The sequence below is a fragment of the Bidens hawaiensis genome, unplaced genomic scaffold (genome assembly GCF_021521415.1).
Source record: "Bidens hawaiensis isolate Kalapana, Puna unplaced genomic scaffold, B.hawaiensis_p1.1 tig00014849_1, whole genome shotgun sequence".
Taxonomy (NCBI): domain Eukaryota; kingdom Viridiplantae; phylum Streptophyta; class Magnoliopsida; order Asterales; family Asteraceae; genus Bidens; species Bidens hawaiensis.
In genome coordinates, this window is record NW_027492314.1 from 246138 (window position 1) to 301992 (window position 55855).

The following is a 55855-nucleotide window of genomic DNA, read 5'->3' on the forward strand; positions in this document are numbered from 1 at the left end:
GTTTAAAAACTATTTGGTTTTGGTAAGACCCATACATCACAAAATTTGTTAGATTTAAAAGGATTGGTTGGTGTCACAGAAACTTTGATTGGACTATGTGGCGTGATATGGTGTCGCCTAAACGAAGAAAATCAGAGAAGAAGATGTAACGATCAATCAAGCATATTGTTTATTCAGTTACAACTAGTATATGTACAACAATTAACTAACTAACCACTTCCTTACAATCAAGTTCACAACCTCTAACTAATATCTTTCTAGTCCTCTAACTAGTACATCTTCCTAATATTACACTTATAGAGTCCCTGTACTATTTTTTATGTAACAATACTCCCCTGTTAAATGGAATCTTGACCTCGAGATAGAAAATCAGGAAAACGCACTTGCAGAATTCCTTCCCAAGTAGCCTCAGTGATTGGAAGATCTTGCCAATGAACCAACACCTGCACCACAGCTAGAGAACCCTTTTTAAGTAGTTTTCGATCCAAAATTGCACGTGGTTGAAGGACAAAACCAAAGTACTAAGGTAAAGGAGTAACCGATACAGCAACACCTGGAGCAGCTTTGAGAAATGACACGTGAAATACTGGATGGATTTGAGAAGAAGCTGGTAAGTCAAGACGGTATGCCACTGGTCCAATCTTTTCAAGGATTAAGTAGGGCCCATAGTAAATAGGACCCAGCTTGTGATTAAAATGTTTTTTGAGAGTGGTTTGGACATAAGATTGCAATTTGACGTAGGCCCAATTTCCCACTTTGAAATGACTCTCCGTTCTGTGTTTGTCTGCTAACAGTTTCATGCAATTTTTGGCTTTAGCCAAATTAGCTTTCAGTGTGACCAACTTGGTTTCTCTAGCTTTAAATCACTCTTCCACCGATTCAAATGTATCATGTGGAATATAGGGAATGTGCAGCGGTGGAGGAATTCCATGTGCCTCAAATGGGGATATACCAATGGATGATTGAGTGGTGGTACAATACCACCAATCTTCCAATGTCAACCATTGGGGTCATCCATCACCATACACCTTAAATAGGTTTCCAAGCATCTGTTAAGCACTTATGTTTGACCATCAGTTTGTGGATGGTAGACAGTGGAAAAAGTTAACTGTACTCCTTGAAGGCGCATAAATTCTTTCCAAAATTGACATTGAAAATAGGGTCTCATTATGAAACTATAGTTTGAGGACAACCATGAAGTTTAAACACATTGTCCAAGATAATTTGGGCAATGTAACCGGTGTTGTAAGGATGCCCTAAGGCAAAGAAATGGGCATATTTAGTAAATCTGTCAACAATTACCAAAACAAAGTCTTTACCACAAGCTTTGGGTAATCCTCCAATAAAGTCCATGGAGATATAAAAGAATACAGATTTAGGTGTAGAAAGAGGTTGTAACAAACCTAGAGTAGCCACCCAGCTTTATGACATATCTGGCATTTTTTAATCCATTGTTTCAAATCTTTGTCACATTTCTTCTAGTAAAATAGTTGTCTCAATCTTTGCAATGTAAGGTAGTAAACAGAATGACCTCCAATAGGAGAAGAATGACATAAATGCAAATGTCATCCCTTAGTTGTGAATCAACTCCTTTAACAATTTTATTCTTCCTTTTCATAAATTAGTCCATCCAATGACCAGTTTTTTACTTGGGATGTAGACTACAACTTTTATTAAAAGTTGAAGCTTTGCATCTTTATCCAAAGTGTTTCAAATCCTAGGCCACAAACAGGGGTCAATAGAACTCAAGCTCATTTCAAATAAGTCTAACCCTTCCATTCTAGATAAAGCATCCGCAACCATATTTTCAACCCCCTCTTTATAAAGAATTTCATAATCATATCCCAAGAGCTTAGCTAACCACTTTTGCTGGAGAGGGGTACTAACTTTCCAGTCTAATAAGTACTTTAAACTTCATTGGTCAATTTTGATAATGAAATGCTTCACAATCAAATAATGGTGCCAGTATTTAACAGCCATTAATATTGCTAACAGCTCTTTTTCTTAGATTGACATGGCCTGCTGTTTTATTGAAATGCCCTTGCTAATAAACACCAAAGGATGCCTATCCTGCATTAAAACAGCACCCAGCCCTTTAGAAGAGGCATCTATATCAATAACAATTACCTTAGAAAAACCTGGTAAGGCTAACACAGGAGTTGTGGTGAGAGCAACTTTTAACTGATCAAAAGCTTGTTGAGCATCTATAATCCAGTGAAAAGATACTTTTTAACAGATTATTAAGAGGTTTGGCGATACTTCCAAAAGAACTGATGAACCTCTATAGTATTCTGCAAGGCCCAAAAATCCCCTTAATTTTTAATCGTAGGAGGCACAGGCCAATTAACCACAGCCAAAATACTCAACTTTTGAGACATCAAAGGTGCACTTAGATTTTTAAGCAAGCAAGGAATTTGATTTAAAAAACTCAAAGACAACTTCTAAATCAATTAGGTGTTGGGTTAAAAAAGAAAAATGGGACTCACTTGACAATTAAACTAAAACTAAAACACAAATTAGAAATGATTACATGAAAAAATTAATAAAAAAAGTCCAATAAAACCAACATAATCTTCTTCATTAGTTTGGCTTTTAAAATGCCAAGCTAACAAAATAGACAGACTCCTTTGTTGGCACTTAGATTAGCTTCACAAAACAGTTGCTGCATCAGCTTTACGAAAACATGTTCGTTTTGATTAGCTAAACAAATTGAATGACTAATAAGTCATCCTGCCATTTTTGAAACGAGCATTTTGAGAATTCTTTGTAAATGGTGAACGAATTTGAGAAACAGTTTTTTTAAATGGATATCTTGGGAGTTTTCCAAAAGAAATATCATGGCAAGCTATAATAACAATACAAGAATAACGTGATAACTGACTAATAAATAGATTTTGGAATTCGGACATCCCAACCTAATTCTAAACAACTTTAATCAAAAAGACTTTATGCAACGCTGACAATATTTGTTTCGAACAAAAAAATCCAGCATGTTCCATCCCATATACCGAACTTTTAACTTAGTAGTGAAAGGCTCAACAGCTAAGAACTAGATAGTTAATGATGTAGTAAGAACACAAAGACCATTTTTATAAAAAAAAAAAAGTATGTTGATTATATTGTTGCAAATCACAAATTCATATTAAACCATAAAACAAAAGGATAAGTTATGAAGCTAACATGACCCCAAACCAGATACAAATAATAATAATAATGAAGCTCAGAATAATGCACAACATTTCATAGCCCAAGTCTCATAAGTCCAGACATATATTAGCATACTCATCATTGCATCCAAATGAACCTAATCTCAGAGTTAAATCCATAAAAATGGAAGTCACGCAGACAATCAACATGGCATCATTTCAGACCGCCCGTCTGCTGAATCTCATCATCGAAATACTACTTTGCTATTTTAAAGAAATCAATTTAAATAAAATGATGAAAGCATCAGAAAACATTTGAGAGAGAGTTTTCTACATAAGGATATTCAGTGTGTAGTATAAGATGTTTATATTGCATCATTTGCTTTCCTTAATAAAACTTTGAATTAAAAATAGAAACAGTGAAACATATGACATCAGATAATAAGCGGAGATTAGAATCACCACGGTTTAATCAGAGCGTTAAGCATAAAACTGATTTATCGTCATATGCCATTTTAATTTTAATAAATATAAATATTCAGGAAGGACCATTTGACACTAAAGCAATTAGTAAAAATGCAATGCCCAGTTAATATAATATATGTATTTTTCTTAAAGGTGGTTTGCAACTTTCCATGTTTGAGTGAAGCCCAGCCCAAGTGTGTTTGATTTTTATTAAAGGTGCTTTATATGTGTTTGGGTTTAATCATTTATTATTAATGCTTTTGATCCATTAGTTTAATAAGAAACATTTAAGTCCATTGTCGTCGGGTACTCTCACACTTGACCAAGATTTGTTCATGTTTATTTTATGGGTTTGCTTGGCAATATTTTCATTTGGTTATGTTTTAGTAGTGTTTGCGTTGTTGATGGTCCTTGTGACAACATTTTGGCACTTCGGTCTGACTTCTTTTTTGAAAATTAAAGTAATCAGAATCTAATACATTGATGGTCCTTGTTATGTCTATAAACTGAGGCGTTTGTTAATGGATTCTTCACCCGATTAGCTTTAGCATTGAAGAAGTATCATCCGCCAAATGCAAAGCCTATTGATCATAGGAAATAGTTCTTGTTATATAAGTGAGGATTAAAAACTATATTGGAGAGCCTAGAGTATCACCTTCGCCAATTATTTTTTGTGGTCGGTTATTTTTCAATATAATTTAACTTTAGTGGAGCTATTGGTAGGATTTTGATAGAGTGTGATGGGGATCAAAGGTATCTTTATCATAGTTTGCTTTTGGTTAGACCCTTGATTCCCGGAAAAACAACATACGTACAATTTGCGCTATACTGATCCAATATAAATGTAGTTAACACAAGGACATATAATATTACTAATAATGGAACTGAGTAATACAATACAATGATTAGTAAACTATAATAGCTACAAATAAAAGAGTAAACATACATGATACAAAGCACTGACATCTATTTAAGTACATATAAAGCATTAATACAAAACTAAAACCATGGTAAGCAAAAGACATACAAAACTGAACCCCTAAGAAAAAATTAAAGCATATATATATACATTTCTCAAAATTTTAAAAACACTAATCCAATGTATCAAGAAGTTGTTTCCTCAATTCAATAATAATATATGTCATGTCAAACCAAAAAGATGTAGTGGAGGCAATTATGTGAATTATCATGTCTAGAAACACATGGCAAACTATCTTTTGTACGAAGCTTTGAAAGAACCATTCGTATATAAAAGTTTATACTTAATCTTACTAAAATGAATACCCAGATTATAAGTATTAACAAAAGTAAAATATTTGAGCTGGTAGTTGAGTGCGTCACACATCCGATCATCTTCATTCCACCATCGTGACGCTAAGATAATATTATACTTTTTATTAGTGAAAATCCTATAGCATAAAGGTAAAGAGAAGTAAATTCCGTGTTCGTGGTGTGCCAAAGTAATATGGCACGTTCTTTTAGTGAGTGATAATTATTATTGTATTGCACATGGTACAATACACATATAATGAACTTCTTTCCTTGCATTTTCTTTTATCTATTTAAATCAACTTTTAGTTTTTAACTTTTTATCCCTCATTTTAACTACCTTAAAAAAGTTATATTAAGCCTCGTCATATTCCTCACATGATATAGATTTACGGATAAATAGTTATTTTTTTATATATATTACATTTAACCGTTTGTTTCATAGTTTGTTTATATTTAAAGAAATAAAAAAAAAACATTTTTTATATTTCAAAAATCAAGTGTATAGCCAGAGTTGGTGAACTCGCCCCAATGAGGATGTGGCAGAACAAAATGGTTGTATATAAGTAAAAACTCATACGAGGTTTGAAATGGGTTTTGTTATTGAGACTTGTACGATTTGAAACTTTGTTTCGCTCTTGTTTGATTTTAAATTCATTGTAGTCTTTACTTGTTACTCGTCAAGTTTGCAAACATCAAACATACCTATTTACGATTTTATATGGTTCAAAATGACTTTTTGGAATGACGATTATACAATTATAAACTCGAATGAATAAACAACTTAGTATATCAAATGCTCAACCACATTTCTATCAATTAAATGTTAGTAATTTCAACTTTCTAATAATTTCAACCTACTCTATTATTATTATTATAATACTTTATAACATTTTAATAATCTTAGCTTCGGTACAGGAAAATATGTACGAATAATCAATTGTCAAGCATGTATCACTTAATAGGATACGTGTTTCATTATTCATTTCTATTTTTTCAAGTATTCTTATCTGGTTCGTATCATTACGTATAGTTTGTCGATCTTATTTTAAATTCTTTAAATTGTATTCTAGTTTTAAATTACAATAAACCTATTTTATTCTAATTTAGACATGAGCACATGTTGACGATTATTGACTCGTGGGATGATAAGATAACTACCATGAAACGAGGGTGAAAACTATGACGATGATAAAGATTTGATGAACATGAATTTGATTTAAAGTTGTCTTTATTATAAACTATAAAAAGTATATCAATCCTTAATTAGTAAATATTTATATCTATATCTATATCTATACTCTCTAATAAAAAGCTACAAGTTTTGTCACTTGTCACTCTCATATTAAACCTTACCATTTTCACTAATTTATAATAGTAAAATAATATTTACCATTCTAAAATTTATGCTTCAAATTTGTTAATTTAATATTAATTCCTATTTTTTTTCAAATATTTAGAATTTATAATAATCTTTTACTTTAAAGTTGTTTTAGAGACTATTGCATAACGACCGTATATTAATAGTGTTTTTGATAGGTTTATTGTTTCTTGTATATCGATTATTTATTAAATAGTGTACTTTTAAGAAATACTCGTACGTATAGTAGACGGGTCTCAAACTAGTATAAAATAAAATAGCCATGGGCATAAATAAATGGACAGCCATTATTTTTAATGAACATAATCAAACATATAACAAATTAATTATGATATTTATGCTTAATAGATAAATGATTCAAGTAATAAATTTGATATAAATAGTATAGAAACAACAACAATTCTCGTAGCAAGACAATGCCTTTTTGTACAACAAACACTGATTTAAATTTTAACGTTTAATGTTGAACTATTCGTTCTTGATTTATAAACAAGACAAAGCCACATATAATTGTTATGTTTCTCGCTTTGGGTTGGTATTGTTAAAGAAACTTTTATGTACTTCGGGATAAATGATAAAAATCCATTAGGTAACACCTTATGTGAATACGACCTATTTAATTAGAATATTTTTAATGGGTCAAAGAATATGAACAATACTTTTTTTTTATTGTTTTAGTTTCTTGTTGGGTTGTATATTTATAACATAGAAGTTGGTGCTGAAAAAATAAGCATACATAGTTGTAGAGTAGCTTATATACAAAAACGAACATACGCATATATATAAACGTGTGTAGATGTATACATATATCAATTCAAGTACATTCACATAGCTATGATGCATTGTAGATTCTTATATAACTAGTTGATTAAATATATAACGGTTATATGTGTATATGCTATTAATTTATGTTTATACAAAGATACATTTATGCATATTCATATACAGTAAATATCTACATTTATTTGATTTAACGTATGTGTGGAAACTTTTTATGAGAATAAAAGATGGCAGAAAAAATTATTTTAATAATATCACCAACATTAAACATTAACATGCGAATAAATGATTTACACCTGATTATGAAGTTGTCAATGCTAACAACCAGCAATTTAGTTCATGCATCGTGCTCCTTTTCTATGCTGTGCAATCTTAGATATACTTATGTAAAGTTAGATGTAGTGTTACATCGCAATCAGACTCACACGACTTACAAACTAGTTTAGCATGTAGTTTTTATTTATGTTTAAATAAAAAAGTTATGTACTAAACCACTACTAAATGCTAAAAAACTTATTTGATAAATAATAAAATAAGAAATACAAATTGTGATTTACGGCAATTTACGAAATGGGTATGATAATCTCTTTTCGGTAATCGCACGCGAATCACTCAATACCATACTCGCAAAAGAATACTTAAAAATTCTCAAATTAATCTCACATTCGGTACCTTATCTAATACATATCTCATTGGCCGTTATACGTCTCAAAATTCAATTTCCTAGGTCATTCGGGGGGTTTGCCACCCGTTTTCCGCAAAAGTCAACCCCTACCCCCACCTTTCAAATTTTCAATCTACACTAAAACTTATCGGCCATCGATCCTATCGTCTTCCTCCAATCAAAGTTGGAAATGGGATTTTTTATAGATGTCCGCCACGTATTCGATGAAATATCTTTTTAAGTTTTAGTAGTATTTTGCCATATTTTATGACAACTCATTCTTCTACTTTGAACGGCTCATGGCCGTGACTGTTCCGTATGTTTCATTGTTGTTCGAATGGTGGAGTAGGAAATAAGGGGATTTCTCGCTTGATCTCTCATCTCAAGTTTGTGCACCTTACTAAAGAAGAAGGTAAAAGTGTGTTGCGGGAGGCGATAGCTACAGACCATGGGTTGTTTTTGAAAGTGGATGAAACATTTAAGGTTTTTGATCAATGGTTGTGTGGGGAATGCATGAACCTTCATGGCTTGAAACGTGCTTGTCATCACCCTGATGACACTGTGAAGTTTACCGATTGTGCAATTGACTTGGATACACACATTATTGGGATTTTGAAACCTTCTATCAAGGGGCCCAAGACAATTGTTCATGAGTCCTTCGTGTTGGATATCTCCTTCCTTGATTATGTACTTAAAAGGCGCCTAACATTACCGTCAAGAGTATCCCTCATAGCTGTCGGTTGGCTTTCTCACAAGCTTTGAAAACAACACTCTATAAAGTGCTTGCTCAACCAGGTTCTATTGATGCGTGGGTTAGGCTGTTACTTCTTCCTTGTTGCACTTTACAGGTGTTCAGACCCAAAAATAAGCACGAAAACAGGTCCAAGAATAGGAAAGCCATACAACATCTATCTATTCTAATAAAAGACTAATCAAATCTCATAGCCCTTCTCATCTTTTTTCAACCTATTGTAATATATGGTCTCTTATCTTTAAATCATTTCAATATATGAAGTTATTTTTATTAAAGGTAAAACCTAACCAATTCATTCATTAACGTTAATTGTGAAATAAGAAAATAAGGGAATTTCAACATTGAAGTTGAGTGCCTTGTTAGAATAAAATTTTTATTCACAGATAATTGCAAATTAAAAAAAAATAATAAAGGCGCATCATTATCAAAGAATTCGGATTTGAACCATATGTATAACAATTTACTATATGAACCATATGTTATTTATTTATTTGACTAATATAAAATGTTTTAGTAATAAGAAGATCAATATTTAGCTTTCAATATTTTCTTTCATAACTCAGACCAAAATTATTTTTATTTTTATTTTTCTTATTATCTGTAACTTAATCATGTTCCTCGTTACATTTCAAGTATATTCCATTCTCATATTAATTGTAAAAAAATAGTTAATTAGATTAAAAGTCATTTACCATGCTTTCATAAAATCTGAAATCATTGCTTCTTCTTCTTCTTCTTCTTCTTCTTCTTCTTTCTCTGTAAGTTGTTTATATATATATATATATATATATATATGGGTGTGTGTGTGTGTGATTAATTGTATTTCAACAACTTTCCATAATATTAACTAATAACACGGATTAGTATTCAAAATTTAAGCATTCCTTATCCAATAATTTGAATTATTATAAATAAGAATCACTACATTCACTTTATGCAACTTTAAAATTTCTAATATTCTCTTAACTCAGAATAATCACTGTTATTTAAACAATAACTTTAAGGAAAGTATTTCTTTGTCATTTTCCTATTAATTACATTCATATGAAATGAAACAAATCATTTTGCTATATTTTAATTTTCGATTTTATATGTTGCTTGATTATATAACTTTTAGTTGTAAATATAAAGTCAATTAAAAATTTGTCATACACAAAATATTAATGACAACAAATTTATCATGATATTATCTATTTCAAATTCTAAAGATTCTAAGGATGATTATATCATCAAAGTTTAGGTAATATGGTTTTTGGATAATCATGTTTTTTAGATAAACATTATCAGATGATTTCAAATGACATCATATTAATTGTTTAAAAGTTATGATATTTTATGTGTATGAATATTTTTTTCATTATTTAGGGTTGGTATGTACTTGAACGAACCTTATTTATCACACGGACAACAATACGTGGCTACATCAAGAGTTACAAGCAAACCTATATGCTATCTTATCAAAAGTTACAAGAACACAGGGAATAAAGATTTTGATTTTTGATAAATAAGGTATATCAACCAATACAACAACAAATTGGTGTAAAAGGAAGTTTTTTTTAACTTATTTGAAACATATTTGTGTAACCTTGGTTATGTAATTTTTACAATTTTAATGTAAACTGTAATTGTATTAACAACATATGATAATTTTGTTGACTGAATTTCACTTAATGGCTAAATTTTAAAATTTTCATCAATTACCCGTGTAATACAAGGGCCTCAAACTAGTCATACAATAATGAGTTCTTTAGCCACATTGGGGAAAATTGACGGTATTGCCATTTTAATTAAAAATCTGTTAAATGGTTCTGGTTAGGGATCCTTAAGCCAAGGTGACATGGATATTCAAAGAAGTGGGATCTTGTCAACAATAACATTAAACATTGTCTTCGGAAAGTTGCAGATTGTCACTTTACTGCGGCAGTAAAAGTGTTATACTGATCCGGTGTTGCACCATACAATTATGATACCACAAAAGCTTTAGAGGCTAAACACCCGTATAAGAAACCCCCGGCTATGCCGAACATGACATATTCCGAACCTCCTCTTCTGTCGGAGGTTAATAGTGTCCTTAGTTGCATTAAATCATTTCCTAATGGAACTTCGTGTCACACCTCGACTTAGGGCCTAGGCGTGACACCCGTAGTTGGTACCTATTTTGAAAATATATCAGAGTTGCGGTTTATTAGCGGAAGTCTTTGATTATAATAAAATATTAATTTACTTTGAAAATCTATTGGATAATAAATATCCATAAATACTTGGTTTACAACCCATTGTTTATTCTTGTTTACATATTTTATTTGTTTAAAACTGAGCCATCTATACCTGCGAGCATCTAACTTCAAGAGTGACTCTTATTCCATTGCTATCTGTGCTATACTTGCTTTTCTGTAAAGAGGGGGAAAATACGTTAGCGATATGCTGGTGAATCGTTGACTCTGAAAACATTTGACTGACAAGATAGTTTTGGAACAAACTCAGCAGAGACGTCTCTTATTTCTGGGAACTTGTGCCACTGCCATACACACACAATTATGGTTCTCCAATAACTGATGCCCATTGGAGAACTTTCGTTATGTTTGTTAGCCTGCGGCCACGTAGCCTTGATTGAAAGGTTAACAGATATGTTTGGATCCAGACACATGCGTACTCGGTCTGAGTTGCTTTTATTATCTACCTTGTGACTTAGGGATCACGTAATCCCTTAAAATTTAGAGATCACGTTATCTCATATTTGACTGGCTGTTTAAGATAAACAACCCGTTTATCTGACTGACTGAAAAAGGTTTAACGTATTCACCTGTGATTGTGATTGTCTTTTCTGAATGATGTGGTGATCTCATTTGAAAACCTTTGTGAATAATGATTGATCTATATAATAAAATAAGTTTATATAAATACCCGGATCGTCTCTTGATCCAGCTACAGACCTTTAGTCTGGTTTTGACAGCTATAAACCTTGACTGATCATTTGTAATTTGAATAACATATTTAAACCTGTAGTCTTTTCATTTGTTTTACAAATCATGAGTCAAGTTTCTTCTTCATGAAAAAACATCTATTGATAGGTTTATTCTTCAAGAAGAAACATTAAATTTACTATAACCATGGTATGTAAAATCTTACGTTTCTTAGTTGTGAAGAAACTACTATATCTGATTGTATGTAAAAGCTTATGTTTCTTAATTATGAAGAAACATTATAACCTTTGCATGTATAAAGCTTTTGTAAATATACTTATGATCAAGGTTTAGGCTATATCTCCTGACTATGTTCTAAGCCATATAATAATAATAAAATAATATTTGGGCAGAACCCCTACCTTAATATGTACTCGGTAATGTTAATACTAATGTGAAATTGAAGCTTGATTGACAAAACTTTGCTCCTACTCGCTTATCTGTTCTACGGCTTGTTGAAACTTCGATTCTTGCACAAACTTCAAGAAAACGGCACCTCGGAACCTCGTTTCGTCGCGAAAATAAGCCTTCGGAACGTCAGGAGAATCTTGGCACGTACTCCTAGGTTAACTAGGTGAGAATGAGAGTGAAATGGGATGAATGGGGATTGCACCCGTAGTTGCCCTTTTATAGGCGAATTTTGGAGACGACTAGCGCGATGGTCTTTTCCCAGGGCCATCGCGTAGCGCGACACCGCAATTCACCAGGAAGTGCCACGTGTTGACACGTGGTTCGCCACGTGTCCCTGGTTTACTTAGTGGGGTATCGCGTAGCGCGATGCCTATCTAACCACGGGTTGTCGCGTAGCGCGGCGCCCCCTTTTTCTTAGCTTCTAGGAATCTGCATCGCGTAGCGTGATGATCCTGGTTATCTGCCCATCGCGTAGCGCAATGGGTCTGAAAAATCAAAATTTTCATTTTCAGTCCTTTAAGTTTCAGAATTGTCGTTTTTGGTCCAAAATAGATATAGGATTTTCTAGGATGTTACATCCTCCCCACCTTGAGATGAATCTTGTCCTCGAGATTCACTAACTTAGGTTTAACTCCGAATTTGATGTATAGTTGAAACCGTTGAATTGTTGCATCTTAATTGATATTATCAGTCAATGATTCAGAATATCGTAAGTAATTTACAAATTGTTAAACACAGTGGCTAGTTGTGTTTAATTATTTACCTTACCTTTTGTATTCTAAACATTTACTGATGTTAATTAAAATGCCTCTTGAATTCAGTCTATCGAATCCTTTCAACTTATTCCATTCCTTGAAGGAATGGAAAAAAAAACACATATACCTTAAAGAATGAAAATCCTATATTTGAAAGGAATTTCATTTCATGTGGAATGATCCATTATATTATCACATGACAACGAAACATGGTTTTTTTCATTCACTTGGAATGAAGCTTTTCATTCCGTCTCTCATTCCTTTATACCAAACGCTACCTTAGAGTTAAAGTATTTTTGTTACTTAACAATTAACTGATTATTATATATCGTGTCCAAAATATAACTAATAAATAAATGAGTACTATATATGTGCCCTAAAATATCTGGGTATAGTTATTTATTAGATTCTTATAAGTTACTAAAAATTCAAAACTAAAATGAAGATCCATATATTTGGTTGGTTTTTCAGTTTTTACTACACGAAAAACAAAACCAAACCGAAGTTCGCTTTTACAAAAATACACAAAACCAAACCATTGGTTTTTATTTTGATTCGATATTTTGGTTTCTTTGATTACTGATCGCTTTTTTTGATTTTCTGCACACTCCCAGGTAGGAATATCTTTTATTTATTTGAGTGAGCTTATAGTAGCTCAAAACTTGTACCAAGTCCACTAAGTATTGAGTTAGTATAATTAGCTTGCTAATTTTATTGAAGCTTTTTTTATAAATCAAACAAGATGCGAGCGTAATTAAGAGAAACTCATTATTTGAATAAGCTTAAAATGGAAAAACAGAATTGGCTTGATTTGATTAATAATAATAGTCATTCATAATGTTAAAGCTAAGGATAAGCTTTGAAATCTAATGATGTGACAAAATCTCATAATTTAATGACTTATATGATTTTTTTTTTTTTTGAATGTTTAAGCTTGCCTTCTACTATTTACAATAAACCGCCATTGTCAGGGATCGAACCCTTGATCTCTCACCTAAAGGCATAATTTAATGACTTATATGATTGCCGTGTCCTTACTTTAATTCTTATAAATAAATAAAAAATCAATATATTATCGCATAACAAATAACACTACACATATGACTAACAAATTAAATGCATAATAGCAAATGATAGAAACATCTATCAGATTATATTCAAAGATAAATACTTAAGTACATTTGTTTCAACTATGATTATAACTAATTTTAAATAGAGAGGTTCATACAGAAACATAAATCTACAGTTTGTCGGATTTAAAAATATTTATATAATTAATTTCGGAATAAAAAATTAACGTACGGTAAGTTAAGACAGACACGTACAGAAAATGACAAAATTGCCCCCATGGCATGGTTTGTCGTGACTCACCCCTCGTTCATATGTGAACTCATTTTCAAAGTCTCATGCTAAACGACAACCCAATGCGTCGTCGTTGGACTACCAGTACTCCGCACATGCCACCCTCTCGCTGATTCCGCCACGTGGACGGTCAAGATTTCAACCTTCTCTTAACTTCTGCCCGAAGTCCCTCGTCCCTTAACCATGGTTAACCTCTTTTTTTTACTGACAGCAAATAAAGAATTTCCTATGTATTCCGTACGGAATGACCTAACGGTAAAAGTTCACTACCAGCTAGCCTAACCCAGTTGTACGAAAGTCTTAAGCGCCTCTAATTTATCTTTATTTCCGAGGAAAACTCATTCGTCCGAAGACCAACTAATGGTGAAACTCGGACATCCTTAGCGTCAAACCGGATATCACAAAAATCCTAGTATTCATTCATTGAGTCAACCATGTCTTCTCCAAAATACTGTCTGCGATAATTGAGCCTATTAAAAGCCTCGAGCTTTCTACCACTACATCACTACTAGGGGTGCAAACGAGCCAAGCGGAGCCCGAGCTTGACTAGGCTCGAGCTCGCCTCGTTTCGAGCTCTATTTTCAAAGCTTGAGCTCGGCTCGTGAGCAGATTTTGAAGCTCGAGTTCGGCTCGGGCTCGGCTCGTATACTATTTATCAATTATTTTTATATAATTATAATTATTTTTATATATTTTTCTATTATAATTTTATGTATAAAATAATATATATTATTTAGTTATTTTTATTTATTTTTTATAATATTATATATATTAATTAATAATTATTATTATATATATTTAAAAATATTATATAAATGACAGGCTCGTTTAGGCTCGCGAGCCAGCTCGAGCTCGCTAAGTGAAGCCCGGGCTCGGACTCATTTATTAAACGAGCTTATTTTTAACCCTCCTTTTTTTTCCTTAACAGTTTTTAGTCCTATCCTATCTATCATCACATAACAATAATAATATTATTATTAATATCATCTCTCTCTCTCTCTCTCTCTCTCTCTCTCTCTCTCTCTCACAGTACCTCCTGCCGCCTTATTAGACCATCTCCGTCCTCCTCCTGCCGTAATATTGTTGTGGAATGTGACTGTGTTTTGAAAAAGAATTTATGGTTGATATTGAGAATCCTACTGCAATGGCGGTTTCAACAGCTTCAGAATGCTCATCCGGTGGAAACCTAACCGGAGCTCCACCTGAAATACAACCGATGAAGAAGAAGCGAAACTTACCTGGAATGCCTGGTATATTAATAATATTATCATTTGTTGAGCTTTTTAGTTACAAACCATAAAGTGATTTTGATTTAATCTATATGCGTTTGTTGGTTGCAGATCCAGAAGCTGAAGTGATCGCACTGTCACCGACGACGTTACTCGCAACGAACCGATTCGTATGCGAGATCTGCAACAAAGGCTTTCAACGAGACCAGAACCTGCAGCTTCACCGGCGAGGACATAACTTGCCGTGGAAGCTAAAGCAACGAGACGGTAAAGAAGTACGGAAACGCGTCTATGTTTGTCCGGAGAAAACCTGCATACACCATGATCCGTCTAGAGCTCTTGGCGATCTCACCGGAATTAAAAAACACTTCTCCAGGAAGCACGGGGAGAAGAAGTGGAATTGCGAACGCTGCTCGAAGAAGTACGCGGTTCAATCGGATTGGAAGGCGCATATGAAGACGTGTGGGACGAAGGAGTACAGATGCGACTGCGGCACCTTGTTTTCTAGGTGAAGTTTATACATACTTAATATTTTTTTCTTAATAATAATTATCTATTCATGATTGATTTTTTGCTTCGTGTAATGAAGGCGAGATAGCTTCATCACGCATAGAGCGTTTTGTGATGCGTTAGCTCAAGAAAGCGCCAGATCTCAACCTCAAAGCCTTCCGAATACTAATTCGGAAGGTGAAAAACTCGATGCAGCGGTTATCGCCCCGTCGAGTAGTCCGCTGACACCTTCCACCGGTGTACTCTCTCCTGTCCAATCCGTTCTCAGCTCAGGTCATGTTAATTTTATTGAACTTTACACTAATTTAATTTACTAAATGATTGCTATCCACTGACATCAATTAATATGTTCATTTATAACTTATTGTAACGCATTTGTCATCTACTGTGTGAGAAAGTTGATAGTAATTAAAGGGCAAAAAGAGCTCCATTAATTAGAGCTCACAGATTGTAAAAGCTAGTGAATTAAAAAGAGAGATTTTGTATGAAAAAGGGCGCCATGATTGTTATTCCAGCTTTAATTTTCTTTTACTTGTAGTATCAAAGTTGAATCTGTCTGCTTTTATAGATTCTGTTAACTACTTCTAAATTATAAGCCCTAAAAACAATAACATCATACTTTATGTTAAATAGTCCTTTTTTTCTTTTTTTGTTACAGACGTACCGGAAAAATCAATGGCAGGTTTACACCATCAGAAAGAGCCGCTAGTCGAGATTGAACCCGCTGAGACATTTACAGCTACTACCCCAACAACGACCACTATCAGTGGTGGCTCAACCACTAGTGGTGGAAATGGTAACGGTACTGGTACGGGTACGGGTAACAATAATGTGACTAATAGTACGGGCGTGTTCGCAAGTATATTCGCATCATCATCCTTATTGCCATCTCCCGCGACTTATTCCAGTCTTATCTGTGATGTCGCGGGAGCTGACCGGACCACCAATATCGAACCAATGTCACTATCTTTATCCTCGTCGTTATACCGCTCCACCACCTCCACACCGTCGTTATTCCCACCACAGGATCAAAGCCTCCACCAACACCGTCAGTATGTCCACTCTCAACAACTCGCTCTCTCCGCCACCGCTCTGCTTCAAAAGGCAGCTCAAATGGGTGCCACATCATCAAACACGTCATTCCTCCATGCACTCGGATTAGCACCCGGGTCGTCGGCCTCTAGTGATCAATACCAGGAAGCTAGCATTGGCAAGTGGAGTAATAATATTCAAAGTAAACACGAAAGGAGTGACCACTCCGGGCTTCAGTTACTAATGGGCCCACCGGCCCCCACCACGCAGGATTTTCTTGGGGTGGGGACCGGTTCCTCGAGTGGGTACTCTGCGTTTTTGAGTTCGATTGGTGGAAGCCGGCTTAATGCGGCCGGTGTTCCATTTGGAGGGCTCCAAAGTAAGGACTGGGATGAATCTAGTGACCAGAAGCCGACGCTTCTTTAGCTTTCTCTCTTAGTTTTTGATGGTGAAATAGAGAGGTCAGATAAATGAGATTGTCAGTGGTGGCTTTGTATCTTAGGCTGAGGGGTGTGGGGGCTTTAATGGGGGCTCCAACCAATAATATTATGACGTGTGGCAGAGAGAGAAACTGGATAGGGGGGGTGTTGGAGCCCCCGTTATATAGTAAGCACGTGAATGAATTAAATTATAGTCGTATGTTTTATGATTTTGAGGTTCTTAATAATTTTTTATATATATAAAAATGATAGTTAAATTGACAAGAATCTTATGGAATTAATAGACGCAAGGAAGTCTTTATAAATTACATTAATTTCGCTTTCTTCGTACTTTGACCATCACAAAACAAAAGTGTCTACAATTGGAACTTTGATAATGCAACTCTCTGATCACCAAAAATTGAACAAAGAGACGTGAGATTTTATCATTTGGAAAACCTAACTTTTCAACACGTGGTGAGATATTCAAGAGCATGTTTAAATCATGAAAATGTTTGGAATTTTAAACCTTAAAAGCAAATCTTTAGTACTTGTATAGAAGTTCAACTTTAAGACCTAATTAGACTATGTGTTGTGGCCCGCCACCCCAGCCGCAAGCGGCCTGACGCGAGCCACGTCGGCCAAAAACACTACTACACCCTCGCTTCACCATTCTCCGTGAGCAGGCGCCACGACTCCGGCGAGCATGCTCGCTTGGGCTACAGGAGGAAAATTGATGGGTTGGCTCGTGAATGGATGAATTCAGCGACGGAAACGACAACGGGGTGAATTCAACTGTGGCGCGACCTCCAGGGTTGAAGGGTTGGTTCCAGTCAGCGCCACATGCACAATATGATTGGATGAATTCATAGGTCGACTTCAATAACAACACATGGCCATATGTCTAGCGAGTTGAGAAAATTGCACATTTTTCTTCTCTTTGATGGGAGGGTAGTATCCGAGTTTATCTATGCTCATCAGATTACACATGTTTAAATATATATTTACTTGAAGTTTTAAGTGTTTTTAACAATATATTTGTTGAATATGAATTAACTAATACTTGTATAAACTCTCACAACATTATGATAAGACATAGAATTAATAACTTAGAGAAAAATGAGGAAAAATCAAGAAGTATCAAGGAAGAGTGTTAGGCGATTTCATAAAATCGAGTTCTGGTATGTATCATAAGTCAGCGAATACAATCTTTCTAGTGTCTCCCGTATACATATCAAATACCGTTACTAGCAATACCAAGTCCAATCTTTCTAGCATGTTCGTTATCATAACGTCTCCTCATGTTAGTGTCTCTCGTGTATAGATGAACTTACTTAGTATGTGCTTGGTGTTGTGTTTGTTTGCCTGAGCAATAATGCATGAGTTGTCACAAAGTATCTTAATCGGTTTCTTTATACTATTTGAGATCGACAAAGTTCTCCATCCAAGCGTCCTCATTTTATGCATCTGATGCTGCAGTGTATTCATACGAAGTAGTGGATCGATCAAACGCAATCGGCTTGGTTCTCTCCAAGTTATTGCTCCACCGTTCAAGGAGAATATGTACACGATGATCATTTTGATCATCTATAATTAATAAACTAGCATCATTGTTACACCTTATAATTAACTCTTCTTTAGTCCCTCCATATATCAAGAGCATGTTCTTAGTCATTTGCAGTCACTTAAGGATGTTTTTAATGCAGTCTAGTGATACACAACACACCAAATTGAATTTAGCAAAAAGAAGCTAGCTAACAATAACAACCATATCCCCTTATCAAAGATTTGAACTTGGGTGGCAAATCACATTAGACATAAGAACATTTCCACACAACCAACATGCTAAGAAGTCAAGTTGTTTTTTAAATGGAAACTATCTATTATATACCAAAATAAAAGTTTATCAAAATACAAGCTTTGTGACACCAAACTTCTCTTTTATACTATATATATAATATATATAAACGAAACCTCTAAAATCCTATGTGTCACGATATGGTCGCTCCTCACTTTTATGGAAGCCACAAAATAGGGATATACTAAAATTTAATATCCAATTTAAAAAGAAAAAGATATTATTTATAATTAATAAACATTTTTATAGTAAAAAACATAAGCGGGTCATGGGTTACCAAATCCAGATAGCTTTTAAACGGGATATAACATATAATTTATTTATGAAACCCTTTCATCATCCAACCCTAAGTATATTATTAACTTTCTTACAATACAGAAAATTAAAATCCAAAAAACAAAAAATGTTAAACAACCATTCTCTCAAGCCATCAGATTACTTTATTTGTAAATGAATGTTTCTCACGCATTTGACCCAAATTCACGGGTAAAGGTCTCACCAAACCCAGATAGCTCTTAAACGGGTTATAAAATCTCATTATATTAAAAATTAATCTCATAAAATATTTGATATGAAAATCCTATAAAATAGAGATATACTAAACATTAATATACTATTTTATTTAAAAAAATATTATTATATTTAAGAAACAATTTTATAATAAAAAAAATAAAAGGGTAATGGGTATCACCAAACTCAGATAGCTTTTAAACCGGATTATAACATATCATTTATTTGTGAAATCATTTTATCATCAAACCTCAAGTATATTAATTATTAACTTTTTACAATAAATAAAATTAAAATCCAAATATACATATATATAAATATTAAAAACGAATAATGTAAAACAACCATCGTAATACGGAGGATAAAATCTAGTTATACATAATATAAAGATTATGTATTACCACCTTATTTTTATGTTTAATTATTTTAATTGTTAACGTCACTCCTTTTAAACACTCTAAACCATTTTTTTTTCTTTTTTTAATAAAAAGTAAATTACACGTTTAGAAACATAGGTAACTAGACCTTCATTAATTAAAGATTCAAGACAAATGAGATTTGAGACAAACGATGATTGCATGTTAAATTTATAATTTGTTATAAAATCTTGAATATCCAATATTACATAAAAGGGTGTTTTGGCATGCCCAATTCCAATTCCCAAATCCAAACACCCTAACAAAACCACAAAATGGAATTTAATTTAACAAAACCAAACCAAAAAAAAAATGAACAAAACAACTACCTTGAGCGCTTGCCTTCCTTGTCATCGGAATCATCATCGTCTTCTTCCTTAATGGTCCTCAACGACTCCATCAACCACCGGAATCTCTTTCTGTACACGTATTCCCAACAGTCAAAAACATTTCCTTTCTACTGCCTCTCTCACATTCATCGCATGAGTGTCTGAGAAAGTCTGTTTTCAAATGTGTGAACTCCATCTCATTATGTAACATATTACGCATCCGGTTCCCAACTCGCTCTCTCATTCATGTCAGCCCACAAATTTCTTTCACCAAATAGCATTGACGATGCTTTAAATAAATTGTGATTCAAATCATTTTAAATGAGAATCATGTTACAAACACATTTTCGTAGTACACTTTCTATTCTGGATTTTTCTTCACCAATTTACATAATTTGGTTTCGTGTCCTAAATTTGTTGTTTAGAACATTTCCATCCCATCCTTCATCATTATCTTTATAATTACACTAAAAAACACTACATTTTTCTCTCTTGTTCAATTAAATAATATTTTTTTATACTTTTATCATTACGGTTTTCTCTCTTCTCTACCCACAACCAATACAACAAATACTAAAAAATAAATATATGCAAATAAAGTTTCCCCAAATTTATAAAAAATCTTTACAAATTCTATTTTCACCCTATAATTTACATTCACAACCCTACCCTATAATTTGCAAACTTCCCACATATAGGGTATGTTTGGCAAAACTAGCTGATGACTGTTAGCTGGAAGCTGGTGGCTGGTGGGTGGAATCTGCAAGCCGGTAACTGTATCTGGTAGCTGTTAGCTGTAGCCTTTTAGATATATTTAGGTGTTTGACAGAGTAGATGGAGTTTTTAATAAAACTAATTGGGTGCCCGCGGAGTGCGCGCGCAACCTAATCAACCGCATAATCCGTGTCAGTACGTGATTCACTTGGTAATAGTGCACGCATAACCCGAATGCAGACGTGTAATTCATGCAAAGGCAATAAGCGTGTAACCGGTGGTGAAAAAGAAACAAAGCTCAAATATAAAGTAATTTCAAACAAATAACTTTTTAAACCAACATCTTTTGATCTGAAACCCTTTCTGACCCAACACCCTTTTAATCTGAAGCATATTCTGATATGGCCTCTTTCGACTCAAAACCGTACCGACATGAACCGAACTAAATTAACCCTTTTCGTATCGACTCGTTCCGACCCTAATTTGGTCTTACACATGACCTGAGCTCGTCTGACTCGACTTGTTGCCAATCACAACCGATAATCATGTAGTACACTAATTTTTTTAAGTTAAAGAAATATAACAATATCATACTAAAATTAAAGAGAATAAAATGTTTTTTTTATGATGTTTTTTGTTTAAAAAAACATTAATGTGTGAAAAGTTATGGTCTTTTAAACAGTAATGGGGGTAGTTAGTTTTGGATAAGGGTAAAATATGTAATTATTATATAAATTTACAAAAATTTATGAAAGTTCAAATACTAAATTTGTAAATTCAAATGTAAAAGTTACTAACTTTTTCTTCAAACTTAAAAGATTGAATATTCTTCAACCAAATGAAGCTTTTTATTAAGAATGAGCTTGTTTTTAAAAGTATGAAATTATAGCTCCTAAAATCTTTTTCCCAAACATACCCATAATTTAAGAACATAAGATGAGAATGCTCTTACATCTAACTTTTAAAGTAATATCTTTCTAGAAAATCAAAATAACATATCTAGATAACATGTGAAATGAATATTATTAATTTAAGTATATAAATTTGAATTTTTAATTGTAGATGTTAGGTATACTGATAAAGATGAAGACTAATGTTTGCCAGTTGGCGTGATGAGATCAAGGTCACATGTTTTGGTCGCAAACAGAAGCATGCAAAACATATATACAAATTAATAAGGGGATTTACAGAAGTCGGTGAAAAACCAGAAAATAAAAAGAAATTAGCCATCATACATGATAAGATTTATGGAAAATTCCCAAAGCACCCTTATTTTGAAAATAGATTGCAGTTTTGTCCTATAAATTTAAGAATTCTAAAAATAGCCCTCTCTAACTTATCTTTGACCGTGTGTTAGGAAATCTAACACGTCTTTGACGACATATCAACATAACACGTCGTCAAAGACGCGTTAGATTTCCTAACACACGGTTAAAGACGCTAACACGTCGTCAAATACGCGCTAGATTTCTTAGCACATGGTTAAAGATGAGTTAGGCCTCTAAACACGTAGTCAAAAATATGTTAGCATCAAACGCATAGTCAAAGATACGTTAGCTTTTTGTTTTTTTTTTTTTAATATTATATTTTTATAACTAGTTTTTCTTTTATAACTTTTAATATATAAAAGTTTTATATTATTTCGAATATACCGACGAGACATGCTTACTTTTACCTACTGACCGACATAAACTTACTCAAATTCGAGTCGTGCCAAATCAATATCGAAATGTTCAATAAACTTTGACCCCGCTCGGTTTTAAATAAAATTTATGTTAGTCCGTAGATAAAAGCAAAGATTTCTCGTCGGTATATTCGAAATAATATAAAATTTTATATATTAAAAGTTATAAAAGAAAAACAAATATAAGTAAAACTAGTTATAAAAATATAATATTAAAAAATAACAAACAAAAAGCAAACATATCTTTGACTATGCGTTTGATGCTAATATATCTTTGACTATGTGTTTGAAAGCCTAACTCATCTTTAATCATGTGTTAGGAAATCTAACGCGTCTTTGACGACACGTTAGCGTTTTTAACCATGTGTTAGGAAATCTAACGCGTCTTTGACGATGTGTTATGCTAACATGCCGTCAAAGTCGTGTTAGATTTCCTAACACATTGTCAAAAATGAGTTAGAGAGGACCATTTCTGAAATTCTTAAATTTATGGGACAAAACTGAAATCTATTTACAAACTAAGGCTATTTTAGAAATTTTTCCTTATATTAACAAAAATATCTAACTTTTGTTAGTGAAAAGGGCGAATCTATTGCGCCAAGTGTTGAAGCTAAGGGATAATCACTGCACTTATTGAAGGTAAATGGCATAATATAATATTTAGCACAAACATGAAGGAAATAGGACGTAAGTACTTTACAATTTACTCAAATTTAATTTTTTATAATTAATAAAAACAGAAATTCAACTGAAAATACAGCGAAGGAAATAAAGAAGGCACTGATTTTCTAGATTAAAACTGGACAAATATTCTCACTCTTGAATTGTCGTGTAGTTTTTAATACTTTTAACTACATAGCTCCTAGCTTGTGATTGTTACCGGTTGTAACATTTCGTTGCCGTTCATTAAAAAATTAAGGAGTAAAGAGTCATTTTCGTCCTTGTAGTTTGTCAAATAATGCGAATTTAGTCCAAAAAGTTTATTTTTTGTATATGGACCTTCTATGTTTCCCAATTATTGCCAATTACATCCAAATCACTAACCTCGTTAAATTTGATCGTTAAGTCAGTGGTAGACATGTTTTTTCACTATTTCTTTATTATATGAGTAAAGTGTCAAAATCGACCCTGAGGTTTGGTCATATTTGCGAATTTCGTCCAAAAATATTTTTTTCACAAGTAGACCCTCGATTTATCCCAACCGTTGCCAATTTCGTCCAAATTGTTAACTCGGTCTAAATTCAACGTTAACTCAGGGATGTTACTATCCTTTTACATATTTGTTTACATTGTTATTATTATTACGCTAAGCTAAACCCCTTATATGACTAAAAATAAAGAAGAATAAACAAACGGATAATATATTGGATTCAAGCATAGGAATCGCGAAATGTTATATATGTTAGGGATGAGCAAAGTCGGTACCCGGCACCCATTGGTACCGGTACCGAAATCGGTACCGATTTGATACCGTTGGTACCGAATCGGTACCAAATTTTTGAGTTTTCGGGACCGGTACGGTACGGTACCGGAATTTCCCGAATTTTACCTCAAATATCGGTACCGAACCGAACATTTCGGTACCGGTACCAAACATTTGCGATTTTCAGGGTCGGAATTTTCGGTACCGGTCGGTATGGTACGTTACCGAGCTCATCCCTAATATATGTCATCAAACAAACACATAATAATAACAATGTAAACAAATATGTAAAAGGACAGTAACACCACTGAGTTAACGTTGAATTTAGACCGAGTTAACAATTTGGACGAAATTGGCAACGGTTGGGAAAAATCAAGGGTCTACTTGCGAAAAAAAATATTTTTGGACGAAATTCGCAAATATGACCAAACCTTATGGACGATTTTGGCACTTTACTCATATAATAAAGAAATAGTGAAAAGACATGTCTACCCCTGACTTAACGATTAAATTTATCGAAGTTAGTGATTTGGATGTAATTGGCAAGAATTGGAAAACGTGGAGGGTTATATGAAAAAAATAAACTTTTTGGACTAAATTCGCATTATTTGCCAAACAACAAGGACGAAAATAGCACTTTACTACTAAAAGAATAACAAACTTAAAACACTGTTTTGCCCTTGAGTTAACGGTTATAATTAACATAGTTAACATTTTTGGGCGTAATTGACAGGAAATGAGAAACCTCAATGGTTCATATGCAAAAACAAAACTTTTTGGACGAAATTCGCATTATTAATCAAACCTCAGGGACGATTTTAGCACTTTACTCAAAAATTAAGTCAGGCTATTTTATTAATTGCTTATAAATAATTTATATACAAATCTGACATTATAAAATTATCTATCTTACAATACTAATAAAAGAAAATGCTAAAGCTTAGGTGTCAAGCTTATATTTCTTCTAATTTCTAATCTCTCATCTCATTAATTCTAGCTATCTATAGGTCATGAGTCAAAATCATTTTGTTAAGCGTGTTATAACATAGCGTGGATTTTATAACATAGTGTCATTTTCATACCTGAAGTTTGACAAACTATGCAACTTCAGCACATTTTTTAAATTTCTTGCAAATCCACACCCGGCATTTCCAAAACCATGTTATTTTAGTAAATTTTGTTAACCCATTTGTTTTTTATTTAAGTCTACATTAAATTAATTTATAAGTATTTTGAGAATCACAATTGAAATAAAGGGTCTTTTTTTATTTTTATCGTTTGATAAATCTCGTGTAATACACGGGTTCAAAAGCTAGTGTCTCTATTAAAGCAACATCTTATATGAACACTTGGCCTTTTTCTAGAGGTCCAAGTAAGTTTCTTTCCATTTATAACTTTCATTTCTAGAATTTCTAAGTAATATAATAAATCAAAAATAAATCATATTCCTTTTAAGAGATTATACAAGGACCGTTTCAATAGTTAATAGTTATTATGACCCAATTATTCCCGTAACCCTATCAAAGTTATGCTTTTTCAGTTTTTTGTAACGGATCATCATGTTGCAGATCTGCGATTCAAGAAGCAACAATCATTTTCAATCGATATACACGACCTTCGATCTCAACCCCCTTCTCCGGTTTTTTCTTGCTGCTCATTTCAATCGAAGAAAAAAACGATTCATGTTCCAAAAGTTTGAGCAATTTTAAAGTCGATCAAACGCAAAAGTTTTCGCTGGGTTGTGTATTCAGGCCTTATTATTGCGAAGGATGCCAATAAAGGTGGAATTTCACAAATTAAGGATGGTAGTACCTGACTGAAATTTATAGAATTGAAGATGTTAGAGAAGATGAGGATATGATTCCAGGTTTCTAGATATTAAAAGTTTAATGATTTTTCTGCTTAACCATGTTTTCTCTTATTACATTAACAACTCTTGCCACCATCAATTTGCTTAGTTGATTTCTTAATTTACTAATTTGGTCATTTACACACTGCTTAATAATTATGTAATACTGACTTGGTGATAATAATTTTTTTCACCAAGACTCTCATAAGTAATGTATCTTTACTATATTATTATTTTTGGCTATTTTTGTTTAGGGTTCTTTATAAGCCTGATTGGGATTGGTTCTTCCCCATTGAAATTGCTACAGGTTGGATATTTTCTATATAAAATGGACATTTTAATCCATATAGTGATATTTTCTGTTTGCATGACAGATTTTTATATTTTTGTCTGTGTCGTACACGGGTCCTTAAGTTCTATATTATGGGGTTGTTTGGGATTTCTTATTTTTACCTCCTCATGGCTTATGAAAAAGTCATAAGTTACAACCTTGTGGCTTATGAAACTTTTCCTCTCACACATTAAGCAAACCCAAACATCTTTTTAACTTTTTAATAAGTAATAAGTCAATATTACAATATTTATTATAAATATTTATAAGTTAATTTTTTGATATTAAACAAACCCAAACATCTTGTTAACTTTTAGTTCTATGTGTTTGTAGTATTTATTACAATATTTATTTGTGAAATATATATGTTTATATATATGTTTTTATAGGTTTTTCATGTTTTAATGATTTTACATTACATTTATTTGCGTATTTAAGTTACGTACGCAATCAATATCATGTTGTCGTCCTCAAAAATATACCACAAATTATCTTGTCATTTAAAATTATATATGTTTGTTAGACGATTTCTATATTTCCACCTGTGTCATACGCGGGTCAATAGCCTAGTTTAGAGCTAAAGTAATTTTTCGTCTATGTAATTTGACAATTTCAACTAGTTTACTATAAAACTGAAACCTTCATCAATTTGAGTTATTATGGTTTTATTATAACACTGACTCTATTAAAAAATTTAGCTTTTATGAAATGAACAAAATTACTCTATTTATTAAAAATATTTTGAACTAAACTAGTTGAAATGACTAACTCATAAGAAAAAAATATAAAAAACATAAAAAATCAACCTTAACTAATATGTATGTGTGTATATAAATATAAGTTCTTCTAAAAATTTTGCATTAGCAGTTAGTATATAATTAAAAAAAATCCAAAAGTAATATATTTGTTATGTGCATCAAATTTGGCGTTTCCCGTATTTAGCTATCAAAGCTGCAACAGATTTCTAGTTAGATTGAACCAAATACATGTCGGTCGCACCACATCGAGATATGACCAGATCGGGAGCTTCTTGTTTAAGGAATTAGGTTTTTTTTTCTTTTCGTAATTTTGTTCAAATGCAGATCGGTCTCAAATTGGATATGTAAACTCAACATAATATTAAGGGTGAATTGCTATAGTGATGGAGCGGGTAAAGAGATTGTTGCATGTAACATCCCAAAACTTTCAGGTCAATTTTGTCAACTCTGGAAGTTAAAGAACCACTTGGTCATTTTGACAAAGTTGAAGTTCAGGGACTAAACTGTAATTTAACCTAATTTGGAATGAGAAAGATCGTCTCATCCGTTATACGTACCATATCAAGCATGCCTTATTTGTTTAAGATATTTTTTAAGATGGGACGTGATGTAGATGTCGTCCTCTAATCAAAAACAAGTATTTATGAAACTTAAATACCTATAACTAGTACGGGTAAGTAAGGTCGTCTCCACAGGAAATCAGAGGAAAGTACTAGTTTGACTCATGACTCAATACTAATTAACTAAACGAACAGACAATGTCAAGCAGTTTTGAAAGATGCTGATTGAAAACAAACGAATACTTTTAGAGTTCGTAAACAATATTGAGAAGAGAGTGATTCACTTCGGGTTCAGGTAATGTGCTAACAAACTGGTCACAGATTCTTTTAGGTTGACTGTGCAGTAATTACTAGACCTAGTAGTTTGGTTGTGATGGCAAACAGAACCCTATCCGAATTGTTGACACAACTGAACGCGATATACCCAATTACCAGTTTATATTATGAAGACTAGTTGTTAAACAATGACTAACGGTTATCGGATCAATGGTTATAAAAACCTAGTCCTAAATGCTAATAAACACAACCGAAAAATTGATGCAAGATATGATAATCAAAACACAAATTGTTAAAACAATCATTTACGAAAGCAAAGCAAGATAAAATAATGTATTCAGTCAAGCTATTAATCAATGAAACACATACAATCCGATCATAATCATTTTACACAAAACCCTAGCATAAAGTGATCAGAAAGGTTTTTAGCCTAACATCAGCATAACGATTAACTCTCTTATCTAATGAAAGGATGGAAGCATGGACCGATTGGACGAACCGAGAGCTCCAAGATGATACAAAATCGCCATAGGGTTCTTCTACAGCTGCTGGAATGGAGGATAACTTGAATGGAGGCTAATGTGGTAAAAAAATATGCATATTATTATATAAATATTTCTTACACTTTTAAGTGCCTTGAGCTAGGTTTTTATTGAATATTATTCTTGGCTGACTCAGATGTGGATTTTTAAGGTTTAAAGAAACAATGAGCTAAAACGAGTAAATCGACTAAGTAAATAAATACTATTGGCCGTTTTATAATTTGTAATATAGATATCAAAATAGTACAATCATACAAAATACAAGACCAGGAGATACTAATGGGTATAAGACGAAATTTCAAACCATGTTTACCCATTTAGTAATCACGTAAATTAATTCACACCAAAACAATTATTAAAATAAAAATAGAATGAAACTAAAAAGAAATAACTAATATTTTTGGTTGGTGTTGAGTTACAGGAAGGAAATTATATTGTCCATGGGCCCCAACTTAAAATTACTTGTGCTACATATCTGATTAAATGAAATTAATTGAGATTGGCCTATAAGCATGGTTCTTGGGTTATAGTTGAACCGACCTATGTCGGTTCATATATGAATTAAGGTTGAATTTATGAAGCAAGGATGGCAAGTTATACATACATGAGGGCCCACCAGAATTAAGTCAAAAGGGGGAGAACCTTATTACAAGAGGAGTTACGGCTGAAAGAAAGAAAAAGAAGGAGATTGGGGGATCGGCCTCTATTGGAGTTTTAACAAGAGAATTGGCAGCCACAAGGGAAAACACTTTGGTTCGAGCAGAGAGCATTCGGGTTCAACACCTACTTATCTAAACTTCCTTATTATTTGGTTTGAATTTATTATTTTCGTCATGAATTTATTGTTTGAACCTATTTATTTTCTTTTGTTCTTGAGTATGGTTGTTGGTTAAACCCTTAGACCGCCTAGGCTTATGATGAACTTTTGTTAATGTTTGATTTTGACTTGGGATTTATTTATCTTATGGTTTTATGAACTAGTAAAAGGTTTAATTATATTGAGTTGATGTGTATGTGTGCTTGAGGATGTTTAATTAAGTTTTATTATTCCATAGTTGCCTTGATTATTGTTTGTCATTATGATAGGTTGCTATTAGGTCATCTACTTTGTGTTTTTGACTATTTTATGATTGATTTCGAATAAGATCATAGGAATAATATTATTTAATCAAATAAGCCTAAGTGTGCTGCTAACCTAAATAGCTGTAAGGTGCTAGGTTATTGATAGGTCTTTGTTGATCAGGATTACTAGATTTAGTTCTTCGTATGGAGTCCGTCTAGGTTTGATTGATTAACTTTGTCTATCGAGTCAATTGAATATATTATACTGCCTTTGATTTCCGCGCTGTAAGGGAGGATTTCGTATAAAGGAACTAGTTTGTAATTAATTAGGTAACCGTAAGGAAACTTGATTTTTAATACTGGTGTGCGTTAAAACTTATTAAAAACCCATAGGTGTCTCTTAAGAAGGGTCAGGGGTCCTGTTCGGGTTTTCTCTTAAGCGTCTATTTTACGATCCCAGTTCCATAACTAAATATCCTCCCGGTTAATAGATAACTGAAACTTAGGGGATTCTAGCCTAGGTGGTTGTTCATCATCGTCAGAATTAAGTCCAACTTCTAAGTTTAGTCGTCTTTAGTTTCCTTAATTAGTTTAAATTAGTTTATTAGTAAAGCCCCCTTTAAAAAAATAATAAATAAATAGTCGTGTCTGTAGTTAAGTCTAATTTAGCAAGTTTACGTAATTAAAACAGTCTTGCGGGTTCGATATCCGGACTTACTTAGCTTTACTAGAATCGATCGGTTCACTTGCCGGTTAGTAGTTTAGTCGAGTTTTAGAGAGTCTAGAGTATTACTTAGTGTTTATTTTTAGTTAAATTAGTTAATAATTATTAAACTACTTTTAGCACATCAGAGGCTGAAAAGTGTTTTAATATAATTTAGGTTAATTTCCCGTTTTTGGGTAATTTCGCGTAGCGCGAAACTCTTACGTCTTGGTCCTTCGTGTAGCGTGAAGGACAAAATAGTCGGTCCTCTCTTTTGGATTCTTCGCATAGCCTGAAGAATCAATCCTCCATCCTTTCGCGTAGCGCAATGTAACATTCGTTAATTTTCAAACCCGAAAACCCAACCCGTTTTAAATTTTTGGTTTTGTTTTATTTATATATATATATTTTATAATGTTATTAATTAATCTCAATTTTCGTTTCATGTATTTTATCTGATCATTTCTATGCAATTATATTTTTCGTCACCCTTATAAGTATTGCATGATCATTTAAAGCATTCATAATCAAGAAAATTTATTCATTAACTTTTCCCATGCAAATCACTAGAATTATTTTTGGATTATTATTATTACCATATTTTCATGTGTTGTTTTTTTTAACTAATAAAAATAAACCAATGAAGGTTTTAATTAAATAAATTTATTGAAAGAGTTAAACACTTTGAAACCTTTTAAACCATTTTAATTTTTGTTTTATATTAAACATAATTAAGTTCAATAAATTCTATAAATATGACAACTCTACAATTTCACTATAAAAATAAGACTAATCCTCCATAATTTTCTCACCTCAATACATTCTTTTCTTAAGGTTAAGAGCACTAACAAGTAAATTTTACCATTTCATGCATTTTATAGCTTTTGTTTTGATTTTACTTTGAATGCTCGTACTTGTTTATAAGTTGTTCTTCATGATCATGGTTTTATCATAAAAATCTTATATTTTGGTTTTAAGAATCATTATGATCATGGATATACAAGATAAACAGTTTGATTTTTTTAAATCTTAGATCAAACATAATTATTTTGTAAGAATAAGCATGAATATTTATCTCAATCTTTTGATACAATAATTATCATAAACTTTTACAGGCTTTCTTTTAAATAAGTTGATTTATAAAAAAAACTTTTTAAATATTTCTTATAATAGAACTAATATACTTGATATCTCTAAATAATTAATTGAGAAAATTAATTATTATTGTTCAACCTATAAAATAATAGTATAATTTCTTTAAAATAAATCATGAAAAGTCTTTAAAGTAATTAATTAGTAAATTAATTTATTATGTAACTAAAATAAAACAAAACATTTAATCATAAATTGTTTTTAATCTTGTTATTTAAGCTTATATTAATAAGTTATAATTATGCATTTACAAATCATTATTCAACTAATAAATATCAAATGATTAATGTAAACTTTAATTCATTTTTGTTAAACTCATTTTTAGTCAAAAATCTCTAAGTCCCCATTTGCCGTAAGTTTCGTTTCCGTTTAGACTCGTTGTTAAAATCTAGCATACATAGTTACTTGTTTAGGATAATCCACTGTGATTCTTCGCATCATTTGTTCGACTTGTTCAAACTATCATTCTCATTTTCAAGATGAGTTTCATATATCCCAATTTTAATGTTTTTATACTTTGAGGGTATCATGTATACCTTATTAAAATCAATTGCTTAGTTATTCATTTTCAAATTACAATTCGTATCATGGACTTGTGTGTTTACTTGATTACTTGCTTCAATTTCAACTTCAATTTCTAGCGATAAGTATGATCATACGCCCCCTCCCCCCGGTGCACTCAGGATCGTCGAGTTATGAGTGAAAAGGGACCCTCGATCCAAGTACGTTAGTTGTTACCAACTGAAAAGGACCTTGCATGCGATTTATCTGAGCACGTTGGTTACCAACTCGAAAGGACCTTACTTGCACGATTTACACGTGTTCATGGAATTGTATGATTTTTTGTTACGCACATATCAAAACTTGTGTGATTTTTACCAACTACTTGTTAGTTGACTTTATTTTTTATACATGCTATAGGTAAAGTCATTAGAGATTGAAGAAAAGGAAGAGAAATTAGTACTTAGGTTATCAAAATAACATATCGAGATGCAAGTCGCTAGTTGTTTTTATTTCCTTGTATTTTCTTACTTTCAAACTTGTGTATGTGATGTTTTAAATTAATTAATAATAATATTGTCACTTAATAGTGTAAAATGTGTTTTGAGCAATATGTACGTCACACTTAGATGTTTCCGCCTAAGCCGGGGTGTTACACACGAAAGGCCTTCTTGGCAGGGGTTTTTTTAGCTTTTTTCTTATTTTATGCCTCGAACCGCCTGCCGATCAATTACACTCCTCTAAATCATCATTCCAAGCTCGCAAATAGCATCAATAAGCGTCCATAACGTCCAAAGACCTGAAACACATAAACATATTTAAAGTAACAAAGTTCAAACGATATTTAAACTAAAATGAACAAATCAATATAATACAATATAGGAAATATACTCGACCATCAGACTATCTAACCCGCCTACAATTTTGAGACACCCCGTCTCAAATTTGTCGTGTCCCCGAAGAAAGGATGAGATGGACTGTCTCATCATTTGACGGTTCGTCTCAATGCTGAGCCAGCAAAGATTTAACAACTCAAGTCATAACGTGTCAAACGAATAAAGGTGCATGTGCAGGAGCTTTCGGCTTTAAATAGGGATCCCATGCATGTTTCAAAACATATCCAACATCGTATTATCACTCCCAAATCCATAAACCAAGTTCTTGAAGTGTTCTTGAAGTTATAAGGTGTTTTAAGCAACCAAGAAAAGGTTCCAGGAAGTAGAAGTTCTGTTTAAGTCATTCTAGAAGTGTGAAGAAGCTAAACCAAGTTGTTAATAGGTTCCCTTAACTCATATAAACAAGGTAAACATGTCTAAGCTCTTGTTAAGTTCGTTTTCACTCGTTAGAGCCATAAACGAGACTTCGGAAATCAAGCATTGTCAAAATCAGGTTGGCATCATGCTAACATACTTCATAATTCATATAGGGAACTTAGAATACACAAACGGACATCGGGAAACTGTTTAAAATGATAATTAAGTAAACGGACCTGATCAGACTGATGAGACGAACCGTCTCATCAATGTGATGGTCCGTGTGACAACCCGTAATATCAGTACAGTCTTGAACAACAATTAGAAATAATTACACTACATAAATGCTCTATATTAGATGCATATTTATTAAATAATCAAAAGTCTAACAAATTGCATCCATGTATATCATACACGTTAGGTGATTATAGAGATTACCGCCCCGTCCACACAAACACTCAACATGACGATTGGTGATACTATATAGTGAAATAATACTTTTATGATTCAAAGGAAAAACTACACAATAAATTTATATATATGTATATAAATAGCAACTCTGAACCATGTCCGAAATGTAGCGGTACTTTATATTTAGTAAACAAACTCGCGTAAATGAATGCACACCGCGACTAAATATAAGAGTAAACTTAATCTTAAATGTAAGGCCCCGTTACCGGTAGCCCTACTTTCGTGTTGGATTTACTCATAAACGCAGTTCTAAATATCAGAGTTAATTAAAACTTTCGCGGAATATAAAAGCTTTCATAAAACATTTCATAACAAAACACGTCTTGTCTTAAAACATCATTTTGTCTTTCAAAATAAACGAAACATTAAACTTAAACGTCTTGAGTCTTCCGATGCCAGCCTCTTATTCAGTGCCACGTGTCTCCTCAAGCGAGCTGCCTCATCCTACTCACCTGCGTGCATACTAAAAGTCAGCTACGCTGAGTGAGTTATAGTTAATCATACATTATACAATACACATAAACTTATATTCTTTCATTCATAATTTCATACTTTCTTACTTTCATACTTTCATACTTTCTTTTGTATTAACTTACTTTCATATCTTACGTTATAAAGAGCATTACGCCCTACATTCCTCAAGTATTATTAGGGCTCGGTACCCTCCTTCCTCGAGTATTATTAGGGCTCGGTACCCTCCTTCCTCGAGTATTATTAGGGCTCGGTACCCTCTTTCCTCGAGTATTATTAGGGCTCGGTTCCCTCTTTCCTCGAATATTAGTAGGGTTCGGTTCCCTAGTTCTCGAATATTAGTAGGGTTCGATTCCCTCTTCGTTACCGTACATCCATCCTTTCCTGCTTTTATTAACTTTATCACATTCATACACATAAGCATACATATCATACTTACCTTATACTTAGCGTTACAACCTAACAGTACGTGCAATATCCGAAGATCGTTCACGTACCGTCAAGCCATCATTCATACATTTCACATTATTCACATAAGGCATACACTTATCTCTTAGGATAAGCGTATTAACAAACATATTGAGTATGCACACAGCCCCGAAAACATGACACATAATTGGGGCTAGAAACTCACCTGAACACGGTTACGCTCTCCGTTAATAGTTATTCCCTTCTTGAGCTGTGCACGGCTAACTGTATAATATTTACACGTATCAATTAACTACTACTACTCATGTTGTATTTCTATCTTTATATGACCCACAACGAACGGGGGTCCGGGGGCAGCGCCCCTGGCAGCGGGGTCTAGGGGCGGCAGCCCCTAGCAGGGTCCAAGGGGCAGAGCCTCTGGCTGGGGTCGAGCTGCCAGGTCAGCTTGGAAAAATTTTATTTCCATTAACTGTCTTAACACATTTTTCATTAGGTTTTTAATTTATTTTCTAAGCGAACTTAACTTTAGGCGAAGTTAAACCTTAAGCGAACTTAGCTTTAGGCGAAGTTATCAGTTAGGAGAACTTGGCCGTAGGCGAAGTTATCAATTAGGCGAACTTGGCCTTAGGCGAAGTTATCAATTATGCGAACTTGGCCTTAGGCGAAGTTACTAGTTAGGCAAACTTGGCCTTAGGCGAAGTTACCAGTTAGGCGAACTTGGCCGTAGGCGAAGTTAAGCCTTGAAGGCCAAGTTATGCTTTGAAGGCGAAGTTACCGTTTTGAAGGGGAAGTTGCCCAGTTCGCAGGCGAAGTTGCCCAGTTCGCTACGGGTTTGGTTTTTATCACGCATTTTGGCGATTTTAATACCCTTGTTATGGTTTGACATCACCCACTAAAGTTCCCTAACCATTTCGTTCGTATATATATCCCGTATAAACTATAAAGCTTGGATCTTTAAGCTTAAGGACATTCAATAAAACATAAACTTTAAAGGTCAAGAACATACCTTTTGTGCTCGTTTGGATCTCGTTTAACTTGTTTAATCACAACTAATCGTTTACTCTCTCTCGGATCTTGCTCGTTTCTCTCCCTCGGCCGCCGGCCGTATATGGCGGTGTGTGGTGTGTGTGTGTTTTGGAGTGTGTTAGAGAATAAGATGGAAATGAATGATGGTTTAGGGTTTAAGGTTGGTTTAGGGGATATTTATATCCCTTAAAGCCCATGGACCTAAGGCCCATTCTCCTTTAACCCGTCTCAATTAGTCTAAGTCCATGATCCGTTCTTTACTCGATGTTAATTAATTAATAACGCGAGATCACTGAACATAACTTTCTTTATTCAACATTATAAATTTTATGATGTTACATTAAACTTATCAATCTCTTAATAATTTTACTATACATATAATATAAGAACTAACCTTAATCATACTAGATTATAACTAGTTAAATGTATAACCTAAACTAGTTATGAAAAATAACACTTAGTGGTCTTAAAATAGTCCTAGCTTTTCACTAGATTACAAACTTTGAGTCCCATGTGAGCTTCATCGATTGATACATACATCCATGCACAAAACTATATGTGAGCATGAACTGGTGAAAGACTAATAAAAATGGGCACATGCACTTTGGTTTTTTGATGAAAGAAATACCTTAAAAGAGCTTTTCTCCAAAAGAGTGATTAAAGTAGGTCAAACAATAGAAAAGGAATTTAAAATGCACTTCGTCTTCACACCTATCCTGTCCAAATCATACACCACTCTCTCAAAACACATTACATGTATGTACATATTGATATGGATTTTGGAATCATGATACAAAAGCCACACACTTACAAAGGCCTACCAATCTATCAAAAATTGGTTCTAGGAATCCAGCCCGACTTTAAGTACAACAAAACACCCGTTTTTCTACTTACACCAAATATGGAAGAAAACAAATAAAAGTAAAATACTATTAACTAGAATAATAATCCGTGTTACACACGGGTGGAAAACATATCAACAAACAATATAAAATATAAACTAGGCATTCAGTCAACACAAATATTTGACATAAATTTTTTACCCTCAGATGTTACAAAAGATGTTAAACTATATCTATAACATAAAAAGAAAATACTTTATAACTAAACAATGCAATAAATAAAAAATAATATAACATAAATGAATCATTAGACCTGAAAAAAATAAAAAACACATATTAGTAAAAGATTTTGTAATATTAATTGAAAACTAAGTTTACAAATACATACCAAGTTTAAACCGTATCACATTAAGTTTTCGAAAATCTCTTTGTAAACAGCTTTATTTTTTTTTAATGTTCCTAATTGTTCTAAAGAACGTTTTTTTCTTTTAGAGTGTTTTTTATAAATAATTTTAAGAGATATCTATACTTTTATAGCATTTTTCATGTCATTTCTTAATAAATAAAACTTAAAGAACATTCAGTTTGATCGCCATTCACTAGCTCTTCTTCTTTCCTCAAGTGTAAATTAAATCATTGACAAGGTGGTTATTAATTGGAATAAATAGACTTAATCATGGAGTTAATTGCATTAATTTGAATAAATAGATTTAATTGTAGAATTAATTGAATTTAATTGGAATGCTTATTTTAATTTAGTGGATAAAAATAATTGTGAATATGTGGAAATTATTGATATGAAAATGTGATTACATGGAATCCTATGTGGATATGCTAGAATAAGGACATGTGGAGAGAATCATCTTGCTTTAATAAATTAGTAAGATGTTCCTAATTGTTCTAAAGAATGTTTTTTTCTTTTTTCATTAAGAGTGTTTTTTATAAATAATTTTTAGAGATATCTATATTTTTATAGCATTTTTCATGTCATTTCTTAATAAATAAAACTTAAAGAACATTCAGTTTGATCACCGTTCACCGGCTCTTCTTCTTTCCTCGAGAGTAAATTAAATCATTGACAAGGTGGTTATTAATTGAAATAAATAGACTTAATCATGGAGTTAATTGCATTAATTTGAATAAATAGAATTAATTGTAGAATTAATTGAATTAAATTGGAATGCTTATTTTAATTTAGTGGATTAAAAATAATCGTGAATATGGGAAAATTATTGATATGAAAATGTGAATACATGAAATCCTATGTAAATAGGCTAGAACAAGAATGAGTAAAGAAAATCATCTTACTTTAATATATTAGTAAGATTTCATGCTTAAAGTAGTTACCTTGCTGGGACATTACACCATTTAGATAGGTTGAAAAGTCAAAAGAAAAAAGGGTGAGATTCAACCATGGCCACACTTAGCACCTCAAGAACCGATTCCCACCCTTATCCCTTTCAACTTATGGGATTGTATACACACACCAACAGTCTGTGTTACTTGGCATCTAGTGTATGTGTGGTAACTTAGGAGCTTATTAAAGGACCTGTGACTTACAAATATATTCCACACTCTTACAAACAACAAACACTCTTGCAAACATCTTACTTCCTTTATCACCTTATTCCTCCAAGCACCACCTACACCACCACTCTAACTACCGCCACCTACCTATATCCTCCACTCATCAGTGTTATTAACACAAACACATACTAGGTTCAAGAAGGGTTAATCATTTTTAAGAGGGGATATTAAAGTTCTAGGAGATGGACTCAAATGCTAGTGCTTAATGGCATTTTCATTTTCCCATTAAAAATCTTCACCTAGCTAGTCTAGCGATATGAATACCATTCTAACCCTCTCTTCACACTAAAACTCTAGTTTATGTTATGTAGTTCATCCGAGTTAAACTTATCGACAACTTATAAATTATGTTTCCATTAAACCTACACTAAAAACTAGATATGAAAAATTAATAAAAGAATCCTTTAGAATGATTGGTTTACAAATATATAATTTTGTGTTCAAGAAACTATATTAAAGTAAAAATATAAGTTACACTTTTCCTTAAAAATAAATATATAGTGTTATATATTTATCTACTGTTATTTAAGTTACAAAAATAAATATATGTAAACATATATTTTTGAAACATGTCACATAAAACTTAACTTATCACCAACGAGTCGTCTCACATGTAAGTCTAGGTTATTGGGTGAACATGTAGCATAAACTGACATATTTAATATGCCGAACCCACCTTAAGTTATAAGTCCGTACTTGTCTTGGGACACACGTAGGGCGAATACAAACAAGAGTTCTCACACATCACTTACTAATGCCAAAGTGAGTTTCACGGCTAGTTAGTAACCTAACATAAAATATTTTTAGTAACTTTTTATAAACTTATTTGATACTTTACATAAACTTATTTAATACGATAATTAGTAAGCAAGACAGAATATTTATGTGAGCATGAGTTACACGAGGCACTTAAGATCTTTGGATCAATGCATTCTATAATAATTAACTATGGGTTTAGCCGAGGAATATGTGGGTAGTACTATCGGGATTGATCCCCCACCCATGGTTAGTCGCTCTAACCAACGTGTTAATGGGTGCATATAATCTAATACAATTACCGTGGGACGGTGTCGGGCAATGAAACAACATAATTTAGGCTTGATTATAGGCTCATTCTCATATATTAATTTGTATTCTTAGCTAGTCTACAGAGGATTATCGATCTTGTTTATGTTATCGTATATATTGTATTGCATTGCATACATTCACTTATATATCTAATAGGGATTTTAAATTCATAAAAAACGTAAATTTTTTAAGAATGCTTTCATCGGAAAATCACACTCGTAACAAACAAGGTTTTCAACTTCATAATAAGTTTTAAATATACATTTTAATCACAAGGACATAAATAAGTTTTAAACTACATGCTATTTATTAAAACATGAACAGTCTTAAAATACGTTTTTTTATCATGAAAACATAAGGTTTGATAAACGTTTTAATCATTAAAGCATATATTTGAGAAATCATTACTTGTTTTATACTTAGACATTTGAAACTCAATATCTTAAAAACAACGGGTTTAATCAAGCATTTAAAACCCGTGAACTCACCAACATTATGTTAACTTTTAAGTATTTTTTTAGGTTATTAAAATCAAGAAGAAATTTGTGGGCAAATATAAGCATCGCATCGCATGTAGAATCACCACATTAATAGCTATGATTATCCATGAACGTCGCACGCCAGCGTTTCCGCCTTGGCGGGGTGTGACAGTCCATCACAAACTGCATGTGACACCCTGTCACAAATTTTATACGGGCTCAACATAAGTCAAGTCAAAACCCTATTTGAGACGGACCGTCTCATCCTGTGACGGTCCGTGTTATGCCAATTTTTAGTATATTAAAGAGAAAAATATTTGAACCTGTTAATCAAACTTAAATGTTTTAACGAGGTTTGAAATCATGACGAGACGATATGAAAAACCAGACTAACAAGCAAATCTAGATATTTACAAAAAATATTCTTGTATTATAGGCAGACATAAATCAGTGCAGAGAACTAATCATAAACAGAAAGGTGAATATGCACAAACTTTTACAACTCTTTAATCGAGTCATTAGCAGTTTACATGGGATTATGTATCCCTAAAACTTTATAAGCAAAAGTAACCACGCTTGGTCATTCCTCCGTCACTTTAGGCCGCATCTAATTTAGATCCACGCGGGGAATGATCTTGTGTATATTGGTAGCTGTTAAGTACTCGACGTTGCGTTGTTTGCTGAGCGGTTTAGAGTTTAGCTTAAGTTTATAATAATTATTCTGAATTTCATAATTTAGTTATTTCCCTTGCCATGATGGGTCAGATCACAATATATGCCCGTAGGGGAATAATTAAGCATATAAAATGTTTTAGTGTCACTGTGTTTACCAGCATGTGTTGTTGACGTATTTTACAAAATGTTTTACAAGTAATCAGGAATAGGTGATTGACATGGTGGTAAGCCGTTAGACGATCTGATGGCTCAAATGAAGTTTTTATAATGTACATGATGTAAATTATAATTTTACAAGTCAAACTCTTTTGTAACCACATCGGGTGTTTAATCCCTGAAATTTTGAATATAATAATATTTTAATCAAAGATGGTACCAATTTTGGTTACACACCTAGGACCTACGGTGGGGTGTGGTAGTCTGATATCAAAGTCATCGATCTTAGCGAACTACGTATTTAAGATGTCATACCCCGACCAAAGGCGGCGGAACATGCCGAGGTGTAACGATTATCCATAAGCACATGACACTAATTAAAGTGACAGTATTTAATAAACTCATTTCATTTCACAACATCGAAAATGTCACATAACAATTATCCATAAAATAACCATAAACAAGATATCACAAAATATGGCAAATTTGATATTGTTCATTTTTACTAATATCCTAAGTCTTTGATGTCGTTTTCTTCACAATCATAAATCAACCAAGATACAAACCTGCAACATTTCATAAAATAAAGTTTGTCAACACAAAGGTTGGTGAGCAATTCGTAAGTTTAATCATATTAGTATATAATAAAGATAGCCACAAAACTTGCATACGAAACGATAAATAAAAGTGGTAATTTGGATAAATAGATATCGCAAAACACATTAGCGACACCTAGCTATAAGGGGATGCCAAATAGTCTAGGATTTTATAGTTATCGTTAATTGCATTACGTTAACGACACCTTGCTATAAGGGGATGCCAAATAGTCTAGGATTTTATAGTTCCACCAACCAAAAGCGATAAACACATAGGCATATAAGCATAGAACACCAAATCGAGCAATTATTTAGGTAAAGTATACAACTACGTTTGTGGTTTAAGATTCAAATATAAAGCATTTTGTTGAATAAGTATGAAATATCACCCCCAAAATAAAAGATGGAAAATGGGGTATGAAATACTCACCTTCAAGTAGTAAACTTGAAAGATGATAATTTGGAGATTTGTCGGAACGACGAGTTTAACGCACAATGCCTAAAAAAAAAGAAGTCTTGAATTTAGAAAGGTTGTCTTGAAGGTCTTTAAACAAAATAATTGTTGAGAGATGTAAATAATTAAAGTTCAAGGTTTTAAATGTAACTATTTAAGAATTTATACTAATAACCCTTTAAAAATGTAAGTTTGCTCGAAACCGGGTTAAAGTATCTAACCTTAATATTTACTCAACCTATGTTAAGTAATAAGGTGAGTAAAATGCAAGAATGCAAATCTCTTTGGAATAAAGATACTAAAACGGTTTTTTTTATCGAGTGTTCGGGTTATCGGTTCGGGTCTTGATACTTGGTCAAACACAAAGTCAACTTTCCAAAATATTGAATGTTATGAGATAACTCAATAAAATTTAATAAGACTTAACCAAGTATGTAGTTCCATTGTTTTAGAACAAACAACGCACGTTAAGCGAGTGTTCGGTTTTGTCGGTCCAAACTTTGTTATGAGATCAAGTTGGATCCAACATTTCCAAATACTTAAGAAAATATTTAAAAATCAATTTGTAACTATTTTTAAAGAAATATACAAGTCTTGATGGCTAAAAAAAAACACACTTGTGAGTCTTAAGCGAGTAAGAATCGGTTTGGTTCGGTTTCCATCTCACAACAAGTTCATAGATGGTTTCCACATGTCCAAACTTGTATAATAATGTACAAATAAAAATACTTTAAGTTTTACAACCAAAAGTTAACAATAAAGTCTTTAAACAAAAGTTCGGTTTTCGGTTAGGATCGTGATTCGGGTTAAGACTAAGGTAAGATTCTACAAACCCATAACCATAGAATTTGTAAAAATGATTTTAGAAACCTAGATCTAACAATAAGTATGTTTAAACAATTATTTAACAAAACTAGTAACAAAGTTCGGTTTACGGTTTAGAGCTATTTACGGTTAAACCAAAGCATAGACTCTTAAAAACCCATAACCATGGAACTTGTAAACATGACCAACAAACTAAAATAAGCAAGATTAATATGTATGAACAAGTTATATAGATGTATATATATCAAGGACACGAAGTCCTCCATGAAGCCTTGCCTTATGAGGTCCGAAACCTCACCGACCGGAATCGGAGAAGTAACTACCAAAGGTAAACAAGGGGTGTATATTATATATATGTTGCACAACCATAAACAAGTATTAATAAGGCTACATAAACTAATTAAGATGAAAGACTAAAAACCTTCAAGAACACTTAAGAATATAACCTTGAATCTTTGATGTTTGAGAGAGTTTTTTTTTTTTGGAGTTGTAGCAAGGGAAAATAAAGAGGAAAGGTGGTGTATATATAGGGTAATGTTGGTGGTCAAATATGGGTGTGAGACGCAAGAGTTTTCATGCAAAATGGATCAAGACAAAAACACAAAACAACAAAAATAAATAAATAAATAAAAATAAAAATAGGATATTTTCAAGATCCAACAAGTGTGAAACAATATTGTAACATAAATCCATCATTTTGATTATAACATAAGCTTCGGTTTACAAATCGGGTTGGTTTACATAATAAACAAATACAAAAACGAATACAAACAAGACCCGAAATTGACGAATGTCACATAAGAGTACCTAAGTTTTGATTAGAGATAAGCTTCAATATGATATAATATTTATAGGGATAAGTTTCAATATGATACAATATGATATGATAAATTTTGGTGGTGGCTTCAACTACAACACATAGTCTTAGAGCATTCACATCCTAACCACTAAATTTTATGAGTAGTGTTTTATAATTTTGGGAATGGTTTAGAATGTTATGAGTAGATAAGAGAGAAAATGCAACAATTTTTCTGTAGATTTGAAAAGCTATTGTCCACTCCTTATAATTTTTTAATATTTATTGAAAGTGACTGTGAGTGAAAAAGAGAGAAAACGGTAACGATAAATATATAAAAAGATTATTTAACTGAAAAGAAAAGAGAAAATGTGATGTTTTTAGTGTAATTTTAGATTTAGAGATGGTGGAGGGGATGAAAATGCTCTTAGACCACGCGTAGCGGTAACTAAGTAGATGAAGGACCTGTGCGACACGTGGTGTCGCAGTCACCAATTACTAGTTTTGCAAAAAGTGGCGTTGTGATAAAAAGTTTTAAAACCCCTTAGATTCATTAAACAATTATTATTTTTTTAATACAAATAAAAATTTAAAACAATGGAGTTTAATGGGTTTTAGAGAGACAAAGCAAATGATTAGACAACTCCCCCCCACCCAACACTGTTGTATACACAAGACAACCCAAAACAAGCACAAAAACAAGGTAGCGCAGTGACGGAACTTGAACAGTTACATTGTAGGGGCCAAAAATTTGAAAATAGTCATAAGTTCATACATATAAGGCAAACAAATTTTTTTTCATCAAATAAAGAACATAAATCCTAAAAAATAACATGTTCTTTCACATAAATAAATATGATATTTCGGACAAGAGGGACAAAAAATATAAAACATAGCATAACTACAAAGACATGGGTTATATATTCTATTTTTGAACCAAAAACCCGGGGGGGGGGACCCCTCCCCCTCCCTAGGTCTGTTCACGAGCCGAGCCGAGCCGAACCGAGCGAAGGCTTGCTCGTTGCTTGGCTCGTTTACAACCGAACCGAACCGGACGGCTAAAATTCGAACCAAGCGAAAAACGAAACGAGCCAAAATTGAACCGAGCATTTTTCAATCAAAAATCGAGCGATTTCGAGCATTTTTTATTTCTTTTTCACTTTAAAACTTTCAATAAGAAATAAGTTTGAAAGTTGTAAATAATATATTTTGTAAACAAATTAGTAGTTTTTAGACAAACGTATAATAGGTTGTAAATTTATAGGAGAAAGACGTTTGAAATGAGATATAATGAACATATAAAGAAACTTTTAGTATTCTGAAAACTTGAATCGAACTAATAAAACTATAAAATTGACGAATTAGGAAAAATTTAAAAGGGTTTAAAAATTAGTATACTTATATTTTATCTGTGTTGTCTATATATTTATATATTTGTTCATATATAACTATATATAAAATAAATTAAAAATATTCGAGCCGAACTGAACCGAGCATACCTTTGCTCGTTGCTTGGCTCGTTTACAAATCGAACCAAGTAGAGCGGCTTGTTTACAATCGAGCGAAAAAAACGAGCGAGCAATTTTCGTGCGAGCGGCGAGCGAGTTCGAGCGGCGAGCGGTTTGGACGGCCCTACCCCTCCCCGCCCTTAATAAGGTCCGCCCATGGTAGGGACGTGGTGTGTAGCTCGTTGTGGAGCTTGTTTTCCATCAAAACGGTCTCAACTACTTGTGGTCTTAATGTATATAGCAATGTTGTTGAAACCGGACCGGCCGGTCAGACGGTATGACCAGGATTACATCCACTGACCGGTCTAGTTCTGTGTAGTTCGCTCGGCTCCTAGAGAACGGGGCCGGTTGAACTGGTTTACTATGAATTTTTTTTTTAAAAAAAAATCTTTTTTGAAGCCCTATCCGTCATTTTTTTACCAAAGTTATTCGGCTGGTCCGACTAGTCTAACCGATTGAACCGGTGAACCAGCTTACTGTCTGATTCTGTTATGAAAATATTGGTATAATATAGGGTCTTAGAGCATTCTCAGCCCATCCCCTTAAAATATGGGGAAAATTCCCAAAATAACCCCTTTTATAGAGAAGATTCTCAAAATAGCCATTTTTTTCTCAAAATAATTTAAGATTTGGACTAGCAAGACGTATTGAGAAAAGATAAAAATAATGAAGGAGCAGTCCAAATTTTGAAGGAAAATAAGGTAGGAGACGGGATTTGGGAAAATAATGAAGGTAAAGTCCAAATTATTTTGTAATCTTGGAGCAAAAGTCCAAATTTTTCCAAAACTTTTCCTTTCAAAAAACCGTCTTGAAAGACTGTTTTTTTATGTTTCCTATCTTTCCCGTCCATATTTGCAAATTTGTTGGAAAAACATATTTTTTACAATTATACCCCTGAACCACCACCACCTTGAACCACTACCATCACCGACGCCGTCGGCCCCACCCCATCACTACCACCGTCACTATCACCATAACCGCCTCCACCATCAATTTCCGTCGCTGGAGAAAACCACCAGCACCATACCCGTCACTGTACATATTATAATTTAAAGAACCGGTAATCAAGCTGAGTAATACGGAGCACCCAACCAAACTGATATGATGTGGCTTGTTTAATACTTTCAGTGGCTCTACTTTTAGTTGTAGGACAAGATATAATAGGGGTAAGCGATTTGGTTTCGATCCAAAGCAGAAAGCAAACCAACCTAGTTTGATTTTTGCACTTGTGTTTGGATTTATATAAGCTCCCTTATTTCAATTTTAATTTCCTAAGGATTTTATTAATTTTATTTTTCGTCAGCCACTTTGATGGGTATGGTGGTGGTTTTCTCCGGCGACAGAAATTGACGGTGGAGGCGGTTATGGTGATAGTGACGGTGGTGGTGATGGGGTGGGGCCGACGGTGTCGGTGATGGTGGTGGTGGTGGTGGTGGTGGTGGTGGTTCAAGATGGTGGTGGTGGTTCAGGGGTATAATCATAAAAAATATATTTTTCTAAAAATTTGAAAATATGAACGGGAAAGGTAGAAAACATAAAAAAATAGTCTCTTAAGACAGTGTTTTGAAAGAAAAAGTTTTAGAAAAATTTGGACTTTTGCTCCAAGATTACAAAATAATTTAGACTTTACCTTCATTATTTTCTCAAATCCCGTCTCCTACCTTACTTTCCTTCAAAATTTGGAGCACTCCCTTATTATTTTTATCTTTTCTCAATGCGTCTTATCAGTCCAAATATTAAATTATTTTGAGGAAAAAAGGAATAGGAATTTTCCCTAAAATATGTGAGGAGGATTTGTAAATTATATGGTATGGTTATGAGTGGTTGTGAGAGTAGAGGAGAAAAAAAATGTTATATGAAAAAGTTAAATTTGAGGATTAACTATTCATACCCTATAATTTTTTAATATTTTTGAAAAGTGGAGGAAAGAGAAAAGATAATGATAAAGATATAAAAAGTATTATTTAATTAAACAGAATAGAGAAAAAACAGTAATTTGTAATGTAATTATATGATATATATGAATATAGGGTAGGGAATGGATTGGGAATGCTCTTATTTCATAAGGGATATGTTATTCGTACACCATTTGGTTATCCACACACCCTACATACGATAGTATAGGGGCTATACGATCGTATGGAACCCATGTTAAAGGGTGTGTGAATAGGTCGATGATGTGTGAATAACCAATGCCTTTCTAATTGATATGAAAATGTGTAAATGGTAAATGAAGTAATAATGAGGAGTGAGGAGTATCTTATATCACATCTTAAAAGCTGGAGAGACGAGACCTTTGGAGTGTGGAACAGCTCAGCGAAAGATGTGGGTAGGGACAGACAGCAGGCATATAAAATAGGCCATATGTAGTAAATGATAGTCAAACCTGACAATTTACTCATCATCTTTCTTACATTGCTCATTTATAACAAAGAAGATACCATTTTCTTTGTATTTGAAAATACACACTGCTACTAAATTACAAAGCTTCCCAATATTGCCCCCCATGATTTGCATCACATAGTTAAGTCAAAACAGAACTTTGTTAACGCGTAAACTTGTTTACGATTTTGACTTCTTAGACTAACTTTATTCATTATCTTTGTTAAAACAATGAATTAGTTGAAGAGTATTACTTGGTCTGAAGTAGTTGGAGACTTAGAGGTAAACAAACCGGTTTTTTTAAAAAAACCGGTTCGGTTATTAACCGGACCGGTTTTTTTTGGCCCGGAAAAAAACCGGTTCGGTTAATAACCGGACCGGTTAATAACCGGTTTTTTGCTGTCAAAACCCTAACCGGTCTAACCGGTTTTTTTATTAACCGGTTTTTTTTTTTTTTTTTTTTTTTTTAAATTTCGCGGTTTCAAATACGAATATTTGTTTTTTATATTTTGTACTTAATGAAGACCATTATTTTTTCACAGTATAAACAAACCGGTAACTACAAGGCAAAACGGTAACTACAAGGCAAAACGGACTGACCGAAGCCATTATAGCCGTTATAAACCGGTTTTTTATAGCCGTTATAAACCGGTTAACCGGTTTTTCCATAACCGGTTAACCGGTTTTTCCATAACCGGTTAATAAAAAAAACCGGTTTTTCCATTAACCGGTTCGTTAACCGGTTTTGGATCTAGAACTTGTAACCGAAAGACGAACCGGCGGTTTCTAAACCGGTCAAACCGGTTTTTAAAAAACCGGTTTTCGTAAAAACCGGTTTCCGGTTTAAACCGGTAAACCGGTTCCCCAACCGGTTTTTTTGGCCATCTCTACTGGGAAGCCCTTAGATGCCTTATCATTGGACGGAGTTTATTCATAGAAGCCTTTAGGTAAAGTGCCCTTACACAAGGGCATGCATTTATCTCGATTCTCGTGAAAATATGAGATCTAAGTAAAAAAAATTATTTAAATATTGTGTGTAATAAGTAGGTGATGAGGTGAAAATTAAAGAGGTTAAGGATATTTATAGAGTTAGAGTTGAAATTAAGGGTTTAAGGATTTATTATAATATTATGTGGCCGATAATGTAACGGTTAAGAGCGCCTAAGGGTGCCCACAGCATTGTAGAAAGTAGAATAGTCTAAATAAGATTGAATTGTAGATATTGACTGGGAACTATACCATGACACAATTAACTCCATTAATATATGATTAAGTTAATTATGGGCTTTTTTGCTCCCCAAAGGCCCCAAGTTCGAGAGATACGAGTGATTTTAAATGAAAGAAATAAAAATACATTTTTTTTTTCCTATTTGATTAGGTATGAGATGGACCAGATTTTAAAGATAACCCACATTATTGTACTATATATAATACATTACTTAGGACAAATTAAGACACCAAATTTTAAAGTAATTTACAACAATAAAAGCATGGTGTATACCAAATAACGCATGTAGCATAGGGTAAAATTGTTTAATATATAAAATATGTTAAAAATAGTTACAATATTGCTCCTTAAACTTTACTAACTTTTTGTAAATTTAAAAAATAGTTATAACAATGTCCCTTTAACTTTTAACCATATATCCTTTTAAATTTCATTTTTAATCCAACTTCCACCAACGATATTTAAACGTTCATAATTTTTTCATACTTTTATATTTTTTTAAAAAAATTACGTCATAAAAACAAACATTTTATTCTCTTTGATTTGACTATGGTGTTGCTATAGTTTTTTTGGTTAAAAAGAATTAACATTTTACGTAGCGGCGTTTGCGATCCGGTTTTGATGGTTTTCAAATTAAACCGAAAGTCAAAATGTTAGTAACGGTTTTTTGTCATCGAAAGCCGAATCCGAACCGTTGAAAATTGAAACCGAACAATTACCAACGGTCTGTGTTTCCCACTGCATCACGCGGGCACCCCTCTAGTATCTATTTCATACATCATCACTACTTTTATAATTCTCTAACTTTTCTTATTATTATCATCTGTAAAGGAGAAAAATCTTAAATAGGTCAAAGAAGAAGAAGGAAGCTCAAATTAATCCAAATTTTCAAAAATTTCCATAACTTCAAGCAAAACTCACGGAGGCGCTGCATTTGGTTTCCCGTCAACGGATTTCGGCCGTCACAAAAATGCTGACACGAATTTAAAAAAAAAACATTAAAAAAACACGATTTTCGACGTTATTTGAAAACTCATGGAGTAGATGAAAATAAGAGCAAACATCACGGAGGAGATGATTTTGGTGGAAACGTTTTTCATACAAAAAATAACAAAGGAGATGTATTTGATCAGAAAATTATCGGGTTGGGTTAGACGTGTCAGTATTTTTGTGATGAATGAAATCCGTTGGCAGGAAACCAAATGCAGTGCCTCCGTGAGTTTTGCTTGAGGGGAAATTTTTGAAAATTTGGATTAATTTCGGTTTCTCCCTCCTCCTTTGGCCTATTTTAAGAATTTTAAGACTTTTCTCTCTTAATTGTGGTCATTGTTTTAGGCTTTTAGCCTCTCTTTAATTATAATTTACCAATGACCGGTTTTATCACCATCCACTAATACACGCCCCAGTCATATCTCATTATATTATATTACTAGCTTAAAAGCCCATGTTCACACGTGATGATATAAATAATAAAGTTAAAAATAAAGCAAATAAGTACATAATATATATGAAAAAATATATTAACATCTATGTTTATATCTATACTAAGTGCACATAAATTGATTTTATTTATATCGCTAAATGACTTTTTTCAAAAAGAAAAAGAACTTAGTATAAAACTAAAAATAACGCAAGTGCAAAAACATACCCGAGAATGCTTCATATATGGGAAATTTTATTCTTAGTATCGTATATGTATAATTGAAAGAATTTTGGTTATGAACAAACTTTTTTTGGAAAAACTTCTCACACAATAATAATTATGAGCTACACCATGAAAATTTTTTTGATAAGTTTGAGGGTGCTTCTTGACTTTACTATAATGACAACACATAAAAATAATGCGTTAACCCACTCAATTTTGTGAATGCTTTGCTTCACTTGAGCACAATTTTGTATGACATGTTTCACATACAACATTCAGATCACCATTAAAGAAAAAGTCAATGCTGACACAAATGTTTCAAATTTGATAAAGGATAGAAGTATTGATAGGGCTGGTGGTGGCATCTCGGAAGTATTCGTCATCTTTTCTTAAATTTTAATAGTTGTGAAAAAAATAGTCAATTTCCCAAATCCCGAATCTTTTAATTATTTCCAAAAATGTCATTGAAAATAAATTCGAAATGCAAATCACGTTTAAAATTCTAACTTTCATTTGTTTGACATTTTCAAGTCAAGACTTTAAACCCGTAACAAATTTGACGAAAAATCTATTTGCAGTCTCAAAATTTTAAAAATACTCATATTACCTATTTTTGGCCCGTAACAAATTTTGAGCCAAATATAGTTAACATGTACCAAACAATCTATTTACCAACTTTAGAGTTGTAATAATCAAATTTAAGTTTCATAAAAAAACCAAAAATAATCATAGAAAAAAACAAGAAACTAAATATGGTCAACTTTATTATATATTAAAGTGAATGGTACATACTAACCTTACATCTTAACATATATATAGTTTGCTAAAATAACCAAAAAAATAAATGGATAGATTTAAAACATATATTTATAATTTATAAGTTTATATGAAAATTTACAAAAAAATCAATAAATAAATGGATTGATTTTAGAAAAATAGATCAACTTTTAAGCATATATTTATAATTTAATGATTAAAAAAATTGTTTCGTAACATAAAAGTATATTCGAGTTTTTTTTATTTACAATCCTCAACAATATACATAGTATAATATGTTAATTATAACATTTGAAATGATATTCTGTTCAATCTTTAACAAACACTATTTGTTGTTGATTTGTGGATTTTACCAGGTATGTTTTGAAATATATTCTAACAACGTATAATGATATAATATGCTAAATATTTATTTTTATAAATATGTGTGCGTGTGTGTATTAGATTAATATAATTTAAATGAAAATGAATAATATAGAGTTACGGGTTTAATCATAAAGCAACATGTGTCCACAGTTGTTTTATTTTATTATAATAGATAGATTTTTATCATATTGAGTTATTGATTATGCTCTTGAACACATCATACATAGAATCTTAGATCATGCCCGGCTTTTATACTTGGTAAGAATATACTTAAAGGACTCCTGCACCTTAAATTATTACCAGAAGGTGTTATTATTATTATTTTGAATGTCAATTTAGATCACTGACGGCCACTGGTCACTCTATCCTATCATCTTCATTTTTAGAGTACCGGAGATCATCTTTAGGAAGAAACTAACCATATGTGATAAAACTCCATGACTTAACTTGAAACCCTTATTTAGTCACAAGTGAGACTTGAAATTAATATCTCAACCTTTTTAAATAAAATAATTGATTGTCTCGCCTCAATAACTTGGGATTGGGATTATTGAGTATTGTCTATTAAAAATTATTAGTTGGAACGATGCGGGATATTGCATCTATAAAATTTATGATCTAACTACTATATTAAAGTAACATATGGTTTTCGCGTGACCTTTAATTAAGATATCAACATAAAATTCTACCTCAACAATTTCGAAAATTATAATTTACACTTAATAAGTTGTTTAATTTTAATCTCCCAATTTATGCTATTAAAACAAAATTATTCTTCCATAAAGTATGTTATTATGAATCCATAAGATAAAAATATGTTGTATTAAACATATTTTTAGACATATAAATATATTTTAATATGCTTTTAAGACGACAAGGTATGTTATTACGTATATTATTAAATTTATTTTTTTATTGTATTTTTTTAACCACCCGTGTATTACACGAGCTATATCTTAGTATAAAACAAAAGCCATTATAAACTTGGAATGATTATGGAACCAATTATTTTGTTGATTACCATAAATAATTGGGTTATGATCGATCAAATGATCACTTTTGGAGTTTTGGGTGTATGGTTGGATGTACTTTTTGTATGTGGAGCACAAATAGAAAGCAATAACGATTAAGAATAATAGCTGGATTTGAAACATCGTTAGAAAGAAAGGCAGTGTTTTTAGAAAGGAAGATTTGATAATTTTGATCTAAAGGATGAATACATGCTGACATTAAGAACCACAAAAGTAAACTGACACTTTATAAAAAAATCTACTTTAACCGTTCAGTTAAATAACTTGTTTTTAAGAAAATTAGTACTTTTTTTAAGAGAATATCTCTATATCATAGAATAGAATAGTAACAATTTTCAAAAGTGTTTCAATTAGGCCACTCATGTATATTTTCCATAAATCGGTTCACTAAATCTATAAATCGAGTCTCACCAATTTTTTTGTGCGTCAAGAATGAAATGGAGGATAAGATGTGAGGGTCGGAATTTGCAATATATGTAGTTAAATTTAAAAAACATTAATTATATTAAAATTTAAAAATAAAAAATAAAATCTATGTTGTCAATCGGCGCCAACTTAAAAAAAAGATAAAAAAGATTTCATATGTGAAAAAAAAAAGAGTAAAAAAACATTTTAAAATCTTTAATTTAATAAAATATGAAAGTTAAGTGACTTTGTTGAAACAATTTTTAAAGTTTAGTGATCTAATTAGAATACTTTTAAAACTTGGTTATTATTTTATAAAGTTGCCCCTTGTTTTTTTAACAGCAAGACAAGAAGATAAAAAAATGACACCAAATATACAAAAAGATGTTAATTAAATACACTCCATTTTATTCAAATTAATACTATTATTAAGGATTATAAGTCAAGATGTTTTGGAGCTAATAATCTGCTCTCTTCCTTTCAGAGTTGATTGGGAAAATTCTACTTTCAGAAATTCGATTATAGCTGTTTAAAATTAGGGATGTTTTTTTTTTCTTTTCCAAAACGGTTTTCCATCTTGAATCCCAAACTAGCGCCAATCCGTTGGGTCGGGTCAGGTCGGATCGAGAATTGGTTTGGGCCAAACCTGCTATGAGCCAATGGATCTAAACCAAAGGACCCAATCAGGTACTCTAGTCCAAGAGGCCCATCAAGTTAACAGGGCGCTAAGAGGTTTATTGTAAGTTATAAGGAACGTCGATTGATAATGTAAAATTATGAATGAATATTGTGATTGTGGTTAGCTTCTTCTTCTTCCCATCTCCAAATGTGATAAATGAACTTCCCATCCATTTTACGGTATTTGTTCTTTGATTTTCAGTGTAATCGTTGATTCGTTTAAGCAATATGAATAAAAACATCGCGATTCCATTATGATTTGATCATTACTTAGGTGATGTTTGTTTGAAGATAAAAACTGTCTGCAATCTTTTTTCATCTGATTTCATGTCTGCAACTAAAGATGTGGTCTGAAGTTTTGCAATCTGAAAATATAATACTGTTTGTTTTATAAACTAGATATGTCTGCATAAGCTGAAAATTAGTTATCTATCATACATATCATAGTAGAATGAAGTCATTTAACGTCTGTAAACTGCTAAAATAATTGATAGTGATGTACGAATTGTGGAAGTGGGTGGTGGTGGACGATGGTGGCAGACGATTGTGGTAGGGGATGAACGGTGTTGGTGGACGGCGGGTGGCGGTGATGGACGGTTGTGGTGGGTGTGGACGGTGGTGGGGGCGGGGGTGGGTGGACGGTGGTGGTGGATGGTGGTAGTGGATGATGGTTGTGGCCGACGGTGGGTGGTGGGTGGTGATGGACGGTGGTAGTGGTGGTGGGTGATGGTGGTGGACGGTGGTTATGGCCGACGGTGGGTGGTGGTGGTGATGGATGGTGGGTGGTGGTGGTGGGCGATGGTGTTGGTGGCTCATGGTGGGTGGTGGTGGTGTTGGATATTGGGTGTTAGTAGGATGTTAAGAAGTGTGAAGAAGTTGAACAATAGCTTATTTTTTAAGACAATAAAAGCATTTTTCAGATATTTTTTTCTAAAAAAACAGTGTTCATAATCTTATGTCTGCGCGCCTGCAGACGTCAGCTCCTTGCATACATTTCAAGCAAAAACAAACAGAACCTTAGCTGTGTTAATATCCATTCACTTCAAAACCGGTTACAGTGTGTCACCGGGTCGGGTTAGAAACCAGTTCACGGGTCCAAACTGGTTTTTGCGTTCACGGGTCCAAACTGGTTTTTGCCCACCTATGCTACAAAGTGTGGAAAGTGAATTCGGTGTATGGCCCAATATAAGAAAGTATTTTTGGCCCGGTATACGTTTACCGAATTATTCATGGCCCAAGCCCAGCGTATTTAAAGTTCATGAGACCCTGTTATTTTTATGTTTATTAGGTAGGCTGACCCTTTTTGATGGGTCATGGGTAAGTGAAGAGTTACCATCTTACAGAGAAAAAGAACAAATATGATTTAGAAAAAAGAGAGAGGATGAAAAACCAAATGTTCATGGTATAGAAATAAAAAATGATTTTTGGGACCTAGACCCTAGGATAAAGTAGACAATATGAGACGCTATCAATTATCATGACGTGGGAGAATATGAAAGCAGATTGCGGTGGTGGATCTTAAGGTGTGTTTTGTCTGAGAATTTAATGGAATTAGAATATGAATTTCATATACTCTAGCATGTTTGCATTATATAATTAGTTGTAACCGAATATATTACGTTGATAACGCGATTCTTTAGAATGAAATTTGGAACTAAATTAATTATACTAGTTAGGTGCCCGCACGATGTAGCGGAGAACAATATTCTAGCTCAACTTGAACTTCATACCAAGCCTGACTCACATTTGTTTAATTATTTTAAATATTTATATAACTTGAATACTTTTAATCACGTCTCTATAAAACATATAAGAAGGAAAAAATAATTAAAGTTGAGTAATATTTGGATAAATTTGAGGGGTCAAAGTTGTAAGTATTACTTAATTTTTGAATTAAAACAAGTTAAAAAGATAAATGGTTGGATATGTATTATATGAAAACATGAGATTGTAAACATTTGTCCTTTAAGAAACTTGTACATTCATACAGTAATGACTTGTACATTTTAAACCGTCGATCTGTTTTGAAAAAATTTATATTGAAACGTCGACAAAAATAAGCTCGTTTAAATAGGTATGTTCGGATTTTTGTTAACCGTATTTTTGTAAAACTTACATGAAGAAAACCAAAAACAATAAAGCTAGAGTAGAAAATGGGTAATCATGAAGGATTAAATTTGTAACTAATTCTTAAATTTACAAAATCTAAGTAAAGTTGAGGTACTATACTTGTAATTGTTTTTATAGAAATCAAATGAACGTGAGTGATATGTGTGAAAAAGACAAACTTATCCCTACTTTAACATGTAACTTATGTATCATAACTTGTAAAACTCTTAATTCTAGCGTCTTAATTTGCCAATCACTTACATATTATATATAGTATAGATAAAATGTACATAAACCTAACAACCCTTACAAGTTACAAGTTGTGAAAGAATTTAATCAAAGGAGTTTGAATCTCGATTGTCACACTTTGTTGCTGCCACCACCATCGCTGTCATCATGCAACCACCAACCATAACTCTGTTCTGTTGTCATCGAGGCAATCACTTGTATTGTTGTTGTTGCCCCTAGCCCCCACTACATTTTGTTGTTGTTGCCTTCACCACCGCCTGCACTGATATACGTAATAACAAGCCGTGACGTAGAAAGAATTTTTTTTCTTTCAGGTTCGAAAATTTTCGAGAGACAGATAACCAATTTTCCATCATTAACTTTCAAGTTTTTCTGTCCGGTTTGCTTAAGTGGTTTGGGTTGAGTCATACAATAAAAATAACAAAAATCAAATTAAAATGCAAAAAATTAGTGTTATGGGCTTAACAAGTTACTATTTATTATTGAAATGTAAGCTAAAGTTTGTTGTCAAGGTTACTAAGGGCTCAGTGTAAAGGCTTCT

General features: G+C 32.7%; 1 protein-coding gene and 2 non-coding genes across 3 annotated transcripts; 1 reads left to right on the top strand and 2 right to left on the bottom strand.

The window, feature by feature from the left end:
* Nucleotides 1-3443: 3443 nt before the first annotated feature.
* On the bottom strand, nucleotides 3444-3533 carry LOC143547906 (small nucleolar RNA R16). Its single transcript, XR_013137861.1, has one exon. It is a non-coding gene; the product is annotated as a small nucleolar RNA R16 (small nucleolar RNA).
* Nucleotides 3534-3573: 40 nt separating this feature from the next.
* On the bottom strand, nucleotides 3574-3661 carry LOC143547905 (small nucleolar RNA R16). The gene has a single exon (XR_013137860.1). It is a non-coding gene; the product is annotated as a small nucleolar RNA R16 (small nucleolar RNA).
* An 11406-nt stretch (nucleotides 3662-15067) lies between these two features.
* LOC143547873 (zinc finger protein GAI-ASSOCIATED FACTOR 1-like) lies at nucleotides 15068-17363 on the top strand. The gene is made up of 5 exons (XM_077039183.1): nucleotides 15068-15200; nucleotides 15291-15687; nucleotides 15769-15962; nucleotides 16348-17231; nucleotides 17333-17363. The coding sequence occupies exons 1-4, from the start codon at nucleotides 15068-15070 to the stop codon at nucleotides 17145-17147; spliced, it is 1524 nt and encodes a 507-aa protein (XP_076895298.1). The 3' UTR covers nucleotides 17148-17231; nucleotides 17333-17363.
* The last annotated feature ends 38492 nt before the right edge of the window (nucleotides 17364-55855 follow it).

Excerpts from the sequence above, each read along its gene's own strand:
- LOC143547873 (XM_077039183.1), top strand. The coding sequence starts at position 15,068 with ATGGTTGATATTGAGAATCCTACTGCAATGGCGGTTTCAACAGCTTCA. Across the intron at positions 15,201-15,290 it reads AAACTTACCTGGAATGCCTG|ATCCAGAAGCTGAAGTGATC; the intron begins GTATATTAATAA and ends TGTTGGTTGCAG. Across the intron at positions 15,963-16,347 it reads CCAATCCGTTCTCAGCTCAG|ACGTACCGGAAAAATCAATG; the intron begins GTCATGTTAATT and ends TTTTTGTTACAG.